Here is a 72,089-nt window from a genome sequence, read left to right as displayed (position 1 = left end):
TAAAAGAGTCAGAGAAACAATAAGCTTTGTAAAGTTCAACAAATAATTTATTTCTTTTGAATACAAAATAAAAATGTAAAAAAGGAACTTATTAAATCCCAAATAATCCTAGAATTACAGAAAAAGTCCTAATGACTAAATTTCTGAATAAACTTTAGTCGAAATCAAAATTAAATCCATGCTGAAGGTGTTGATGTGCCTGTTGTGGCCCATATACTGGTGATATGCCAATAGTTTTTTGTTGGATCTCAATAATACAATCCATGAAAATATTCTTATTTGAAATTTCAGTATAAATTCACATCTCTATTTTCATGTATGCTATTTTTGAAGAGAACTTTGTATTTCCAGTGAATATATAATTTAAATAAATAAATTCCAGCCCAAATAAAATGCCTGGACACAACAAAAAAATACACTTGATTCTGCCAAAATCTTAAAGCACAAAGGAAACAAGATTATAGTCTTCTACCTGAACTAAGGTCACAATCAGCATATTCTAACAAAATCCATTATCTAATGAAAATTTTCCTTCTGGAAGGTTCAAAATGTTTAGAAGTTAAAATCTAAGTTATAATTAGAAGTCTATTACTAAAAGTATAAGGAATGTGTAGTAAACAACAGGTAGACCTGACAATTCCTTGGGAATTTCCAAAGTTCTAGATTCAGATTAAGATAAACATGTTACTACAAAACCAAAATCAATGAATCAGTCAGGTAGAAAAATGAACTTGATTTTGGAAAAGTCCAACATACAACATACAATGGCACATTATCAATAGCATATAATGAAATTAAAAAAATACCCCCCAACAAACAATTCAAATTAAATATACATAACTATATATATATATATATATATATATATATATATATATATATATATATATATATATATATATATATATATATATATATATATAATAAAGAAGCAATAGACAATGGGGTCTTAATGTCAGAACTCACAGTAATGGTAAATGTGATATGAAGATAGCAGTTTCTTTTCGTAATGCATACCGTGACTAAAGATCAAGCTCATTGAAATCAATTTGCCAGTAATCACAAGAGTCAATATTTGACATTTAGACCAAATTGTCTATTGGTTTCCTTATTACTACAAGGGCAAGTCATTCACAAAGTTTATCCTTGGAATTTACTCTAGAACAAAAACTATTATTCTGCAAAATCAACTTTTCTTTGAGTCTGAATGATATCCAAACTCAATTTGCCTCATGCATACCTTAAGTGCAAGCACTCAACAAAACTTTTGACCTTGAAGCTAATAGGGTTCATCCACACCATATGGCAAGCAATCCACAATGTTTGATAAATGTAGATGGTTAAAAGAACTCAGATTGTGGCAGAAATTAATTTTCTTCTTTCAGTAATAGTGACCTTAACCTTTGGACCCGCAAATCAGCAGATTCTTCCTTTACCTAGAGTGCAAACCATCCACAAAGATACTGTAGATGAAGAACGACTGGAATTATTTTTATGAGGATACAAACTTCCTAACAGAAAGCTTGCTAGAAATCATAACATAATGTGCTCTGATATATGATGGGAATACACAAATTGGGTTTGTTAAAAATACATTCAAACATCGATTGTTATCATGCTCACACAAGGCCTAATATCACTTACATGGTTTACATAACTGTTGATCATTTCACTAAACAGGCTTATATAGTAATGTAAGAACACACACCAAGCTTTTATATCATGTTGATTGCATCTATTTTTTTTACTATATCCTGAAATGATTTGTTCTTAATGTAAGGGCTTAATTAATATGCACTGTCTTGTTCATACCTGAAATCATCCAAGATGTTGATGAAGAAACCCTTTTCCAAGTTTTACATAAATTTAATGAGAAATATAATAGTCTCTAGATTCATAAATGTAACAAGCCCAGCCAATCAGATGCATGCTATCTCATTAATATGCAAAGATCTCGCATACTATAGAATCTGTGACACTGACAAGATCAGCTTCATGTGTTAAGTAATTGGAATTTGGTTTATAGAGTTGTAACAAAAACCCAGCCAGTCAGATACAAGCTTAACTCAATCATACACACTGATCTTACTCCTGATCAAATGTTTTCAACATAATAAGACTATTTAACAAGTCTGATCAAAATCTGATCAGAAATATAGCTGCTAGAGTATTGACAAGCTTGGCCAAATCATATGCAAAGTCACACCAAATAATATACATGTACATGATATTCACTCATAATTATATTCAGCAGAAGATTTTGATGACATAGAAATGTTTGTTTGATCAAAATCCTAAAAAAACATAGTCTCTTATGAGGCAAAAAAAATTCATCATTATCAGATGCCAAACCACTTTAAAAATACATGCATAAATCTTAGTCAAAATAAAATTCATCCAACATTTTGATATTAGCCTTTCTACCAAATCTTATTAAACTTTGGAAGCAAAAACAGTGTCTCAAGTGGTAATTAGCAAAACCAGTTGTATGCCATATCACCTCATTAAGATGTGTAGATCTGGCTTAATATAAAAACATATATCTTGATGGTATATGCCAAAACTGGAATAGAATTTTGGTTTCCAGATTGGTAATAAACTCTGCCAAACAGATGCCTCATTATTGTGCATGGATCTTGCTCATTATTTTCCATAATTTTGAAAATATAAGTATGCATTCCAAGTCAAGACAAAATTTGAACACAAATATGGGTTTTAGAGTGGTAGTGAGCTCTGCCAAACACATGTAAGATTGCCTCATTAACATCAATGGATATGTCACTATTTTTATCAAAATCATCCCAGCTCTTGATGACACAAGCATATATTCCTAGTTCAGTCAAAATCAGATAAGAAATCTGGCCTCCATCGAGTAATAAGATCAGATTTCAGATTATCTGATTAGTATGTGTCAATCTCACTCATTACCAAACCCATATAAAGATAATCTAAACCCAAGCTTTAAGTTTGATCAAAACAGGATCAGATATATGCCATCCAGTGTGCTAGCAAGCTCTGCCAGATGGATACATGACCACCTCACTATAGGTGTTGATTACAATCTGCTAACCTGATAAATGATCACCTCATTAAAAGTGTTGATTACAACAACCAATCTGATACATGATCACCTCATTAAAAGTGTTGATTACAACAACCAATCTGATACATGATCACCTCATTACAAGTGTTGATTACAACAACCAATCTGATACATGATCACCTCATTACAAGTGTTGATTACAATGTGCCAATCTGATACATGATCACCTCACTACAAGTGTTGATTACAATCGCCAATCTGATACATGATCACCTCATTACAAGTGTTAATTACAAGCTCTGCCAAAAAGATACATGATCACCTCATTACAAGTGTTGATTGCAATCGCCAATCTGACACATGATCACCTCACTATAGGTGTTGATTACAAGCTCTGCCAATCTGATACATGATCAACTCATTACAAGTGTTGATTACAATCGCCAATCTAATACATGATCACCTCACTACAAGTGTTGACTACAATCTGCCAATCCGATACATGATCAACTCATTACAAGTACTGATTACAAGCTCTGCCAATTTGAAACATGATCACCTCATGACAAGCTTTGATTACAGTCTGCCAATCTGATATATGATTACCTCATTACAAGTGTTGATTACAAGCTCTGCTAATGCGATACATAATCACCTCACTACAAGAGTTGATTACAAGCCCTGCCATTTTGATAGATGATCACCTCATCACTAATGTAGATTACAATCTGCCAATCTGATACATGATCAACTCACTACAAGTGTTGGTTACAATCTTCCAATCTGATAGATGATCACCACATTACAAGTGTTGATTACAAGCTCTGCCATTTTGATAGATGATCACTTTATCACTAGTGTAGATTACAATTTGCCAATCTGATATATGATCATGTCATTACAAGTGTTGATTACAATCTGCGAATCCGATACATAATCACCTCATTACAAGTATTGATTACAATCATTTATATCAAACTTTTCCAAGATGTTAATAATATATATATTCCATGTATGACCAAAAATTGACCGAGAAATATGGCTTCCAGGCTGGTAAAATGCACATCCAGTCAGATACAAAATCACCTTATTAGTGTGCATGGACAATATTTCATAATTAAATTGTCCAAGATCTTAATGCAATGACACAAGCAAAAAACAACATTCGAAATACAGACAAAATGCATTTGCTTTGGTACAAATCACTGTATATAAGCTCTCAGATGTACAAAATTTAAAGCAGTGACCTGATTTGATCTCAAGATGAATGAGGCCTGGATTTCAAACTCAATCATGATGGCAAAGACATTCTGGTTATCAGATCATTCTGAGAAAGTCCCATTCAACGTCAAAGTTTCTTCAAGAAGAATAGTGGTAACAATATTTATGAGATAGTCCCTATGTCTTTCACCCCAGAGTCACATAGATCTGGGTCTATACTCTTTCACAATAGCAGACATGTTGATGGGATAATAAGCAACATAGATGTTGATTCCTAGTGGCAGTATAGTTTAATTGGTGTATCCAATGAAATTTTCTACTTTTCCAATTAATTGTAGCTACTTGAGAACTCTGGATCGGATTTGATGATTTCTATTATCTGACACTGAATACAATTTATATTAAGGTCTGGCTGTTTAGAAGCTGGGTTCTAATTATTTCAGATATTCTTAAGGTGCTCTTGTATAATAATAATAATAATAATAATAATAATGAGGACTTTGTATAGCGCCTAATCTTTAGAAGCTCTAAACACTTTACAACATGAGACAACACCCATAAGATAAAAAACATATAATAATATTATTACAAAAAAAACACACCATGAAATTAGAAAAACATTAAAAAATAAAAAACATGCTGAGAATATTTCAGGTAGGAAACATTATTAGGTCTTTAAGTTTGTTCTTGCAGTCGAAATAAGTGAGTTTTGAGAGCCCTCTTGAATGTGATCGCTGTGTCTTTGTGTCTAAGTTCAGTGGGCAATTCATTCCACATTGCTGTACCTTGGTATGCAAAAGAACGCTGTCCATATGACTTTGTTTTCATAGTGGGAATAATGAGTATACAATTGTCAGAAGAGGAGCATTAAGTATCTTGCTGGTGTGTACACATGGGTGAGATCGGATAGGTATGTTGGACTAGAGTCTGACAGTGAAACGTAGCACAGAGAAAAATTTTGTGTTTGATTCTGGATTGAATGGATAGCCAGTGTAGGGTACAGAGCAGCGGGGAGGTGTGCTCTGATCATGGTACTCTAAGTATGATCCAAGCAGCTGTGTTTTGAACTTTTTGAAGTTTCTGGAGTAGATACTGAGATGAACCAGACAGAATTGAGTTACAATAGTCCAGTCTTGAAAGTACTAATGAACACACAAGTGTTTTAGTGGCATCAACTAAAAGATATTTGCGAATTGAGCTGATGCGTCTCAGCTCAAGATATGCAGCCTTGTATATGTTCATGACATGTTGGTGCAATGTGAGAGTACTGTCCAGAGTAACACCTAGGCTTCGTACTGATTGTGTGAATTTAATGTTGGCATTGCTGATATTTATTGTTTGAGATAAAGAATGTGAATGAGAAAGTCTTTGTGTTGTGATCAGAATGGCCTCAGTTTTATCATCATTCATCTGCAGCTTGTTCCATGTCATCCATGATTTCACATCAGAAATGCACCTCTCTACACCTTGGATGGTAGCATCAACTTCAGTTGGGTGGCTAGATTTGTATATTTGGGTGTCATCAGCGTACAATTGGTGAGACACTGGATAATGATCTATGACACTTGAGAGTGGCTGAGTGTACAGAATGAAGAGAAAAGGTCCAAGAACAGACCCCTGTGGAACACCACAACATAGATCAACTGGGCTGGAGTGTATTCCATTTGCAGATACAATTTGTGTCCTGTTGACCAAGAAGGACTTGAACCACAGTAAGGCTGTATCATGAATGCCAAATACATGCTGGAGACGGTGAAGTAATATATCATGGTCTATTGTGTCAAATGCTGCAGACAAATCAAGAAGGGTGAGGACTGTAATCTTTCCGCTATCCAACGCAGAGAGAATGTCATTAACTACTTTTAGAAGAGTAGTTTTAGTACTGTGGCAAGGGCGATATGCAGATTGTACATTGCTAAAAAGACTGTTTGAATTTAGATGAGATACAAGCTGGGATAGAACAACCTTTTCTAAGATTTTTGAAATGAATGGAAGATTAGAAACTGGGTGGTAGTTTTTTAAACCATTATGGTCTAGTGTTGGTTTCTTCAGCAGAGGCTTTACAATGGCAGTTTTAAAAATTGACGGGAATTCCCCAGATGAGAGAGAGGTATTAATAATATCATTTAGTGAAGGCTATACTGGATCTAAGCACTCAAGCAGCAGTGATGTTGGAATTGGATCAAGTTCACATGACTTTGGTGCACTCTTTATCACAATTGTATGTACAAAATCCATAGAGACAGGTTCAAATGCTGCTAATGGTTGCTGCTGAAATTCTGTATCCCAACTGTATGGTGACAACGAGTCAATTGAAATTGTGGTGTCAAGCTTATCTCTAATGGTTTGTACTTTGTCACGGAAGAATTTGCAAACATGTCTGGAAGGACGACTGGAGAGAAGGTAGTTAGAAGTGGTATAGATTTATTCCTTGACATTAGCTTGTTAGTAATCTCGAAGAGCCATTTGCAGCTGGAACTTTCCATGATGTTAGTAGTGTAGTGGGCTGATTTCGCTGCATGGACTATATTTGTGACATTCTTCTTAGCGACTTCATAGATTTGCTTATGAATAGTGAGTCTGGTGGAAAGCCAAAGCCTCTCAGCTTTATGGCGGTCTCTTTTAGCAGTGTGAAGCTGGTCCCTAACACTGCTATACCATGGAGAACACTTTTGAATTGATACTCTGCACTTGGTAGCTGGGGCACGTTTGTCAAGCAATGAACGCAGACAGTTATCGAGTTGTTCTGTGGTAGGAGGTAAGCAAGTTGTTAGGTTGGCTTGGATGTCGTGCATTAGTTTGGTTCTATTTATCATACGCAGGTTTCTCTAGTAGCAGATAAAGGTGGAGGGTTAGGGACTGATACGTCAAGATGGCATATAATGCAGAGGTGATCTGATGCAAGGTCATGGGATACCGGGGAGGACCGTAGAATGTTATCATCAGGTCTATGAAGAATCCGGTCTAAAATGTGACCATGTTTATGGGTGGGTTGGTTAATTGACTGTTTGAGGTTGAAAACATTAATGGAATCTAGGAGTTTTGATGTATTTGAGTTTCCGGGACAGTCAAAGTGAAAGTTAAAATCTCCAAGAATAATCAGGTTGCCAGCTATCGAATTTCTATAGTCCAGGAGATTCGGAAACTGCTCCAAAAAGAGAGAGTCAGCCAGCTTGTTTTTTCTACTAGGAGGAGGGTGGTATAGGCAGAAAAAATGGACTGACCTTTGCTCCAGTGTGAGTGTGGTTTGGACTAGTTCAAATGATGTGTGGTCGAAATTGAATGTTGTGGAGTAGTTAAGACGTTTTATCATGGAGTTCTTTGAGATGACAGCAATTCCACCTCCGCGAGAATTATGGGGGAATGACTTGATGGAGTAACCAGTGGGTGTTAGATCCGCACACTTGGGTTCATCACCTGATGTTTTTAGCCATGTTTCTGTCAGGAAAAACATGTCAACATTTTGGTCATTGATAAAATTAACTATTTCTGTGCGCTTTTCCGGTGGTCCTACTGATGGGGTGTATTCACACTTGTAATTACATTTTAGTATCACCTACATACTGTTTGCCAGAGATGGCAGGTAAGTAAATAATATTACATGTATTACAATAACCTGTTAATTTTGAAGTGTATTTGATGTTTGTAAATGTGATTTTAAAATATTTTAGATTTATCAATTTTCATGCAAAAGGTGCAATTAATGGTCTCTCAATCTAGTTCTTAGTTTGCAAATATTTCACCTGTAATACCTGGTTGTTTATTGAAACCTCAGCTGTCAATGACTGCTTAATTCAGAACCAAATTCTCTGTGCAAAGATTTAGCTCTTATTGTATGTTGGATAAAATAATTTTCCTTGTCAAATTTTCAAATTAGCTGCTGTGGCAGCCATATTGGGTGTAAGACTGGTAGCAATTTTAATTTAAGACCAGCTAGAGCTTATTAGATGTCATTTGATAAAAACTCCATGTCAATATGACAATCCATTCTGGAGAAGTAGCAGTAACAAGATTTTCAAGCTGGTTGCATTGTTGGCCATATTGGATTTTGGATCAGTACCATTTCATTTAAGACCGACTATACATCATAAGTGCTTTAGTGATTTGAATCTCTTGCCTTTATACCATCTCACTTCTTTCAGTGTGTATTCAAATCTCATGCTCAGTCTATGTGGGTATGTGAGAAAGCTTGCCAGACATTTCCCGTGGGTCAGTGGTCATCCAGTGTTTTTTCTCCACCAGTTATAATGGCCACCATATATAGCCTATCATGTGCTGAAAATGGCAATAAACTCACAAGAGTTTAATGAAAAACCCATACACTTGTGACAAGCTATTAAGAAAGAGTGGCAATAACAAGACTTTCAAGATGGCCAATCTGGTAGTCACAATGGATGGCCACATACAACTATTATTTTTTCTTTGAAAAAAAAACATACAATTTAATGACTGTGCAAGCAAAAGTGTCAATGAAACTTGAACATCAAAGGAGAACATATTCCGGAAAGTGTAAAAAGTGGGTAAGTTATTTACTTTTAATTTAGTGATGTAATACTCTCAATACGCATAGATAATGTTTCATGACTAAAGCCAACTGTCAAAGAAACAGAACCAAAAATACAAGCATACACAATCACTGGAGCATGAATAGATATGTGATTTCCCTTTTAGGTAAGATGGTGTATTACTACCAAGGATGCATACACAGATCTCTGCTTATAACTGTACATACAAGACTTTCTCAAAATTTATCTACATTAAAGTGTACATATTCACTGCAGCACAAAAGTAGACCATGGTGATCTGCATTTGGATTGGTGGTATAGTACTTCTCAGGACGTATACATATAAAACAAGTTTCAAGTCATAGTGTCCAAGAAACTGACTAAACACACATTAGCTGTCAAGGGTATCGTATACTCCCATACTTTTGTGCTGGGTAGATTTTTACAGAAAAATAGGCAACAACTCTGTCAGATGTTGATAGGAATCACTTGCTGATCCCTTTATCAACTCTGAAACCAATTGGTTTGAAATTCAGTATCAAATTTGACTAAAGAGTGCTGACAATAACATTTTGGTGCATTTTACTTACAAAAAGAAAAGTATACCATCATCAAATTAGAGTATTGCTGGTCATCTGACTCGGATGGGATCTTGAAGAAATATAAAGGATAGTGGTAAAACTGACATCATACAAGCAAGAAATGGAGTGACAGGATGAATTTTACAAGTGAATGAAGTTCATGTAGGGTCGTGGCTACATTGCCCCAGATACTTAACCTAAAAGTGAAGGTGAAATTTATTATCACATCTTATGTTTGTCACTGTGTTGAGCTGTTCACCTGCATGTTTTCATGTTTACAGAAGCTTAACTTTGCATTCTTGGAGATATAAAAAGTATGTGTACCTGACAAGAAATTTATATCAATTTGCAAGGGATCAAAACCAGTGTTAATAAACAGATCAAAATTAATTTTGATTTTCAGATCAGCTAAAGGAAACATTTTTCATAAAAGATTTTATGAACTTTAAGACTTGTGTTATGTATATTTAATTTAATTGTTTGTTTGTTAGTTTAAATTTTTTTATATTCCAATGCATGCTATTGTAAGGTAACATTGTTTACTGAACTTGACATTGTCCAGAATAAAGACATCATATCTAGTTCCTGACCTTATTCCAAAATCAGTGACAGTTTTGGTAAACAACTTTTTATTTTTAAAAACTCTTTCTCAGAGTAAGAATCATTAAGTTGAGTCAAGGTCATGCCTGGACTACGTGATATTTATCATGTAACAAACTTCTATTTATTTTACAGAAGAATGAACTATTGATCCCCCTCCAGAAATCTGTTTTGCATTTTAGTTAGTCTTATAACTGATGTTATGATAAATGATTGCCAGACGTGCTTTAACATCTGGCACGTTAAGTTGTATTTTATTTTTCTTCAAATTTTTTAATTCAAGTGATTGTTTTCCCTGGAAATACAAAAAGTGTTAGGAGATAATTCTTGGAGAAAGACTTTTACTAGAATTTATAAGGAATTAAAAACTTGAATAATATTTTCTGTGATTCAACGAGACTGTTGACACATCTGCACTTCATAGGTTATTACTGATGTCATCGCCTTCCATCTTGAATTTCATAGGGATTTGAACTGTGATTCACTTAGAACTTTTCATTTATAGGACTTGTGTTTTTATTCTTGGATTATTTTTGGATTTAATTTGCAAAACTAAGTTCTTTTTTCTCATTTTTAAATTCTGTATTCTAGTGGAATTAATTATTTAAATTTTACAAAGCTTGTCGTCTTCACTTTTTTTTGTAACTTATTTTAAGAGCAAAGAAACGTAACAATTTGTTATAATTCCCAGCATAGGAGCTGCAGGTGACCAAGTGGCCTAAGATTATTGTTTTTACAGATCACATTGGCCAAATGTGAGAAAGCTTGCCAACAGCTTCCTTTAGGTCAGTGGTTGTTCCTAAACTAAATATACTTGCCACCTTGTATAGCTCAAAGACGGCATTAAACCCACAAAATCAAACCAAACGTCCCAGCATTTGAGATGAACAAATGGATAATCTGACAGAAAAAAGGACAGATGAATAGATAAATGCCATATTTAAAAATGAAATACGTTCTAAAATGCTTTCTTTAATGATTTTTGTCTTTACAAATATTTATATTACTTCCACATAATATGCACTATTATACACAGGAATCTGACATAAAACTTCAAGTAATTTATGCACTACTGGTAAGCATTCCACACTTGTTCACATTAGTGTTATTTTAAAAAATTCAACCAGATGAGTAAAACTGAAATTGTCTAGTATTTGAGCAGTCAACCAATAATGTATGCAATTTATAGCTACTTACAACAAAAATACTATATAGCTAGACTGATATCAGATATAAATAACATTTATTACAAAATAATTAAAACACTACTAATCATTTCAGTGTCCACCTCCTAACCCCATTTTTATGATTTATATCCCATACCCAGGAATATATGTGACTGAAGTGATAACCTCTCATATAAGAGTACAATTGTATAACTATTGTCCCACAACTATTTACCATTCATTCATTGTCTCTAATACAATGTTGATTCTCAATGAGGTAATCTAACATACTGGCTTTCGAACACAAGCCAACATATTTAGTCTTCAGAGCAGGGTTTACTCAGTTGTTAGAGCACTTAACTCAAAATCAAAGGGATGCTGGTTTAATACCTGCCCAGGCCAGTCTAAAGCTTTGGTGTATCCTTGGGAAATGCACTTAGCTCCCATTTCCATGGCATGATATAGCCAACAATGTCTTAAAAGTGTCATTAAAACCATCAAAATAAAACATTTTTAGTCTCACCCACAACATAGTTTTCTTAGCCCTAGTAACAAAGACTAAACAACCCCCATGGCCTTGATATCAAACCTTTTCAGTCACTATTCTGCTGCTAATGCTCAACTGTATTTAATGCCTGCTTCCATCGTGCAACACCTACACTAATAAATCTTGTTAATAATCTTATACCTATTGACAACACATAAACTCTTATCCCTCAAAAATATAAACAAATGACCACTGCCACCTTGACCTTTTCACCTGCACACCTGTAGTAATATTTATATTCTATCCCAAACATCTTTATTTTGTGTGATGTCATCTGGTTTTGCCAGATACAAAAACTGAAACCACTGATCACCATTGTAAAATTTAAACAACTGCTCTGTGACTGTGACCTTCAAGTTCCATGGCTATCTTGAGACATATTCTTTATTCTGCAAACAATGTATTTGTGGGAAAAGTCTGACCATGGTCCACTATAAATATAGGTGATGTTGTCCTTTAAAAAACTGTAACCAAAAGTAAATGCCTAAAAGATGGAGAGGTGGTAGGACTGATCTTCTGACTGCTACATCTTGCCTTTTGCAATATTTGTCACAGGCAAGACAATAAAATATACAGTACATGTTGGCCCCTACAAACCATGTAGAGGTGAGTCCCCAAGGTACTGGGGCTCAAACACATTTAATCAGTGACAATAACTGGGTTCCAATCAACATTTACCTGTGCCTTTGATTCCAAAGAGACATTTCTAAAGATATTCCATTTCACAGACAACAATCATGGGTAATCAAACATTTCCAGCAGGGAAAAACAACCAACAAAGTACATTTTATATTTCAAGTTTACTTGTGAAAATTAATACAAGAACTATATTTGGATGGAAATTATGAAGTTATTCATTTATGTCCACTTCCAGATGGGTGTTTAAATTTGAATCTATCATGAATAAAATATTAGCTTCTTCAAGAAAATGACCTTAGCCCTGAGAAAATTCTAAACTAGAAAATAGAAAATGGTTTGACAATATTGCTTAAAACATTTGTTATTAAAACCATGTAAATGTATGTACATTAAAAACAAAAATTAATAAGATATGTACAAAACACCAAATAGGAATAATTACTTCTACAATCAAAAAGATTTTCCAAAAACTATAATAATCTCAGAGCTGCCTAGTTTTATAAAATCCAGCTGGTAGATGAAAGGATTTTGGGTCAACTGAACTACAACCATGTCAATTAAACTCTTGGTGGCAAAGTGTGGGGTATAACAACCACAGGCTTGTTGGAGCACTGAGGCCCATGTACCAACACCAAGGTGTCTGTCACTATATATAATATACAATGGTCAATGTTTTATTATCTTCCTACCATTTTTTATATGCTGGGTAATGTACTTTTCAGGGAGGCTAAACTGATTTTAATTGTGTAATTCTTACCTGCTACTACTGCATTGCTTACCTTTCCCAGTATGCCAAGTCACCAGTCTAAGCTAAATATTCACTCCTTCAATCAGTAACTGGCTGATTCCTTAGCTATAGCCAACAGACAAAACATCATACACTTTTGACTTAGACATAAACTACAGGACATCATTGTAGGCTTGGAGGAGAGAACCATTGCAATATTTGCAGGTATTACATGGTTACAATTAGTTTCATTACTGCATTGCCACATTTTATAGTCAGAAGGGAGGCTGATAACCTCAAAAACAAGTACTTACCCTTCCTGTAAGAGTGTTTCCTACTGTAATCTGTTAGATGACTTTGTCACATGCTGTGCTTTCACAACTGTACCCAAGGAATAAATGCCTTCACTATGGTGTACCAAAGAATAAAGGTAAAAGGATGAAATGGTAGAGATTGCCAGAATGTGACTTCCATGACATCAGCCAAAGAGGAGCAATTCAAGAAGGCCCAAGATGTAGCAAGAGCCCTAACTTCATAGGCTTTAATTCTCACCCAAAAAATATCCTTACAGCGAGAGACCGATAAGCTCTCTTGATAGTGAATACAATCCACTTGGCAATGGTGGCCACTGAAATATCATAGAAATCCTTGAGTGGGAGAAAGAGATGATTCAGACCTTTTTTTTTTATAAAGAAAACAGATTAAAACTTGAAACCTTAACAGGGCAATGAGACATTTGTGATTATCCCCAGCAAAGATATGACTGAGACTGGGAATCTCAAAAGGAACAGGTCCTATGGAAGGTAGCCAATTCTTAGCTGGTTAGAGAAACGGAATCACAGTTACTCATACCACTGAACCATAAACAATCTTTATACACAGCCAGGGCATGGATTCCACTCCTTCTTGCTGATGCTAAGGTGAAAATTGTCTTACAGGTAAAGTTCCCAATGGAAGCTTCACTCAAAGGTTCATAAGGTCCAAAGAACACATGAAAGGTTTAATAATTGACATGAATGAGTGAGAAAGGTACCCATCTCTTAAGCTCAAAATACAAGACAAGATATAAAAGGTGAGGATTTGTCCCAAAGGCAGATAAGAATCTCTTTCCTTGGAAAGGAAGGGAAGAAAGTCTGCAACTGCAATTAAAGAGTCAGATATGATCAGCACATTTCCTACTGCACCAATTAGAGAAGATCCTAAACTCTGCATTGTTAACATGGAAGTAGATGTCCTCCTAGCCCGAGTGATGCAGTTAGCAATCTTGCTGAAAACTGATCTTGACCAAACAATCATTCAAGACAGGCCAAGCATGAAGATTGAAAATTTGTGGACCTCCAGTGGGTTGCTTTCCACCCCTCATCACCTTGGTAAACAGCCTGGGGACAGAGGCGAGGATGAATGAATGAGCCTTATTTCAACACCAAAAAGATCCACAAATAGAAACCAGGCATTGGTCATTTGCTGCCCACTTGACTGCACCAGCTGTGTTAAGGATGTGCACCTTTTCCCTTAGAAGAAACAATTCAGAGTGGAAAAATAAGATGGGGGGTCTCTGAAAGGGAAGGGGGTTCTCAGAAATGCAGTTGGTTACCATCCTTTAAGGGGGAAAGAACATCACCCCTGGTGAGAAAGGACCATTCTCCCTTGTCTCCATCCTGGGAAGGGAGGAAAAAAATGGATTATTTTGCTTGGTAACCAGGCAGGGATGGGTTTTACCATTTTACCAGGTAGCGCGGTTTCTCTCACATGTATGCACACATGCACAGACAGAGGTAAAAAGTGGAACCTCATTAATCCTGATTATTGAATCATGCATAATTATTTTACGATGTCAAATTATATGCATGTACATATAGTTGCTAGCTGCATGTAATGAATATTCAATTATGGTTGAAATAAATTAATGAATATGTGTACATCAATTGACTTTTTTCCCCATCTCATTATATGCATTTATACATACATGCCAACGGATATCTGGAATGGCAGCTTTTGAGTGATCTTTGTGCTGGCAAATCTTTTTTATGTTATTTCTACTCATCTACATTTGCTTGTTGGTGTTGCCATAACGATATAAAAAAATAAGTACAATGAATACAAACTGATATCTTGCAGTTAAATGTGTCATGGTAAACTAATGAAATGCAGCGATTTTGAAAAGTCAAATTTTATAATTTGTATAGCTGCTTATGAGCCTATAATTGATATTGCATTTTATTGTGAAATAAAGCCCTATACTGTCAGGGCTAAAATCAATAAACTGTGATTGTTATAATCTGTAAACTAGACTTAATGACAAAAAATGTATTAATCATATGTTATGTTAAAAAAAGTGTGGATGGCTTCATTCTCGTGTTTTTATTTAATTATTAACACCCCAGTTGGCGAATAGTAAACACCTACATTGTTTATGCAATCACTGGTAGCAATACAGTCATGATGCTTGACGTATTTCCATACACATTATCATATGATCAATTTACTTTAACGTGCCACAAGAATTTCACCAATCAGAAAGTGATAAACTGACACACCTCCAAATATTCATAGGTGAATTTGTTATCTGACTGTATTTTCATGCATAATTCTTCAAGCTTTCTTTTTGTTGGATAGATTATTTCTGGATTATTGAGGCAAGTTTTACTGAGAATTAAACACTTTCGTTCCTTATTTTGATTTCCAGATCTGCAAGTCAGATTTCTGGATTAACGGAGCAAATTAATGTTTAGGAATTCAATTGCTTTAACTAGTCTGGAAAGCAAGGTTTCCAAATAAATGGAGTCTGGATTAATGAGGCTGTATAAGGGATGTACAGGTAGGCAAATTTGCACAGGTCTGGGTACCTAGCCTGGCTGTGTATTTCCAGGTAGTTTAAAACCCAGCTGGTTCCAGGTACCCTTCCATCCGTTGATTAAACAGAAACATAGGTAAGGTGGGATGCTGACCTGATATTCATCCCTAGCTGGGCAAGCTTTACCCAATGGGGACATCCCCAGATGAAGAGGCAGAAAATGAACCTTGTAAAGGGGTTTTAAGTGCTGCAACTTTCAGAAGTCCCACACTGCATCTGCACACATGCAACAAATAGGACATACATCTGTCGGTGCACATTCAGTACATGACAGACATGTGGGGCCCACAATCACCCACACCTTGTGATATATTTGTGCTGAAAAAGACAAACTGACATTTTAACTGGGAACCCACAAAAAGGTAGATAATCCTTATTCTGACATTTGAATTAAGAAGGAAGAACAATTTATAGAAGCACCTCTATTTTCAGCAGGGTGCAAAAACTCTGTAAATTTGTCAAATTTAGCAAGCTCTTTTCAATTCTTGGCTTCTAATTACTATCTGGAGAGAATATATAACTTGGACTGGGGACTTTGCATCCTAGAAAAGGTTGTTGTTGTTGTTGTGGGGTTTAACGCCATTCTTCAGCACACGATAGGCCTTACATGGCGGCCAGTATTACTGGTGGAGGAAGAACCCTGGAAAACCCCAGAAAGAACCACCAACCCTCGAGAAGCTACTGGCAAGCTTTCTCACATACCCACATTGGCCGAATCCGAGACTCGAACCTACGCAGACAGAGGTGAGATGGCAGTGATCCGTAACGGAGAGCGCTTTAGACCACTCGGCCACTCGGGGCCCCCCTAGAAAAGGTAAGCAATGCAATAGTAGCAGATAATGTTTATTGGCTAATTAAATTTTCTGTAAATATTTGAGGTTTAAAATACCAAGGGTTAAAATCCAAGAAGAGTCCTTTGGAGGGACTGACACTTTACTGGCCCAAAATAATTTCTAAGAATTCAAGATAAAACCTTTTATACCCTTACTGTCATTTGTTGAAACTATCTCTGAAAATTATAATAATTTTGACCATTCTGATTTAGGACCAAGCAGACATTATTAGAAGTCTTTGGTGGAAACCCCTGTGTTTATATTACCATTCATTCAGAGCAATGATACCAAGACTTTCAGACTTTCAAAATATCCACCATAGAAGCCATTTTTGAGGTTGACTGGCATCATTTTAATTTAGAACCAACTAGATAAAAGATGTTTCTGGTGGAACCCCATGTCGATATGACTTTCCATCAAATAGCAATACCAATATTTTCAAGATAGCATTCATAATGGCAGCTAGAATAACAGCATTTTCATTTAGACTAAGACCCAATCAGAAACCACGAGATGTCAATGGGTGAAAACCTCTTGTCAATGTGACTACCAATCGAAGAGTAGTGATAAGATTTTCAAGATGGCCATTGGCAGTGTATTGTGGGCCAGATTAATGTCATTTTCATCTGGGACCAACTAGTCGTCATAAAAAGTCTTCAGAGGAAACCCCCATGTCAATATGTCTTTCCATTCAGTATGAGTAGTAATAACATGATTTTCAAGATGGCAGCCATGGTGACCAAAATGGATGTCAGATCGAAACCATTTTCATTTATAACCAACTAGGCATCATAAGAATTCTTCTGGTGAAAACATCATGACTTTCTGTTGTTGTTGTGATTTGGATTTTTAACGTAACTTTTAACAATTTTTCAGTCATATCGCTACGATGTCTGCAATGTGGCAGTAATAATAGTGATGTCTAGCACTGGGGCATCATGCCGCAGACATGTAGCATGATGTCCCACCCAGTCACATTATCCTGACACCAGGCCGACCAGTCCTAACACTAACCTCTTAATGCTGAGCGCCAAGCGAGGCAGCTGTTAGTACCATTTTTGTAAGTCTATGGTATGACTCGGCTGGGGTTCGAACCCACGACCTCCTGCATCCGAGGCAGACGCTCTAACCACTAGGCCACCAGAGCAGTTCCATCATGACTTTCTGTTCAGGAGGCACAAGATGTTGAAGATGGCTGACATGGTGGCCATATTGTATGCCAGATCAGCACTATTTTCAATTAGGACAAAGTAGATATTAGTGAAAACCCCATGTTGATATAACCAGCCACTCAGAAGAAGTAACAATAACAAGATTTTCAAGATGGCTTCTGTTTCAGCCTTATTGGATGTCTGAGTGGCACCATTTTCAATTAGGACCAACTAGACATCAAAGAAGTATTTATGCTGAAAACCCCATGTTGGTCATATTGGCACTACTTTCATTTAAGAACTAGACACCCTAGAAAATCTTTTAGTGACAACCCCATGTTGATATGACCATCTATTCAGAGGTTCAGTAACAAGATTTTCAAGATGGATGCTATGTTCAAAATGGCACTGTTTGCATTTTAGGAACAACAAGACATCATACCAAATTTTCTGGTGAGAACCCCATGTTGATATGACTTTCTATTCAGAAGGTGTAATAGCAACAATATAATAAAGATGGATGCCATGACATCCATATTGCAACATTTTCATATAAGACCAACTAGACATCACAAGAAGCAGACCTGCCTACACTGACGAGTCAGTCTCATTAAGGCAGTTGATTTTTTTCCGTAAGATTGACCACTTTTCAGTAAGGTGCAGCAAAATATCAATAACTGCCATTGTAAAGCTGGAAAATGTAATTAAAAGTATGACGCATCAACGACAAACATTATGTTCAACTGAAAAAGTTTCTAAAGTACCCGTAGATTTTTTTTAACCACTAGTACAGTTGCACAAACTCTAGTTCCAAACCCAATGCAGCTCAATCGCTTGTTGCTATCTCACAACTTGACATATTTCTTGGAAATTCTTTTCCATTTCACATGACGACGGCAATCATATCTCCCGCCATGAGACATACTCAAATTGGAACATGAAGTTCAATAAACGTAATTATGTCCTTTCCAGCTTTTATTCACAAGAATCTGAATACTCCTTTTTATTCTTCTGTGTTGATTATTAACACTTTTCTAGAAGCTTATTTTCCCTTTCGTCTTAAACATGTATCCCTTTCTGGACGCCATTTTTAAAAATTATATAATCAACAGTTTGATCATGCAGACAATTCGCATGAACAAATAGGTGCAATTTAAAGCGTCTGGGGTGCTGCTGTAAAGTTAGTCTGGTTCCCTGACTAATTTCATTAATTCTAAGATGAAATCCAGATCCTAATAAAACACAGATGTACCAACTATCCGGATTTTTCAGTAACAATCATTTTTCTGTAGTTTTTGCTAGTATGCTGTAAGTCCATATTTTAGGGGTAATTTTCGTTAAGACTTACGGCAAAATCGTAAGAGTCTGTAGAAGTCTTTATGGGAGAACTCCAGGTTGGTATAATTACTGATTCTTCTGGAGAAGTGATTATATTTTCAAGATGGATGTTGTGGATGGCATATTGGACGTGCAAACAGCACCATTTTCATTTACAACCAACTAGATCCACATTCTGCTTGAAACAAACTCTATCAAAATTACAGCATCTTTGCATGTATCAACCACGAACCCTCTACAAACAGCAAAGACCCATACATAACACTGTATTATGTACTGGCAGATCTATTAGGATCTATGATGTTCATCTGAAATCATACAGAGAATGAACAGTGTATACCCTGACCTGCTGCTGACTTATAGTAACTGTAGATCTTACTCCACCCTGTTTGCTGATTTTACATGAATAAATATGTAAATATACACTAGCCTAATGCATCATTTACATAATCTACTTATAGTTGTTTTTAGAAATCTATGTGAATGATATCTGTTGATGCATCAAAGAACAGTTGAAAGGGACTGATGCTCCACTGGCTGAATTGAATTTCCATAAATCCAAAAGAAGGCCACTTTTTCTTTTCAATTTGATATGAAACATACTTCTGAACATAGCTGAGCTACTATGTTCATAAAATACCTACAAATGCAAGAAGAAATTCTTTGCCATGGTTACTGGTCTTTGACCTGATATCATGGAAGGATAATCATTCAACTTACCTCAACTTCAAGATAAGCCCATGTGCAAAGTTTGGTTAAATCTGTAATTAATATTTTGGAGGAAAAAATTTTTATACAAAATTGGCACCATTCGAAGTATTCATCAGTTATATTCACAAACTGGATTTGATAAAACTATTCATACTGGTTGTGTTGTCAAGCATGTACAGCTAAACCCCAATCAAGACATATGACCTTTAAATGAATGTCAGTGTTGACAATCACAAGCATGTACAGCTAAAACCCAGTCAAGACATATGACCTTTAAATGAATGTCAGAGTGTTGACTATCATCTTGTTCAATGGATACAAAGTCTGGTCAAAATTCACGGTTTTTAATCTTCATGAAGTTCAAAAATGATTTTAAAAAGTTTCAAAACTCCTTCACAAAAGAGCAGATATACTGGTAGTCAGATCTACACCACTGTCGTTCAGGACCAAATAAACAATGCAAAAAGGTATCTCTTTGAAAACATCATGCCAATGCCATCATTCATGCAACTTAAGTTATATAATTTATTTTCAAGATGGCCAGGTGCCAGGTTCACATCAACACCATTTTTATTCCAACTCAACCACATATTGCTATAATAGTGTTTTCGTTAAAAACTTGTGCTAATAAGACTATCAATTCAGAAGATGCAATCATAAGATTTTAAGGCTCACTGTCAAAGCAGCCATTTTGGAAGTCAGATCAGCATGACTTCAATTTCAGAATATATATCAAGAATAAAAGGTCCATTTTGTTGTAAATGTCGCTATAGCCATCCTTTAGGGGGAAAAAGCCATTGCAAATGGAGGCATATTAAGATTGCAAATTTGTGGCACTTGGTAACAGTGAATAGCAGTTGGTATAATCCTATGTGGGGTGAGAGCTTCAGTGGTCATGTACTAATGTCACTGCATCATAGAAAAAAGAAAAATGTGTTTAAATTGAATAACAGAAATGGTGTATAAGAAGTCCATTCAGATGTTTGAGCCAATGTAACCTTGTAGAAAAGATCAAATTTTTAAGTAAATTATGTTTCTCTGAGAATACTTACCCAATGACATTACTTTAGGAATATTAGCCTTCCTACCTCTAACATATCCAGCCCTACTAAGAGACAAAAAACTTCTTTTTCTCTTGCATAGACAAAGGGCAATAGCTCGTGCACATTACTTCCCCTTACTACCACCAGATTTCGCAAGTTTCTAACTGAGCTAATGAGGTTGCTCCCATGGTGGGGTGGTTGGGAGGGTATTTAAGTAATGTGATTGGATAAGTATTCTCAGAGAAACATAATTTACTTATACACCGGCTTTCTCCTTCAAATACGTCCCACAATCACATTACGTTAGGAGAAAGGTAATAGACGGAGTTATGTTCAGCATACAACCTCTACCTCAGATATCCTTCATGGGAATGATGGCTGGATTCCCATGTGAACGATAACCTGTTCTCCTAATTACATAAAGAACACAGCTCAGGGTCACTTGATCTTTGATCCCTACATATGATCAAGAAGATAATTACTTAACTCTTACCCATAAAATTTCACTGGTGAATGTAGCAAACCTGACAGGTTGTGTTGATTGTTTAATTGGGTTTGGTGGTCGTCTTGGTTGCTGCCAATGGACCTACAAGATACAAGGTTTGCCTATGTGAGATAAAAACTCAAGAATGATGACCCTATGTGCCAGCCAACAGCTTCTATTATATCTTTGATAGAAACTTTAGGTTTGAATACGAGGCTCAGAGATTGCCCTAATATCATGAGCAGTAATCTTCATGAGGTGACTCTGATCTTGTGAGACTTCCGAGAATGTTGAGCATATAACCCATTTCAGCCACAAAGCATGGGCTTCTGGGGCGATATTCTGCTTCCCAGCTTGCACCGAAGATGCGTTTGTATGTGCCATGACTTGTCTCTGTGTATTTCTAGTACCTGAGCATGTGAACAGGATCTTGCATGGCAGCTGCTCTCAACTTGTCTATGGAAGACAGCAAACAAATGAGAACTCTTTGATTACTGACAGACGGTTACCTATTTAAAGCTACAAAGCCTGGTAGAGTAAAGATGACCACTGAACCATCAGGTCTGAACTGAAGACAGTTCGGGTCGACAGAAAGGGCATGTAGCTCGCTTACCCTGCATGCAGAAGCATCAGGAAACATGTTTTATATGATAGCAACTTCAGTGAAGTATGGACTAGAGGCTTGAATTTATTTGAATTAAGCCATGTTAAAACCCAGGAGATTCTATTTTGGAAACAGTGAGGGATTTTGGTTGATTGAAATCAAAATTGGCTAAATGATCTAAAAGGTCTTTATCATGCCCAATATCATGTCTATCAAGATGCTGGAATGTGTCCAATATCATGGAGCGGTAGCCTTTGATATTAATTGAAGCCAACTGTTTCTCTTTGAAGAGCCAGAGAAAAAAAATTGGCCTGTTGAGGGATTGAGGCTCTCAGAGGGGACATGTTATTGCAATAACTCTCTCACTGAAATCCTAGTCCTGTTGGAAACAGGCTCAATGTATTTCAACATCCTGATTACCCAAACATGAGGAAGTTGTACTAGGTTCAGTTTGTGTATAAACTCCATACCCAGATAGACAAAAAGCTGTGATGGATGGAGATCAGACTTGTGCAGGTTCAGAAGAAAGCCAAGGTGATCTGAATGTGAGAGATCATTTCTGCCTTAGAGTAGAATAGAACTTACCATGTTTCTGGAGGATGTTGTGCAGGTATACTGCCATTGTTGTAGATGAAGTTGACTGGAGCTGGGTGTCATGATGTAATCCATAACCTTGGTAAAAACCCATGGGCAGATGTTGAGGTCACAGGGTAGGACACTGAACTGGTAACTGTGTCAGAGACATTTCTGTGACACGGGGTGGATAGGGACATAAAAAATAGGCTTAGGTCAGATCGGGACTGATGGCATACAAGTCCCTTCAGATGGAGAAACAGACTGATCTCACCATCTCCATCTTGAATTCTGATGGTGCAATGAATTGGTTGAGGTGACTCAAGGTGATGATCAGTCTCAACTCGTTTTCCAAATAAGAAACAGTTCTTAACAAAACCCTGGCAACTGTGCCATTTGCACAATCTCCACCACCTCTTTTTTGATGAGTGACAGTATCTCCTGTTGGAGAAAGACTACCTTAACACAATCTGGATAAACGAAATCCAAAGCCAATCCAAAATGACCACACAATTGTTCTGAGGAAATAGTGAGATACAGTGAGCCTGAGATTACAGCAGTTACCTGCCCACAGGTAGGCTGTCTGCAGGTGGTGGGCAGAGTAGGTCAGTGTTAACAGTTAGGAAGCTTGCAGATGTAGAAATTTAGTTGCTTACTGCCTCTGTATGGTTGCCTCCTAGTTTGGTTTAACTATTGTCTCCTTGCATTGTGACAGGATCTACATGGATTCCCATCTGATTGAAAAGATCCCTTGTCCTGAGGCTGCTTAAAGTCCTTCTGCATTGGCAGGTGCTGAATGTTTCCAAATGCCCTTGTGGGTTGAGCAGTGAGTTGGAAGGCAGTTTCTAAGCCATCTGCCTCTGAACTTCTTCAATTGTACCTCCAAAAAGCAGCAGTGACCCAAACGGGGTCCTCCATAAAGCCAGGATACGATGAGGCTTGAGCGACATGAACCACTGACATGTCACATCATATCAGGTCTAAGCTGGCTGAAGCAGTCAATGCATTGACCATGGTATGGTGAGCTCACCGGTTAATAACTCTAGTAATCCTGTCACCTCCCCAGTGCTGTGATTGCCCGAGTTCTCCAGGAGTCGGAAAACTGCCAATGAGGACAATTTTACCACTGAAGTAGCAACTATGTTCCAAACTAGTTTTGATGTGGCATGGAACATATTTTTCTCCACTTTATAAAACAGTGGAGTGGGTTGGGAGATCAGTACTGAAGGTATCTGATTGAGTTTTATACCATCAAGATGACAATGTGCCTGGAACTTGGCTTTCTGAGAAGAAAGCCTCAGAGTTTACCAGGTCACCAATTGTACCCAAAAGCTGGGTCACCAATTCTACCTGAAAACTGGTCATTGATCTCCTTAATTCTAGCCGACTGGGAAAGGAGCCGGAGGGACGGTATCTCTTCCTCCTCATCGAGATCTACAGATTCTTTAACTTCACAGTCTTGAGAATCAGTAGGGGGCTGAGGGTATTCTGAAGTAACCAACACCATATAAATTTCCTTGACAGTTGCATTTTAGCCAAATTCACTCCATTCTATGGTTGGATCTGAATACGGCTATTTGAGGGAGCTTTGTCATACTCACTGTGTCAAGTCCCAATCTGAGTCTGCACAAAGCTCTGGATAAGTTCTCCCAGGTGGCATCAATGACTCAATTCCATCCTCTTTGAAAAAGTTCCTAACTCCCCTGTGTGGATGAGCAGTGAACATATGAAAGTCCAGCACTGCTTGCCAGTTTGCTTGGCGCATGGTCGGCCTGGATGCTGATGGTATAGAAGATGGTCCGGCCATCACCAGTACTGGTCACTCCAAGGGCCTGGCTGGACAGACAGATTTCTCATAAAATCTCCAGCATAATAAGGTATGATGCAAATGGTATGGCTAGATGGAAAGATCCCTCACTAAGATCCCAGTAAATCCATGATGACAAAGTCCTTAAAATGAAAAATCACTTAAAAAATTTGTCAGAATTTGTAAAAAGAATGCAAACAATCTGCAGCAGAATAATTATTTTACACAATAAATCCAAAAGAAGGTTGGATGAGCCAATTTGAACACAAAAATGGCTTGGATTGTTGGAAGTATATTGTACCATGTTATTAGTACAGCAGCAAAGCTGAAAACTAGGAACACCTGGAGGTAGTAATGGGCAAGAGTTATTATACACTGTCTACATGAGACAGAAAAAGAGGTTTTTCATCTTTTGGTGGGATAGATTTCTGAGGTAGCAGGCTAATAATCATAATATAATGTGATTGGGTAATGTATTTGAATGAGAAAGAAACCCCATTTGAAAACATGCTGCCAGTTGTAACAGTATGAGCACCATAACCCTTCCCTTGTGAGTTGAATGCATATTGTCTGCGTTCATGAAGAAAGAATAGTATGACATCACTAAAGCCCAGTAGGAATTCTTTTCAGACAATATTCAGGCCATTTCATTACAAGATGTTTTTGATGCAGCATCAAGTACCATTTGTTGACATTAGGAAACAACTTTAATTTCATAATTAAAGCCTGATTTTATTAATAAATACAACGCCAATTTCAGGCTGAAAAGATAAAATAACTAAAATCATTCTGCAATAGCTTTTTAAACAGTATTCCAAGAACAGCCTGATTGTATATGTATAGTAAAAAATACAAAAACTATTCTAAAAACTTTCCTAATCCATGTCAAGAATAAAACAATGTTCTAGAAATCTTAAAAGACTTGAAATTCCAAGTTCATTTCTTATGGAGCAGTTATCTGTACAACACTAATAAAAAAAAATGAAGAAAAAAATTACATAAAGAAAATAAATATTTGGTTATTTAGAAGCTAATCCGAGTCAGACAGAATGATGACATCATCTGGGGCTGAATAATTCTGAATAATGTCCATTTCTTCTTGGTCCATTTCCCAATCTAACTTTTGTTTTTTGACTGTTGGCTCTAAGAACCTGATCTTTGAATGTATCTTTATTTGGGATTCGATCTGAATGTCATGATCAGTTGAAATAGGCTTTGGATCCACTCTTTTTAGTCCAACCTGCTTTTTTTCTACAGCACTTAAGGACATTTTCTTCTTTCTTTTGATACCTCTGGAACTTGACAAAATTGGTGTCATAGGGATTGCACCATCATCATCATCGTCATTAATTACAATTGAGAAAGTGTCCCTTGTGATGGCTTTTGATGTTCCAGGTTTCACACTGTCTATTTTCTTCATTGACTCCTTCACTGCCGAAAGTGTTTGTTCAACATGAGAACTTGCCGAAGACTCTTCTACTAACGGCTTCTTTGTTGAACATATTTCCTGAGAATTTCCAAATATGCTATGCAAGTACGGTTTTATTGAAAGGTTATCTTTTTCATGCGACTGCCCTTGAGTGCTTATTTTATTATATGAATCTGTGGACCCTGAGAATTCTGGCAGCTCTTCATCTGATGACAGTGATTCGTTAGAATGTGCTGGAGATTTCTGCTCGGGGTCAGTCTCTTCTTGATCATTAACTAAAATTAAGAAAATCAAGTTTCAATTGAAGTGGAAATGTCAAGAAAAACGTGTTTTTAGTAGAACATGCAGTAAAATCAAGTTTCAATTTCACAATGTGAAATTTTTAAATTTTTTAATCCAGTTACAAAATTTATGAAACTTAAATTTCCCCCAAAGTTAAGAACCCAATGTTTTTCATGCAACCTTTTCTCAACATATTTCAAATTAAAAAAAACTGTAAATCCACAGCAAAAATCTGTCTCAATCCCCGAATTAACAAAATTCAGCATCTAATGAAGAAATGGTTTAAACATAATCTGTATTTGTGCCACCTTTTGAATCTAACAGAATCTTTAACAATTTCACAGGTTTCCAGAGGTTTGTTTCCTGTGGGTCTCACAACAATGATGAATAAAATATCATTTCAGACCTTGTTTTACTTAAAGCATATTGAAATTAAATGGGAATGACTTGATTCATGATAATGGAAGAGAGGAGGGTTTTCCAACAAGCTATTTAAATTTTTCTCAAGTGTACAATGCATTACAATCTTGCATCGCTCATTTATTACTCAGGTTTAATTAAGCACTGTCATTATTCATAGCCAATGTCTGGGCAGTTTTCAGCATGGTATTTTGGGCATGCCTCCTATCCATTGCATGCACATTTCCTTACAGAATATTACCAACAACAGTTTGCAGAAATGGAGCAAATCTATACAGAAATATTTTGTCGTGCCTGCCTTCATCTGTAACAAATATTCCTAATTTACCAGCCTACAAGATGACTTTGCAAATTGTATAATATCATCCATAATATACAAGTTGATGCTAAGTCTAAGATGAGGGCAGATCAATACTGTAGCTTCTTTTTCAATACAGTTTGCTGCATGCAGCATCACAAATTTTATCCTATCTGGAATGCAGTAAATTTTTAGGTCAGCATCATTAAATGTATATAAAAGACCCAATTCAAACAGCTATATTTTGAGCTATTAAAACAAAGTTTTGTTTAAAAGAATTGGGTACTTTTAGCAACATTCAATAACAATGGCCTAAAACTTTACTGACTTCAGATAGGATAAAGTTCATACTGCTGTGTGGAACAAAACTAGAGGAACATCTGCTTTCATGAAAATTAATGGTATTACGGTACGGTATTTCTGATTATCAATAATAGGGAAAGTGTATAAATGTTTCCCCTTAGTTTTATTTGAGAGAGAGAGAGAGAGAGAGAATGAGAGAGTGTGTATGTGTGTGTGTGAGAATAGGATTTTTAACATAGCTCTAACAATTTTTCAGTCATACCGCTACAACGTCTGCAGCATGGCAGTTTATAGTGATGTCCCAACCATCACATTATCCTGACACCAGGCTGACCAGTCCTAACACAAACCTCTTAATGCTGAGCACCTAGCAAGGCAGCTGTTTGTACCATTTCTGTAAGTCTTTGGTATGACTTGGCCAGGGATTGAACCCATGACCTCCCGCTTCCGAGGTGGACACTCTAACCAATAGGCCACTGGAGCGGTCTCAAGAGAGAGCATATGTTTTCAACTGCATTTTAATTATTGCACCTTAGGAAAAAAATACTACCCAATATGAAAGAGAAAAATTTAAATATTCAAGACATTTAAATCCATATAGACTCTATTATGGTTAATCTCAAGAATGACTATTTAGCATGTCATGTCATTTTCATTTTAAGTACAGACACCTCTCTATTTCCAAACAAGTAAGATTATCCTTTATCAGAAAATGCATGTAAACTTCCTGTAGTTAAACAGTATTCTAAGTGCCTGTAGGACTTGTCAAAAAACATCTAATCTGCCTGAGAAAATCTGGGTTACAATCAAACCTGTCAAATGCAGCCATCTATGGAAAAAAGGCAAAACTGGACATTATACACAGGTTCACCTTTTAAAATTTGTTTTTAAACAAACACAATATACCCCAAAAAATATTATTTATATCAATATTGTTTTATGAACACTATTCAACAAAATCATAAAACAGAGATATATTTTTTCGTAAATTAATGTTCCACACAAGATTACTGTATTCTGCTCACTTTAAAACAATGTATAAATGATAACATCACTGAATTAAAATGATCAGCAATCTTAGTTTTAAGTACAATGACAAAACAATAATTCTACTAGTAAATTACAGCTTACATGTGATTGTAAAACAGGAATGATTCTTTCATCAGTTAGGTGGTACAAGTTTCACTTAAAATAATATTGGGATAATCCAGCTCAACTGGCAGAGATCAAAATACAGTCGGCTTATGTGAGAAGCCTGTGATGAACAGAAAATCAAAAGAAGCTCTATATAGCTATTCTTTGTGACATATGAACTAAAACTCTACCTTACTTTACAGCAAAATTTTACATCCTGAATGACCACTGACCTTATGAAAAGAAATGTAACTTGTATCTCTTCTCATCAACAAACTTTTTCTTCTTTAATTCACAGGTAAATGTATTAAGCATGACTACTATTCCCATCATCCAGCAAATGAATTGCTTTGACCCTAATCTCCTCATTTTAGAAGCTGACATATTGACACCTTTGAGTTTTAATGTCAATGTGACTGAAGTGATAAATACAAAAGGGGCAAGAAATATTTGCACAATTTACACAATTTTACTTTATGCAAACAATGCCTTCCTCATGAAGGAAAAATTCAGTTTGCATGGACTGAATGGTCACTACATATAATGCTCCAGTGACTCCTTAAGGTACAGAGAAACCACTGTTTGGTTAGGAAACACTCTGGCCACTGACAGCGTAATGCAGGTGACCATTATGTACAAACATTTATGTATAAATCAACCAAGGTAAATTTAGAATGGCCATTGTGAACAGGTGACCGCTGAATAGAGGTGACCATTAGGGAAGGTTCGTCTGTATATACTGGAATGAATTTTTAGGTATATTTAATTTGTATTATTTGTTGGATTTCTTAAAAACTATAAATTATATACATTTGCAATCTGTACCTGACCTGTCCAAAATCAAATTCTATGAGTACCTCACTATGGACATTTATTTTGTAAACAACAAAATATGCAGCTAATATTTGCTGTTGGTATAAATTAAATATCTGGATCATTATCAATTGATATAAACATGTTTACCTTAATCTGAGTCTAGGACATTGGTATTCCCCTACGGAAAACCTGGTGTACCTGATGTTTACTACATTATATCTTATCTTGTTGACAACTTGGAATGTTCTAGAAATGAAGTTGTGACCCTCATCCTGATTGATTTTTTAAAAAAATCTAATCTTGTTTACTTGATAAATTATCCATTCTTTAGCGTGTTATTGATTGTTTTGATCAGTTTTCATTTGGATGGAAGTATCTATTCAAGTTATTATTTACTGGATAATATCAATGAAGGTTAACATGTTTATTATAATCTGAGTCTAGGACACTGGTATTCCCCCAGGGAAAACCTGGTGTACCAGATGTTTCCCCAAGTTCATTATTATAGTTTCAGTAATAGACCATATCTCGTTGACAACTTAGAATGTTCAAGAAATGAACTTTTGACCCTCATTCTCATTCTATTTTTGTGTCTTAGATTTTTATATAATGTTGTTTACTTGAAAAATGACTAATTCTTGCTTTAACATCTTGAAGTAGAATCAGTCTTATTGTTGTGTTCAGTTCTTCATTTGGGTGTAATTATTTATTTAAATTATTATTCCCTGGAAATACAAAGTGCTCATCAACAATATTCTTGGACTGGAACTTTAATTTCGAATTATAGTGAATTCAAATAGGAACATTATTTTATGTTATATTACTGTAATACTTCAAAAGACTGTTAGCATATGATCACAATTCAGGCCACTGGCACATTACCATGTTCGAAACTATGGGCACATCAACATATTCAGTATTGGAACTTATTTAGAATACCACTGGAATTCAGTACTTGATACATTTGGACTTGTGATAAAACTTGCATGACTATTTGGGGTTTAATTCAAAATAATGTAAGTTGTTTTTAAATTTTAACTTTGTATTCAAGGGAAATAAATTATTTGTTGAATTTTACAAAACTTCTTGGTTTTCGCTCTTTTCTGTTACTTAGTTTTAGACCATAGAGACATAACAGAATATATAAGCATAAAACTTCTTATCAGTGTACAAATGGAGAAACATGCCAAATGCTATCCCTCTCCCTTCACATTTTGTGAGGGGAGAGTTATCCTGCAAATACGACATCAATCTAATAGATATGAAAGTTATGTGACAATATGCAATACTGAGTACATTTTGTATCAAGAGTAAAATTGTCAAAGTGTGCTAACAATCCTCAAAGTCTCCCATGTGGTTGTCCTCCTCCTCCTTTCCCTTTTCAGATGAGGCCTGGCTAGATGCTTCCTCCTCCTCTTCTTCTTCCTCCTCCTCCTCATAGTCTCCTTTGGAATACTGGAGTTCAGCATACTTATTAATCACCTGCATAAATTGCAATATACAATTTGAAGTGACACACACAAAATTAACTATACAATTCAAGTCAAGTGATCTTGCAGTTGTTAGTGAAATAAAATTCACATGATATATTTTATTAACGAAAGGATTTTTCTGACTTCACCCACCAACCCATTCATGAAAGCTTAACATGGACTGTGACAATGACTTTTAAGGTTGGACTAGAAATAGACATGACACAAAATTTACTTATACAATGGTACGATGAGCTGCATCCTTATATCCATACAGCCACATTTTTACCGGTCAAGCCAAACATTAAGGCCAACATGAATTCGTACCATGGTTTTAGTTTTGATCACTTAGCTTGTTTCAGCTTTCATTGCTTATGATCAATTAAACCACTCGAGAGCAAAATATTCTATGATGAAGACAGAAAAAACGCTGGAGTATGCTTCCCCAAGATTAGAAAACTATAAAGAATCAATCAACTGATGAAAGGACACAAGTAATTTCTGAATTTGTTAGGTTTAATTAAATACCATGCCTCCAAGCCTGAATAGAAGTAGTAACTGTTGACTGATCTGATGTAGTGCCAATCTCACTCCAAGGAGACAACTCCAGCCTGACAGTTGTTAAATATATTTAATTTGCACTGTTTATTAGAGTTTTTATTATTCATTATATGCTATGGATAATTGTATTTTGGACTTGCCCTTGTCCAAAATGAAGTTTATTTTCTGCCTGATCCAATTCATTGAATTTGGTTTTGTAAACAAGATGTTTATCTGATTCTGGAACATTGGAAATTTCCCATGAAATAGCAGGTCTACCTGTTTATGACCATACTGTAAGTAACTGAACTTCTAAATGTAATATTGTAAACATCTGGAACCTTCCAAGTAGAGGACTATGTAATCTTGTTTATCTAGAAATTGTCTGTGCTGTAAGATGTGAGCAGAATACTTTGTATTACTGTTGTCTCCAGTATTTCATCAAGGCTGGAATTTATTTATTCAAATTATTTAATTCAAGTGAATCTTCTCTGGATATAAAAAGTGCTCAAAAATAACATTCTTGGAAATAGAGATTTGGATTCATAGTGAAATTCAAATGAGGATATATTCTTGGATCATATTATTGTGTTCCAACAAATCACTGTTGGCACAAGATTATGACACAGGCCATCACTGGCACATCAACACTTCCAGTGTTGGATTTATTTTGGAATACCACTAAAGTTTATTCAGAACTTTAATTATTAGAACTTGTGTTAAATATTCTAAGATTATTTGCCATTTAATTTGCAATACTTTAAGTCTGGAATTTAATTTGCAATACAGCAAGTTTTTTTTAAATTTTTCACTTTCCTTTCTAGGGACATAAATTATTTGTTAAAGTTTAAAAAGCTTGTTGCTTCTCACTCTTTTCTATTACTATGTTTAAGACTACAGAGTCGTAACACTGTCACCTTGCCAATCAGACAACCGTTTAGCACTTCGGATTGGAAATCAAGCCAAAAGACCAACTGAATAACTTTCTTAGGTTTGGAAGGCTGCATCTGCAAGGTAGTGGTAACCACCTCAAACAGCGCCCCCCTACACACACCTGGGGTCACCTGCATTGTACAGCCAGAATCCCTTGACAGAAAGGAGTTTTGTTTTCAAAAGTACCCCTGTAGGATGGCCACCACTTGCAGCTAGCTTACTAGTGTAACAACTGTCAAGTTTACGCATCACAAATAGCCATATAATGGGAAGTACAGATAGAAATCTCACAAATATTCATTCATTTCTAAATTCAACACACTGACATTTTTATCACTATACTGATAATGTAATAAATTTTAATCCATACAAAGACATAATTAAATTAATCTTGCTGCATGTGTTTTGTTGCTTTGATAATTACTGTCTATTATTACCACCAATAATTATCAAGATGACAAAAGCTTACTGCTGAGAAGGACATTACTGCTCAGCTCAAGTCAGCATGACATCTGGTGTGTGTAAAGTAAAATGGCATCTTGTCTATTGACTATTGTGGTTCTTCTTTCTTAGATTACAAAATGCATTTAAAAGGGTACCAGACTAACAAGCAGCTGATCACATCACAAGCTCACTTCCTCAGTATTGTTTGTGAAATAAGTACAAATTGCAAAGGAAAGAATAGGATGTTGCAAAAAGACCAAAATGTCAACAGACATTCTCTGCATAGAAGGAAAAGTGAAAGCAAAATGAAAAGAGGACTGGTCCTGTGATAACTGCTGAGAAATTTGATGCCAGGAAGATTAAAGTAAATATCATCAGTTAATCATTCTACAGCAGAATAAAAAATGGAATGGATGCACAATGATAGCTAGAGTCAGATATTTGGATCCTTTTTGTACTGACAAGATGGTGGTGGACAATAGTTGATGATCCCCAAGTATTTGTAATTAGTTAGATAATATTGTTACAAGTTTTATCACAGTGATTCTATAATAAGCCTGTGCTTTTTTAAAATGAAAATATTAAACATTATGTCGTTCATACTTTATATGTAATTATTACTCACATCTGTGTGAGCCCACTCTAAAAAGGCCATCCCTCTTATAAGGCCACATTACTGCAGCAGGAGTGACCTAATAAGAGGGAAACCACTTTACCTATAACATGTTATGATCAGGAAATGTATTTGATGAAATAAAAGAATTTGTAGTTTTAAAGCAAAGGACCATCAAATGTTCACTTTTAAAGATCTATTATTCAGGCAAGCTGTAGTGCATATCAAATGAAATAAAGAGTCCCTCGAAGGAACTGATTCTCCAATGGCTGAAAAGAATTTCCAAAATTCAAGATAATGTGTGTGTGTGCGATTTGGATTTTTGATGTAGCTTTTAACAATTTTTCAGTCATATCGTTACAATGTCTGCAGTGTGGCAGTTTATAGTGATGTCCAGCACTGGGGCATCATGCCTCAGACATGCAGCATGATGTCCCACCCAGTCACATTATCCTGATGTCTGGCTGATCAGTCCTAACACTAACATCTTAATGCTGAGCACCAAGTGAGGCAGCTGTTAGTATCATTTTTATAAGTCTTTGGTATGACTTGGCTGGGAATCGAACCCATGACCTCCCGCATCAGAGGCAGATGCTCTAACCACTAGGACACCAGAGCAGTAAAAAAATATTCAAGATAAGACCATTTCTTATTTTCAACTGCTGGGTGTTGTTGAAACCACATCCAATATTCTTATTTAGGACAAACTGGACACAACAGAAGACTTAGGAGAACTAGCGACATGATTGTCATGATTTTCAATATGTTCATTGTGGTAGCCAGATTTAAGGTTTAAGGTCAAATGTGCACCACTTTCATTTGGGATCAACTAGATATTATAATTAGTCTTCCACCAGGAAACCTTATATCGATATGGTTTTCAACTTAGGATGTGTAGCAAAAACAAGATTTTGAAAATGGTCACTATTGTAAGAAGTTTTATGGTGACAACCCTATCTTAGTATGGTTTTCAACTTAGGATGTGTAGCAATAACTAGATTTTGAAAATGGTCACTACTGTAAGAAGTTTTCTGGTGACAACCCAATATCATGATGACTTTAGATCAGGGTGGAGTACCAGTAAGATTTTCAAGATGGCCTTTGTGGTGGCTATAATGGAAATCAGATTAACACAATTTTTATTGAAAAGTCGTGAAATTCACGCTAAAATCGTGAGGGTTGGCAGCTATGTAACAGCTATGTTTTAACCTGGGAGGTAGTAGTAGTTCATCAAAGGTATTATGAATGGGCAACATATTTTGAACAAGATTTGTATAATGCCTATTTTACACGATGTCAAATTTTGCAATATTTAGCACCAAAACCTACAAGAGATAACCCTACCTTGATGTGACTTTCTCTGCTTTGGAGAAGTGATAAGATCTTGAATATGGCTGCCATGGTGGCCATATTGGATGTCAGATAGTTACCATTTTCGTAGCAGTTATAAGATTTTCAAGATGGCCACTGTGGAAGTCATATTGCATGTAGAAGCAGAACTATCTTTGTTTAGGACCAACCAGACAGCATGAGATATCTTCTAGTGAAAATCCCATGTTGGTTTGACATTTGATTCAGAAGTATAGATAACAAGATTACTATATGCATGAGCAGTACCATTTTCAACTAGACCTTAGGATGAATGTGTGTTTAAAGTCTGATGGCAATCCTCCATGCCATGTCAGGAGTAGTGATAACAAACTTGTGTTAACAGAGAGATGGAAGATGGACAGCAGGCAATTGCATAAGCTCTCTTGGCCTATGCCCTGTGATGCTAAAAGGAACAAACATTCATTGTACTCCAAGAATGTAAACTGACAATATACACCTCTCTTTCAATAACTCATGCACAACGGGGTCCACAAACATAGACCACACTATAAGCGAGGGCATGAGTTATCGATAGACCTAAAAAACAAACACCCACCCCCCACTTATACATCGAGAAAAGGGGGGGGGGGAGGGAACTGGGCTGTTTAATGACTGAATCCTCATTTTACAATCACGTCAATAATAATTGTTAATAACACACTTTTTCAAATGAAGTTGTTTGTTATTCTGCATAAATAACATTTATTTTCACAATTTTCAACATGTTAAGATCATTCCAACTGGTTTCAACAACTATCATGTGTACGTGAAAATATGTATTACGTCACTGCTTTTTGTTTGCTGATTAGTCTGGTTCTTAGAGTGGTATTAAATAGTATACAAGCAAGTTGGGAGTCAAAGTAGCTGGAAACTAGACTATCTGTTGATATACGCCAAACAAGATTCCTTTTATCTCTCTCCAAAACTAATGACATTTATTTCATGAGACAACTGCCTATGTCAAAACTCAAATTTTGTATTGTTCAATTAGTACAATATTGATGTCACGATTTCAATGAAATGAATAGTGAAACTTATCATCCTTGAGGATATCTGTAAGTGCCAGTTCAGATTTTCTCGGAAAATCGCTTGCCAATAGTAGTCCTTATCTGCAAAACCAAGCTCCTTATTTTACGAAGCTTTTTTTTTTCTTGACTGCCTTATTATCTTTGATCAGAGTTATGAATAAGTCAGTTAATTTAAAGTAGTTTATGTTACGTACATAATAAAATTTAAAACAGTGTTCGACTGATCAAATGAATTGAGTTCACCTGACATACAACTGGGACCACTAGACTCACTAACTTTTTATATATTCCACCTCCTTTATTTGATTCAAAAGACATAATTAACTTGATAGGGCCTAATACAAAAGAGGCCAGCTGTTAATTCATTGCAACAATACAAGAAATACTTCCACAAGTCAGTGATCAAAACACACTGAGCACTTAATTAGGTTCTCAGAGAAACACTTGCGGACATAGCTGTTATGGTAGATTGACACATTTTACCTTTAAATACACATTGCATTTATGATGATTATGCTTAAGTGACACTATGAGATAGAATTAAAACACAAATTTCAATTATAAAAAATGATTTAATTGGCATTTAAATATTAATGTACTGCCTACACTAGGCATGACATTTTCATTGATCAAAATTTCCCTGAATGTCTTTAATTACGGTGTACTAAAAATGTCATTTGGAAAGAAAATATAACCAATTATATGACTTCTTAACAAAAGTTGATAATTTCAAAATGATAACTAAAGTTTCCAGTTCATATCTACCTTTTTTGACTATACAACTAGCAATATATCAACGTTCCAGTTACCAATTTTGATTGTGATTTTTGTCTCAAGTTCAAGAAATATGGATAATTTTTTTTTGTATTTTCTGGTTTTTAAAAAAATGGGATCCATGCCTGACCCCGTGTTATAAGAGGGTTTGCGAGTTATCGAGGCGAGGGGTGTACTGATCTACTGAAGAACTTACATCATCTAGTCTATTCTTTGAAACACTTTTATTTTGCTCCAGCTTGCGCTGCAATTCTGCATCCAGAAGTGCTGGGTCAATACTGTTCCTGGCAGTAAAAAAAAAAAGATCTTAAAATGTAACATTCAGAAGTTTCATGTCTGATATAAATATATTGGAAGTAGTTGAAAAAACATACAAATTTGTCATTTGTGCATAGTGTAAAACAATGATTATTTGCACACCAATTATCCAGACTCTACTTGTATAGGCCAATTCTATGACCTCTGGTGCTAGTTTCTCTTTATAAAGCTCTCCCTTGCTATAACTGGATCCATATCTGTTCAGTTTACTAAATGAACTGCGTTATAATGTCAAGGACTGAAAACTTCAAATATATGCATTTTTAAGTGATGGGAGTAAATGATTTTAAGTCAGTATTATTGAAAAATGGACTGATGGTCCCTTGGTGGCCATGAAGTCTAAGGGGCTTGTTTTTATGGATCACTGACATCTTACTTCTGTCTGTTTGGGTTTGAATCTCTGCTTGGCCAATATGGCCATCTGGGGAAGCTTGCCTGAAGCTTTCAGTGGGTTGGTGGTCTTTCCTGGAGTTTTCACAGGAACTTCCTCTGTCAAATATCCTGGCCAACATGCTTAGTCTATCATGTGCTGAAAACTGGCGTTAAACCCACAAAACCAAAGTGACTGATGCCAATAGCCCAAACTAAGTTTTAGGACTCCAAGATAAGACCATTTCTTCATTTTAACATGTGAGTGTTAAAACATCTCTGATAGTTTTGAGCAATAACAAGATTTTCAGGATAGTACCATTGTCATTTAAGACCAAATAAACATCAATAAAAGTCTTTCTTCAAACCCTTCATGCTGATAGGACTATTCATCCAGAAAAAGTAGTGATAACAAGATTTTGACAATGTCTCCTGTGGTGACCATACTGGATGTCATATTGGCAAACTTTTCAGTTATGAATAACTTCAACTATATGCCATAAATCAGGGGTCTCAAACTCAAACCACCATGAGGGATGCATAAGAGCAGTTTCGATAGCCAAGGGCTGCACCACCTTCACTATCTCTCATGATACCTTGTGATGCCAACCATTTTGCAGGCCACAGGATATGACTTGGCAGGCCGCATGTGGCTCATGATCCCTGTTGATTGAGACACCTGCCATAAATGGTCCTTAAAAGTAAATTTGATTGGCACATTGTGCCTTAGAACAAGCAATTATGTTGCAAACTGAACTTGCATTTAGTGTTACAAATGCATGTTTAAAATACAGGCTACCTAGAAAACCCAAAATGGCTGATTCCCAATGTGGTTCATCTTCAGATGAGGGTTTCATTCGGATGATGAGTTAAGAGGACTACATTTTTATGAAGTATATCAGATTATTGGAGCTGGGAAAAGTTTTAATGGAGATATTTTAGTGTGTTATTTGGAAACCAAAACTTGTGCTAAATATGAGTCCAAAGTACATGTTGGATGGATAAAAATAGATGAGTCATGCCAGTCAATCGCCCATTTACACGTTTTTTTCTCAAACATTTAGCACTGTGGGATCATGTGCTACAAAACTACATTTCCCAGTTGGGGTTAAAATTAATAAAAAGAATAGAAGAAAATAAAAAACTAAGAAGTAAAGATATTTTGACCAAAATACCTCTGTCTGGTGGTTAAAGTGAGTCCTGCAAACTGATCACATGGAGCAGCCTTATATGACCTAAAACGCTGAATACAAATCACCGACAACTAACAGATAGTCTCTTTGAAATGTCTGTCTGTCTGTAATCTGCATACTGGAAATAAAACCAGTAAATCACATAAAAGGACACAATCTACGACTGACAGACCACCCAAAGATGGAAAGGCCATCAAGTTAACGAGTGTATCAATAATGTACTGTAGGCAGCGTATTGTGACTCATACGCAGTACAGGTGTATTGTTTCACATCTTGTTTTGTAAGTTTTACATACAAAATCTGATCAAAATCCGATCAGAAATATGGCCTTTAGTGTGCTCACAAACTCATTCAATCAGCTGCAAGATCACCTCATTAATACGCAAGGAAATTGCCCACAATCAACTCATAATATAATCGTACAGATCAAATTTGATTAGAAATGAAGCCTCTAGAGTGTGCTGAAGCAAATGCTGACACATGGAAGGAAGGAAAATGGACAAAAGTTTAAAAAAAAACTGAATGTAGAAGAAATTATTAAGCCTACAATACTAAAGGTGGTCAAAGTTTCAACAATTTACCTGCACTGGTCAGTGAGGTTGGAACCAAAGTTCATCCTGAAGTCTTCTAACCTCCGTTGCTGAAGCTGATTGCCAACATCAGTAAAAGCCTCTCTAGCTACATGTTCTATAGCAGTTGTCCTGGTAAAAAATAATAATTAAAGTTTAATCTTTACCGTTTTTTGTCAAGTGTAAAATAATTTGTCAGAATACTTAACGTATACATTCAACATCTAACATAAAATGCTGAGAATGGAAAAGTGCAAGCATTACTGAGGCACTATTACAAATATCATGATCAGTATTTATGAACCTATCAACTTCTAATTAAAAAGTGTATAATCTTGTCCATTCTTGACATGATTATTAACTCATTAACCACTGGCACCCAGTTTAAGCATCAGGAGGTAGTACCCTACGTCCAAGCTCTGTAGTGTCAAGGTCATTTAAGATACACTAAAGTGGGTGGTATTCAGAAAAGTCGACAGATGAAGCTCTACAATGGTACCAAATAATCTAGGCTTTCGTGCTGCATTACAAAATATTGAGGGAAAAACATAATTTTTGAGACCCAATTTTTTTACACCCAAAATTCACTCATAGCTGGAATCTGATTTAGTGACCAGATTAAGACTTTTTGACCTCTGATCTAAGGCAGACCAGTCTGAAGTGCACACAGACCAGGAGAAACTTTGCAAAAAGTTGGATAAGCTGGGGATTTGGAGTAAAAAGGGGCCAGGACACAAAAATGATGGGTCCAATAAGCAAAAATTTTTTTAAAAAAATGTAACTAAACTAAAATCTCTTGCAAGCTGATTTATTTGGATGTATTTGGAAGTAGCACCAAAAATGTGTTTCCTACTAGCATTTTGGGCAAAAATGACAAAATCTCCAGGGGTTAATGTGTCCATACAACATGGATGCTTCTGTCAGTTAGATGCCTTAAAGTGCAAGCAGTGGCCATAACTCCATACAAGTTTGCCAGAAAATAATGATCATCAAACTTAACTTGGGCAAGTTACTTTGTGGAAACTGAAAGTCAAACTTCAGGCCATATGTCTGCAAAATTTAGCTGAAGAACAATGGCACTAAAACTTGACTTTTATGTAAATCCACAGACCAAACTGAATAACAACATATGTTAAACTGTATGGGTTGGCAGGTCTGTATAGATTCATGTACCGATTGCCTTTGGGACCAAGGAAAGTCTGGGAAAAGATCTCAGAGTCTTAAATGATTTCTACTGCCCCTTCTGAAGGTCATTTATTTCTTGTGCCAAGGTAGTGGCTCTGAATGGTCTGTTGGAATGTTTGTAGCTTATGGGACTCTGGACAGTAAAGGAGGTGATGCAGAGTTTCTTGGAAATCACTTATCATCATGGCAAATCTCGTCCTATTCAGCAGCAAGGAAGTTAAATCTTTCTTCTACTGAGATCTGTGTAAGGGCGGTGTGTATATGATGCTAGTTTTTGAGAGATGGAGGCAGTCATGTAGAGAAACTTTGGTGCAAGCAACCACTACCTCTCTGTCTTTTGCCCGCTTTTGTTCGTGAGAAATGTAGTTTTTGATGGAACTATGTTAGGACAGCTTGTCAGAGGTCTGTGTTTGAGTTGTGTCCCTTGTTTCCTTTTGTTGATTTCCCTTAATTACGCTGTATCGGTGTTGAAACTGTGGGAAAATGTCTCTCCTTAGTGGCTTTTTTTGCACACTTTGTTGATCTGGCTGGCAAATGTTGATTAGAGGATAACAGTTGTGATCGTAGTTTGACCTAGTAATGATCTTTAAGGAAGGTAGAGGTACAGCGCAGTGCATCTTGTTCTGCCAATTGCAAATTTGCAGCTGCTGTGATTGCATCATACATGTCAACCCACCCCCACCCCCTGTGAGGTATAAGCACAATTATTGCTGTTATAAGTGGCAAAGGAGAGTAATTTGGATGCAGAAAGTGTAATCTATATATTACATGCTAGAGCTACAAAGTTGTTGGTCCTGTGTATAGCCATTTGACAATGTGTGTTTTATCATTTATGATTCATCAATCAGCTCTTATTTCATTTTCTTCTTCTCCATCCTCTTCAACATTCTCATCACTATAACTGTTATCTCCAGTAGCTATCAATCTTGTCTGATTAAAATCCTGAAAATTCACCATCAGTCTGTCAAGTAAAAGTCTGCTCCCAGTGGCCGATTTTTGTCAATTTGCATAATTTTTAGATCTAAATATTTTCACTATTTCTCCTGCTATCAAAGTCAATTATTTTCCCCTTTGTTCAGCAATATTCACTCTATGTAAGCTTAAGTTTTATTGATTAACCTGCCTGGATAATTAGGAAATGGCTTAAAATCAACCAATGGTTTGTGCCAATTTAACTTGTGTGGGATAAAGGTCTAGACAAATACTGCCACTCAAACTTGGCGCCCGGGATTTAAGCTAGGTAAACTCAGCCACGTTATCGAGGGACTCAGGAGATGAGGAAGGTAAAGTACGACGAGGTATCGAGGCAGCAGGGGTTAATGTGTTAAACTGGACTCCATAATTGCCTGTATAAACTGAGGTTTGACAGGTGATGATAGATTGAATCCCAGTAACTTGTCATATATGTGTTAAGGTCTTTATCCTTTATGATCCCTTGTTGCATGCATAGGCCAGTCAAAACAGAAGTATTCCATGCTTGTAAGGAGAAAGTCATCTTAGTCATGTTAGGATGGGTTACGGGATGTTTGATCCCTGCGACTGGTCTGTGTATCAACTGCACGAGATGACACACTGCTTTGGTTGTTGCCTTGATGATCAAACAAAGATGTCGAGAGAAACCCTGAGGAGGCAAGGCCTATATATATCCCCAACAACGAGAATTCCTGTGATGGTGACTTAAGTGCTGGTGCTGTGTCTGATCATATAGATTTCTGGCCTTTTGCAACTGGAGAGCCCTTTGTTGATTTATCTCCTTTTCAGCATAAGTCTTAGCATGAGTGGAAGTAGTAATTGAGATATTCACAGAATTTGCCACCAATCCTTACGTGGGCAGACAACTTTTAGCTCTTTTTAGCTACAAGTGTTATCTTGACTATCTGTGAGGGCTGGATTTGTGAGGTTGTAGCAGTTTTTGTAAGGTATTATGACCGCTAATGTATTTAAAGAAGAAAAAGAGTTGTTATTTTATAATAGATACAAGTTTGATGAAAATATTAAGCATTTAACCATTGCATGGTGGTAACTGTTTTTAATCAAAGAACAAACAATGACAACATTACGATCACTATTTAAGATACTGTGCTGGTTAAATATTGTTAAGGAAGGCTATGCCAAATTTTGTAAGAAAACTGTGAATAAAACCTCTTGAACTTTTTATACATGATGGGAACAGTATTTCATCTTGGTTTCATTAATCACTGGGTTTACACTTTTTATGTTAGACCTAAATACTTACTTCTAAAGAGAGCTGACCCCAGCTGCAATAAACTAGCAGCTGTGCCACCTGCCTCCTTATCATACAGGGAAAACATGACAAAATCAATGAATGAGACCCTTTTCAACCATAATTTCTAATGATAATATTATAAAGTTAATTTTTTAAATAGAAAATTACACCAATTGCTGGAAAATTTCTCCAATGAAGCAAGCAATGAATTTAAAATGCACTTAAAAGTTTTTGAATATGTATTAAATATTAATTTTATATTAAAATAGTTTACAGTTATAGTAACATTCAAGAAACAATAATAACCATATTCATTAATAACAGGAATAGTTTTATTAATGATATCTATTTAAATCAAGTTTGATAGTTAAACCTCCATTCAGAGGTCTCCTGTACAGAGGAAAGTTTGGCCTTTTCCCCATAGGTGGCTGCTTAAGAATGGTTTGACTGTACATCAACTGGATTCAGAATTCAGGAAACTGAGTGCCCTGGGCTAGTTATTGCGGGTTCACCAATCTTTTAGGATATTGAAGCTGGGGGTTCAATACTGGCATCTGACGGTCCAAAATATGCTGGAAATGCTTAGAGTTCTCTGTAGATTACATAGCTGCTAATCCCGGAGTACAACTGACTGCTTATGACAATAATACTGATTTTCATAAACAAATACTGATTTTTAAAACTTTAATTCAGATATATCTATTCACAACATCTACAACCATCAGTAAAGCAAGGAAAATAATTATTTAATGACAAAGATCCATTTGTTGAACTGTTGCACCGTCTGCACTGGCACCCTGTTTCATTCTGCTACCCATTAAGGGGCAAGAGTGCAACACGCTCGCACTCAGACACAAGGCTGTTTATAGGAGCTTTTTCCACATCTTGCTTTTTCCAATCATTAGCAAGTCCATCTTTCATTGATGAGATGAATTCTGTGCAATTTGCTGAACTGTTTTCATTCTAGGACACAAGTAATCCTTTGTAATTTTATTGTCTGGAAACAGTGTGTGAAAAAAAAATCACCAGCAACACTAGCAACTGACAGAGGAAGGTTCATTTTTATAAGAAATGTGTTAAAACGAACTTCCAATTGAATCATAGCAAGATTCTCTCTGGTAATTATGCCAAGTTTAGGCTGTGTTGTTGATGATGAAGCAGCAGGCTAATGCTTATATGATTTTTCATGCTGTTTAATGCCATGGACGCCTCCATGCCCAATAGCAAAATCTCAATTATACAATTGCAAAACGCAAAGTTTTCTCCTTTTCTATATGTTTTCACAAATCTAAACATGATGGCATGAATGTCCTTTCAGTTCTGTTTCTTTTCCTTGCTGGAGAAAATTCTGATTCTTTTGCTTTCCTTTTGAACAGGACTAGAAGCTAAATAATACAAAGATAGGATACAGTGTTCATGGCAACTGCTTTACGCAGTCCAATGTGGTGGTTAAAAAGACTGGCAAGGTAGCCTCAATTTTGAATAACCCAATTATATTTAAGAACTCAATATCCCTATGTACCTGCAATACATTTACTCTCAGAATGGAACTGGGTGCCTGTTCTAAACTGAATATTTCAAGGAAATATTTTATTTCATCCTTTTAATATTAACTCATTCGGCCCCAGAGGTTTTTGTCGTTTTTGCCTGAAATGTGCGTAGGAACGAGATTTGGGGTGCTATTTCTGAATACATCGTAATACAGCGGTCTTCAATGGATTATCCATGAGAATAATGCCTAGTTGTATTAGAAACATCAATTTCCATTGGTTATTTTGCTTGTGCATAAGCAGAAGGGTAAAAGTTGGAGTTCTTTTTTTTTTTTTTTGCTTAATAGGCCTATCATTTTCTTATGGAGACCGCAATTTATTCCAAATACCCACCTTATCCTAGATTTTGCAAAGGTTCACCTGTCTGTGTGCAGTTAAGACCGGTATGCCTTAGATCTGAGGCCAAAAGGTCTAAAATCCGGACACAAAATCGCATTCCGATCTCGAGCGAATTTTGGGTGGAAAAAAAAAAAACGGGTCCAAAAAATGAGCTTTTTCATACTGTATTTTGTAGTGCAACTAGAACTTCCAGATTATTTTATATCATTTTAGAGCTATATCTGTCTGCTTTTTTTAAATATCACCCACGTTGGTCTATCTTAAATGGCCTTGATGCTGCAGGGCTTTGAAGTAGGGTACAGCCTCATCACGCCTACAGACGGGATCGGGGCCGAATTGGTTAAGAAACAGATTTTTAACAAGAAAAACATAGACCAGTATTCAGGTCCATAATATGGGACATATGGCAAAATCATGACACCTGACAGCTAAGAAATTAAATATGTGATGGACAGACATTGGTAACAAAAGAGACATGGCAGATGCATAAAAACTTTAAATAAACTTAACATCTGTTAATTTTATATTATTATAATAGTATTACAATGTACAAAATTATTCATGCTTCAACCTGTGTTCAGCAAAATACCTGAGGTTGAGTTTGAAGAAAGTATTCGCCTTGGTGACAAGTCTTTTGATATCATGGTAGTCAGGAAATATTTTGTTTCTGTTGATGAACTTCTGAATTTGTGTGTTAATTTCTGGATAGCGTGTACCTGTAAAAATAAAAGTTTACTTCTACACCTTGCAAGTACAACAATTTTTAAAATCTTCTACAGCTATATATATATATATATATATATATATATATATATATATATATATATATATATATATATATCTGCGAGTGTGTGTGTGTTTAAGAGTACCACAGCTATAAAGATATCAAAAGGAAGTATTACAATGTCACTTCATACACTTGTACTGTTATCATCTGTAACTAATGTTCAAATTTACTGCAGAGTGAATTTTATTTATTCAAGATGCTGTGCATACAATATAGATCTACAGGTCTCAGACCCGTTTACCCTGATTTATCTATTAGCAGGGCCTATGGTAGAATTGTTTGATTGTGTAATTTTCACTAATTGCTCGGGGAAAAAAGAAAATGCACCAAAACGAAATAAACATAAGAAAATCGTGCATTACTGGTATATTTTTCAGGCCATACCATTATAATATATTCAACATATCCCATGTATATTTAAAAACATTTCAAATTAATGGAGAAGTCATCCATAAACTTTCATTTTTAGAACTGACCATTTATCAGATATGCTGATCTTAAAAGACCACAGTAAGATAACATTTTATTTTTACAAGTTAAAAACATGCATTTTAAAAATGAGGAAGTCTGGACTGATGCAACAATTTGGCCTTAATAACCTCAAGTTTAGCTAAAAAAATCTACAGTCCCAAACCCCAAAGAGGTCAGTGACTTTGTGCTATGTATCAATTTAACATAATCTTTATTTATTTTTTTAACTTGGCTGTGGCAATCGTCTTTCCGATGTAGCCAGTACTTGATTTGACATGACATAATGTCCAATAAATGTCTTTCCTGCTTTTTATCTCCAAGCACAGTCAAGCATCTGAACATACTTTTCTATACTTCGAACTGTTTAGACTTTATAAAGCAAACTGTCCCCTCAACTTCAACATGGTGTCATTTGTTGGATTCCAAGCATTCCATAATAGTTATGGACCCGAATACAACCTTCCTGACTTTGATATTGACAGAATAACTAATAATTTTACTAAGGTACACTGCATTTCAACCAAATCTGACATGCAGCTTTATACTAATTTTACCCTGGCTAAGGATAAGTGTTCAAAAGGAACAGTAAGAAGAGTGTGTGTGTGATTAGGATTTTTAACATAACTTTAACAATTTTTCAGTCATATCGCTACAATGTCTACAGTGTGGCAGTTTATAGTGATGTCTAGCACAGGGTCATCATGCCGCAGACATGTAGCATGATGTTCCACCCAGTAACATTATCCTGACACCAGGCCGACCAGTCCTAACACTAACCTCTTAATGCTGAGCACCAAGCGAGGCAGCTGTTAGTACTATTTTTGTAAGTCTTTGGTATGACTCGGCTGGAGATCGAACCCACAACCTCCTGCTTCCGAGACAGACGCTCTAACCAAAAGGCCACCAGAGCGGTGATCAGTGAGAAGATTTTTGGCCCTTAATTCTCCTTCATTACAGGCACCATGACTTTAAAACACAAGATTGCATTTCAACCAGTTATTATACACCTTTTTAATGACACGAGCAGGATTTCCAGCATTTCAAATCATCAGAAGACTACAGGTTCCATATTTGCCCAATTCCAAACTTTGGTACTCCAACTGAAGATCTTCTGTTCAAGATAAGCTGAGCAAAGTATAGCCTCAACTTGGTTTGTTGTGGTTGAGGCTACAAACTAATCCCATATCATGTAATGGAGCAACAAAAAAATCATCACTGAAGTCAGAAAAACAAACAGTGCAGAAATCTGCTACATAAGTATAATCATATTGTGAAACAAGTTTGGCTTATTTTGAATTTATTAAGCCCTTACATGATAAAATAAATTGGCATGGTTACACTAACCTCACCCTGTCAGCCATAACAGATAACGTGAGACTCTCATTGTGACCCCTTTTCTACGTAAGGCTTGTAAGACCATATTTGGATATTCTACGCTATGTTATTATCAATCAAGTGGCAAATAACTGCTTCTTGTTGGAATTTCAAAGTTGCCGATAATCCATGTTTACTTTTAATGCTCGGAATTTCTGACCCAAACGATTTGTTTACATTTCCAATTAAGGTGTCAATGTCCTTATATGGCACACAAACAAACAAGGCTGAGAATGGAAGTAATCAATATTTGAACTAATATGGAGGACAATCTAAACGAAAATATCGGCTAAAAAAGGTAAACGAGATTTTACAACTATTTCTACAATGATTTTCGATACTTCCGGCATTAAATAAGAGGACTACTCAATTTACTGGATTATATGCAAGGAATGTGTTCAAATTGTTGATATTAGACTAAAAGAGTGCCGGGTGTGAATCACACCCAGCTTGCTCCATTGACACGTATATACTCATGTTAGTACCTTGTCCACGAGGTACAAGTAAGGGTACTAAGTACTAAGCAAAGTAAAACCACAGGCCCTATGCAATGCAAATATTGTTGCCAGCTCTAATCAAATTGTCAAAAGTTCACCAAAACATGAAACTCCCAGGCTAGAAAAGTATTGACCAAGTCATGATTTTAGTGCAGTACTTTTGAGAGCCTTATAAATGAACAGCAGAACTCTGGCATGCTGCTGTAGAAAATGACAGTTAAATTATATCAGAAAACAGCTCTGATGAAGGTTCTTGATTGATGTTAAAAAGGAATATCTAACAAAATGATAAATAACTTAAGAGAAATATGTCAATGAAAGCTACAAATTTACTCATTTATCCCATATAGTCAATGCGAAAAACAAACCCTCATAAATGAACTTCCTCTCTAATGGTCGACCAGTGGTTGTTTCTCTCTCTTTTAGCTGACACAACTTCTCCCAGACTTTAACAAACTTCTTCTGATATTTGTCCTCAAGTATATAGTCTGATATCTCATCATCCAAGTCATCAAGCGACAATTCTCTCGACTGTATAGATTCTATTTTGTCCCTCAATTTCTGAAACAGAATTTGTAATTAGTCTGATATCTCATCATCCAAGTCATCAAGCGACAGTTCTCTCGACTGTATAGATTCTATTTTGTCCCTCATTTTCTGAAACAGAATTTGTAATTAGTCTGATATCTCATCATCCAAGTCATCAAGCGACAGTTCTCTCGACTGCATAGATTCTATTTTGTCCCTCAATTTCTGAAACAGAATTTGTAATAAATATTTTTGTTTTTAATGCAAACATAGCTGGATTAACAACTAAAACAATAATTAATACAAGACTCAAATGGGTCTGACATCGCTCACCTACCTTACATAACTTAACAGTTGACCATTTCACTAACCAGGTTTATCTAGTATTTTAAGAACACAAACTAATTTCATATAGATCTTTAATTCTAAGCCGGAATAGTAAAGACTGTAAAGGTAATATCTGTAAATAATACCCTATCCACCTTGCCAAGATGATGACAGTTAATATTTGTATTAGCTATCTTCTGTTTATCTGTCCTTGTATTATGCACTATCATGTGCCTTACTGTTAGTTCCTTTCTTTTTAAATAAGGTGCAAGCTGCACTGCAACATGCTTTTTAGTCATAATTGGTGATTCTACATTTAATTTAATTTCATTTGGGTTGAGGGTTGAAATTGTCCTAAATTGTGTTTTAAATTTATCCACATAGTAAATTCACTTTTAATCAATACCATTTCAAATGCTTTGCATGTTAGTATTTCAAGTTTTGTGGTGTTTTGTATCTATGTATCAGGCTCTGTTTGCATGTCTTTGCAAATCATGTTTGTTATAATGACCTTGTTTGTTTTATGCAATGTCAGTAAAAAGTCTCATTAACACATTAACCCCTAGCGACGACTTTATGGGGCAGGAGGAAATTGCCTACTGCCGAGCTCTGTAGCGTCATGCTTGATGCACTAAAGTGGGTGGTATTGTAGAAAGGTAGACAGATGTAGCTATACAATGATACCAAATAAACTGGAATATCTAGTTGCACTACAAGATACTGATAGAAAAACCTAATTTTTTGGACCCGACTTTTTTTTTAAACCCATAAATTTGCCTGTGGTCGGAATCCGATTTTGTTACCCGATTTTAGACTTTTTGGTCTCAGACATAAGGCAAACCGGTATGAACTGCAAACAGACAGATGAGGCTTTGCAAAAAGTAGTATAAGATGGGCATTTGGAATGAAGAGTGGTCTCCATACAAAAATAATGGCTCTGTTTAGCAAAAAAAAAATATATAATTTTTTTTTCCCTCTCTGTTCATGCGCAAGTCAAATAGCCAACGAAAATCAACGTTTTTAACACCACTAGGCAGTATGTTATCGAAAGATGACCGGGGATTGGTGTTTTTGAGTCTATGACAAAAAGCTCCAGGGGTTAATGTGTTAAAGCTTATGTTGAATAGTTTGTTTTAAATCATGCAACATTAAATATGCAGTGGGGGAGGGTTTATTTCAAACTGGTTTGGAAATATCACAAAATACCATTTTCTGCTGAAGTAAAAAGATTAATACCATTTAAGTGGCATTTGATTAAGTATATTTACCTATCTGTAATTACAATACTATAATCTGTTGTCAGTTAAAATTAATATGAATGTGTGGTTTCAGCTGTACTCTTGAAGTCATATAGCCAAAATAAATTGCACCATACTTCTCAATCCAAATATAACACTTTCAAGTATGAATAATCTGCACACACTCAAACACACACACACATTTTAAAAATAACATGGTTTTTAAAGTGTTGGTATAATGAAATTTGATATACCAACAGTACTGGTATATCAGATTGTGATCTGCCCATGGTACAATAATATGCACAAATAAACACTGTTGCACTATCGATTCTGTTGATCAATGATGAATTTCCACTGATTAATCACTAACAAATATTAATAATCCCTGATTTCTACATAATTTAACATGGTAAACAATTTCACCGCAACCTTTTCTGCTTTCCCTTTTTTCTCCCTACCCCTATCTCTCTCATCCACAAGGGACAAAATATGCAGAAATCTTGAGTGAGCGAAAAAAAGAATCTGGGCTAGATGACATCCTTGCAAATGAACTTACAAAATCTAACCTACAAGAATATGGTTTATTGTAATGGTATGTGAACACTTTCCTTGTACCTATCTACAGTATCCATATTTCAATGATACAAAGTTGTAATAGTTTGTCAACATTAAATGCTAAATTTCTTTGGTTATTAGGCACATATACTGTAATGCATATAATGCTTTTTTGTTCTGTTGTTGTTTTGCTTCTTAAACCTATAATAATATTTTAACAACAAATGATTATTAATTGAATATGAAAATGTCTGAGGGCCCAACCCCATCAGTGTGTTGGTTGGTCAGGCAAGCAGACTAATCGACATACATATAAACATAGGTATTAACAAAAATGCCCCATACTGTAATTCTCCCCTAACCCCTAAACCATCTCTCTCTCTTCCTCTACCCCCCCCATCATAACAAGACACGGGCACAAATCCGTGATAGTAAGAGCGTAGGATTTTTGCCTGCGTCATGCTTAGATGTTTCTGGACCTGAACATCATGGTAAAAGTTAAGTCAAACAAACCAAACAAAAAGAAGAGAGAGAGAGAGAGAGAGAGAATAAATCAAATTTTATTTTCCCACACTTTAGACAGGGCAGATCCAATGTTATTTTATATAACTCAAGGCGAAACATAGATCTCAAACCATCAAATAGTTGGTGTTGATATCAATTGCGCCAACAAACAAACTCGTGCACATTCACAGGCATGTTATTTGACAGCATCATGTAACAATTCTTTTTTTTGTTACTGGGTAGTAAGTGTTATTTCATAATGGCTTGTCTCAAAAGTATAGAAAATGACTATTATTCCCCACATACTTTGCTTCTGTGTCCAAAACAGTGATATTTTGAAATTTACCTATTTTCCAGAACATTCCAGATAGATTCAGTGCTGATTAAACTTGGAATAAATTCTAGAACTTTCCAGTAATATAAATAGTAGTATAAATACAGGGGCCTTAAGCCAACCAGTTCAGCTGTGTTCCAGCTGACTAAGTGGATATATATCTGCATTTTCTGAGAAGGTATAGAGAGGCTACAAGCATCTTGCAGATGTCTGAGGCAAATTTATCAAGATAGGAGCAAAAAAGTTCCATGTGACCTGCAAGCACTGCAGAGGTAAGATGGACAATTGCTGCTCTGAAATTTATGTAATATCTTTTGTTAAAATTTTTAAAATTGTAAAAGTTTTTAATTTTAAAATGTTTTACAATTTTCAATGTTATTGAAAAAATATATCAGATATGAAAAATGTTGCGAGAATCTCTTACACATTAGTCATGGGTGAAATAAATGTATTTTTGTAGGATGGTACAGAGGTGAATATAGTGCCATGATGTATGCTATCCCAAGAATTTGGCTGGAACCCACTGACCACTCAATCAACTGCTACTTCTGCATGGTGGACCCTTCCAAAGGTTGGAATGGCAAGAATGCACCTGCCATCACGTATTTGGAGCAGCCGTCTTTAGAAGATAGCAGCAAGTCAGAGAACGAGAAAGATGTAGATCCAGATGACAATTTCAGCGGTGAAGCTAAGGAAAGAACCAAAAAGACCTCAATGACTTCATCAGAGATCTTGGTCTCACCAAGTCCAATGCTGAGCTTTTGACATCTAGGCTCAAGCAGTGGAACTTGCTGGATGAAAGTGTACAAGTCATAGATGTAAGAAAGCGTCTGTATTGGACCACAGATAAAGAAGATTATGAGTGCAATGAATTCCCGAAGAAGCTCATTAGTAAGGAGAAAGTGGCTTGGAACAGCTTTGTCGCAGTGTTTTGGGGCTTCCTGGGCAATATAACGCAGAAAACTATGTAGAGCTGGTTGAGACTCTGGTAAAGAACGATGGCACAATGGGCTGCAGGATGTCTCTCAAAGTCCATGTCCTTGATCTCATCTTGATAAATTCAAGGAGAATATGAAAGCATACTTGGAAGAGCAAGGCAAGTGCTTCCACCTGTATATACTAGACACTGAACGCCAAGGACAGTATAACGAGAACATGATGGGAGACTACATTTGGGGGCTGATTCGTAAAAGTGATTTACAGTATAATCATAAATCTTGAAAAACTACTCAATTCTTAATCTTTTGTGGTCATTTTTGTATTACTTTACAAAAATTCATGTTAATTTTGATTCATATATAAATAAACTTACTACCCAGGAACAAAAATTGTTACATATTGTAGCTGATTCACCATTTACCCAGTAAGTTAGCAACTATCATTGCTCGATTTCTGCAAGTAATCCTTTGATCATAAAAACATATAAACTTGTGTTTCGAAACTTAAACTATCTGATGCTTTTGTTTGACTGTCAGAATTATAGTCATCTTCTGCCGAATTTTCATCTCCTTCCTGACTGTTTGAAGAATAGAATCAGTAACAAAAAATGTTTAACTGCCGAGTATACATAATTTTCTTCACAAAATAATCAGTTTGGAAACAAACGGTCGTGGCTGTATTTTCCAGGCTAAATTTACTCATTTTCTTGCAAAATAATAAGAAAAAAACTGAATACTATTTTACCAATACCTAATGTTACCACAAGTATGTAGACAAATAATAAAACCTTTATTTGCAATCCAATGAATGGACTGTTTGTAACGAAGCAATAAAGTGCGTGGTTACCTTAAGAAAACCCCTCTTTGTAAAAAGAGACAAACTTGCATATTGGTTGTGTCGATTCAGTTTAAATAATGGGTTTAGTACATTCATATACTGACTTTAATTCTTCAGTGAGTTGTCTGTGAACAGTTATGGTAAAGTTTTATTGGTAACAAAGAAATTAGGACAAACTGTGTAATCTGAAAGACAAGTGCATTTGTTTTCATGTACATGGTACAGGGGTTGTTTCAAATAAGCTTGGAAATCTTTTAAACTGCCATTTCATAGTGAACTTTCAGAAAGTAAAAAGAAAAATTCTCGATCAAGGGTAATTGATTCAGCATTTGTACTGACTTGCAATTACAATACTGTAATCTTAATCTAGTTAGTTAAAATTCATGACAATGTATAGCTTCTGTTATTCTCTTTTTAAGTCATATTGCCAAATACTCTGCATATGAAAATGTGTTTATAATATAGATATAACTCAGAAAATATTCTATTTGAAAATAAAGGTTTGCTATAAACCAATATTAAATGAAAATATGCATACTGGGAAATAGAGAGCATAATTCAGAACAAGAGAAATATATATATATATATATATATATATATATATATATATATATATTGCCTGTCTTGCTTTGCTCTCACTCTCTGTTTATCTCCCACTTTCTCCCTATTCTGTCCAAAAGGAGAAGTCACTTCTCCCTAAAATTCAAGTCTAGCTTAACCGATTCGGCCCATATCCTGTCTGTAGGTGTGATCAGGCTGTACCCTACTTCAAAGCTCTGCAGCATCAAGGCCATTTAAGATAGACCAACGTGGGTGGTATTATAAGAAAGCAGACAGATATAGCTCTAAAATGCTATCAAATAATCTGGAAGTTCTAGTTGCACTACAAAATACTGAGAGAAAAACCTCAATTTTTGGAACCGTTTTTTCTCTCACCCAAAATTCGCTCCAGATCAGAATGCGATTTTGGGTCCGGATTGTAGACCTTTTGGCCACAGATCTAAGGCATACCAGTCTTAACTGCACACAGACAGGCGAACCTTTGCAAAAACTAGGATAAGGTGGGCATTTGGAATAAATTGCAGTCTCCATATGAAAATGATGGGTCCATTAGATAAATAAAATAAAAAATAAAATAAAAAAAAGAACTCCAACTTTTACCCTTCTGCTCATGCGCAAGCAAAATAACCAATGGAAAATGATGTTTCTAATACAACTAGGCATTATTCTCACAGAAAATCTGTTGAAAACCGCTGTAGCCCCCCAAATGTCTTTCCTACGCACATTACAGGCAAAAATGACATAAACCTCAGGGGCCAAATGAGTTAATCCCTCAATAACTATTTTGGGTTTATAGTGAATTCATTCAAAAGACATTCTGGATTATATCATTGTGATACATCAAGTCTTTTGGCACATTAACACATTAAAATTGGAATTCATTTGGAACACTTTACTTTTAGACATGATAGAAATTTTAGGATTTATTTAGAATTTAATTCACAATACCTAAAGTTTCTCTAAAATTTTAATTTTTATAACTTGTAGAATTAAAATATTTGTTGAATTTTTTACAAAAATTTGGCGTTCCTTTCTCTGTTACTTAGTTTAAGACCCGAGTCGCAACAAAATTCACAAACATACATACAAACGTACATACATATACAACATCATTAAAGTGCATTATATCGTACAAGGCACCACCACATCAACATGCATATTTATACCTTGAGAAGCTTTTCAAGGTATTCGATCTGTCTTCTTGATCCCTTCTTTCTGGCCTGAACACTGGCACTTGATTCCTCTGCATCATCAAGTTGGTAAGCAGGGTGACTAGATTTGTCATCAACATCACCAGCACTGACACTGACATCATCATCTGTCTCAACTTTTGTCTTGATGGAGGCAAAACCCTCATCAAGCAATTCCTCCTTCCTGATACCTGCTCTGTCAGAATCACTTTCTGAGTGGCAAGATTCTACTCCAAGCAAGTTTCTACCTTTCTGGTCCTTGTCTTTGTTCAATAGTGATTGAGAACTAGATTTGTCTGGTGTCAAAGATACATTTTCACTGTCACACTTGTTGCTATGAAAATCCACTGTTAATTCAAATACTTTTTCCTTTGTATAAACTCCCTCCTCTTCACTTTCTAGTAAGATCAGGGATTTGGGACTTTTTGTTTCTTCAATGTTATCATCTTCATCTGAATATAAAAATCCATCACAAATTTCATTTTTGGAAATGGTTATAGACTTGTCACTTTCACATTTGATGTCACTAATAATTTCTAGCGGAGATTTTGTGGAAGCGTTAGTATCATTTGATATTTCACTGGAGGATGCACATGTATTCATGTCCTCATCAATGGAAGTCAAGCTCTTGACTTCAGCTATTGTGATGCCCATAAAGTTAATGGATTCACTGTCACTAGTACTGACCTTTGTACGTGACTCACCTGAAGCATCATTTTCAAGAACTGGGGGAGTATCTGGATCACCTTTCTCCTGTTGTGTTGCTACAAGATGATTGTTACTCACGAATGAATCCTCTGATGCTTTTGTTTGACTGTCAGAATTATAGTCATCTTCTGCCGAATTTTCATCTCCTTCCTGACTGTTTGAAGATACATGTCCACTTGAGACATTAACTTCTTGACCCTTTGAAGACACATGTCTATCAAAGACATCTATTTCTCTATCCTGACCATCTGAAGATATATGTCCATCAGAGACGTCTCCTTGCTGTTGCCCTGAAGACACCTGACCATCAGAGATATTTCCTTCTTGACTGCTTGAAGACACGTGTCCATCAGAGCCCTCTGTTACAACCCTCTGACTCAAAAACCGTTTGAATGCATCACGAAAACAGGTCGCATTTGCTGACTGATTTGAATTTTCTTCGGACCAGGCAACCTTGGGTGATGAACAAGAATCTTCTGTATCTTCATGTGACCTTTTCCCGTAACATGACTGTCTTTTGTATTTACTTTCTTTCAGCTCATTTAAAAAATCTCTAAGATGAACAAAGAAATGTTGAGGGTCACTCTCTATCTTGGCTCGAGTGATGCATAAAAGATCAGAGAATCCACTGGAATCTAAATAGGCTGCACTGCAATCATTGTATCTCTTATGGATCAGTTTTTGTATATCTGCAGACTTTGCATCTTTCAGATAGTCCTTACAAAACTCAAGAAACTGCAAAATAAATAATAGTATATATCATATTTGATAAAACTCAATAATTTACCATGCTGATTTTCTTGCTGACAAAATCCTAATTGTATGCACATATTTATACATTATTTCTTGTAATGTACCAGCAAGCAATTCCTAAGACAGTCTTAAATATGTTTTTTGTGTTTTGAAAATAATATTGTGGGCATAAAGTTTTTGCAATATACACACAATTACATGAAGAAAAACAAAATACTTGTCAAAATCCTATCACAGAACAGCTGCCTTAGGTCTATAATATATGCTAAACAGTGTTTTGACAATGAATACTCAATTTTCTTACAAGTGTATGTGTGGTTTAACACTATTTGCACTGCAAGCATTTGTTGTATCTTGTCAAGTGCAGGATGATGGTAAACTCATTTAGAACAATTAAATGATCAATTATCTATCAGAGGGAATGCAATAAAATGATCAATTATCCATCAGAGGGAATGCCATAAAATGATCAATTATCCATCAGAGGGAATGCAATAAAATGATCAATTATCCATCAGAGGGAATGCAATAAAATGATCAATTATCCATCAGAGGGAATGCCATAAAATGATCAATTATCCATCAGAGGGAATGCAATAAAATGATCAATTATCAATCAGAGGGAATGCAATAAAATGATCAATTATCAATCAGAGGGAACGCAATAAAATGATCAATTAACCATCAAATGAAATGATGACTAATGACCTCATCTTAACTGTTATACTCGCAACCTTAAGTAGTTGTCGATGCTCTAACAGATTTGTGACGGCTGGGTTTTAGTGATCCATCAGCGAAATCACCGGCAATGAGATAATAGATTAGCATTAATTTTGAAAACATTTTAAGCAGAAACCATAATATCATGATCTGTGCATATGCAGCACTTCTAGTGTATAGGTGTTGGGAGACAGATTGCTGTAGAACAAAAATCCATGGAAGGGTTTGATACTATGTACATGCCAAATTTTTTCTCTCCAGTAATATAAGATAAGACTATTTCTTAGCTCCTGGATGTTGACAACCACCTCTAGATATATTTTAACAATACTAACAGTTTTAAGAGGCATGTAACATCAGTACCATTTTAATTTACAACCAACTAAACATCATAAGAATTATTTCCATGAAAAATCCCATGCTGACAGGACCATCCATTCCTAAGTAGCAATAACCAAATTTTCCAGCATGCCACCATTTAATATCAACAATGCAGACAATTAAAGAAGTCACATTGTTTTGCATGAAAAGTTCGTCACTATGTCAGTCAGCTTCCTTAGAATTTTTTCAATGTCTGCTAGCTTACTCAGCAGTTTATCATTATCTCTCAGCATAGTTAGAAGCTAAATTTTGACATTTTAGTTTTTTTTAAAGTTTGTTTTCTAGGCTTCAAATTATTTTTGCGCTTCAAGACATAAAGCAGTTACTAGAGTATCTCCAAGGTAAGCATAACACTTATTAAAAATATGATCTAATATGCCAGCTGTCTTTAATTTGCATGCTTTCTCGACTGCTAGGCTGGCCTAATGAAAATCCAAATGCAAACAAATCATTTTTATGGGGTCTGGGATGAGCCATTCATCATTTTAAAATTTGTCAGTTTTTTTAATTTATGTATCCATTTTAAAACCATTTTTAGGTTCATACAGTCACAAATGAAATTTTTGATTTTTTGAAATTTCTGAGGTTCATTTCTAAGTCTGTCTCAGTCAGCTTCCTTAGTATTAACAATGTTTATCATTCTCAGTCTTTCAGCTTACTAAAAACTAAGAAAGTTATCCTTGTCTGTCAGTCAACTTAATTAGCACTCCAAGTTTACCATTGTCTGTCGGTCAGTCAATTTCGTTAGCACTCACAAAGTTTACCAATGCCTGTCAGTCAGTTTAGTTAGCACTCACAAAGCTTACCAATGCAAGTCAGTCAGCTTAGTTAGCACTGACAAAGTTTACCAAAGCCTGTCAGTAGCTTAGTTAGTGCTCACAAAGTTTACCAGTCTGTCAATCAGATTAGTTAGCACTGACAAAGTTTACCAGCCTGTCAGTCAGTTTAGTTAGCACTGACAAAGTTTACCAGTCTGTCAGTCAGCATGGTTAGCACACAAAGTTTACCAGTCTGTCAGTCAGCTTAGTTAGCACTGACAAAGTTTATTAATGCCTGTCAGTCAGTTTAGTTAGCAGTGACAAAGTTTACCAGCCTGTCAGTCAGCTTAGTTAGCACTGACAATGTTTACAAGTCTGTCAGTAAGCTTAGTTAGTGCTCACAAAGTTTACCAGTCTGTCAATCAGCTTAGTTATCACTCACAAAGTTTGCCAATGCCTGTCAGTCAATTTAGTTAACACTCACATAGTTTACTTGCCTGTCAGTCAGCTTAGCACTGACAAAGTCTATCAGTCTGTTAGTCAGCTTTGTTAGTGCTCACAAAGTTTACCAGTCTGTCAGTCAGCTTAGTTAGCACTCATAAAGTTTACCAATGCCTGCCAGTCAGTTTAGCACTGACAAAGTTTACCAGTCTGTCAGTCAGCTTAGTTAGTGCACACAAAGTTTACCAGTCTGTCAGTCAGCTTAGTTAGCACTGACAAAGTTTACAAGTCTGTCAGTAAGCTTAGTTAGTGCTCACAAAGTTTACCAGTCTGTCAATCAGCTTAGTTATCACTCACAAAGTTTACCAATGCCTGTCAGTCAATTTAGTTAACACTCACATAGTTTACTTGCCTGTCAGTCAGCTTAGCACTGACAAAGTCTATCAGTCTGTTAGTCAGCTTTGTTAGTGCTCACAAAGTTTACCAGTCTGTCAGCTTAGTTAGCACTCATAAAGTTTACCAATGCCTGTCAGTCAGTTTAGCACTGACAAAGTTTACCAGTCTGTCAGTCAGCTTAGTTAGTGCACACAAAGTTTACCAGTCTGTCAGTCAGCTTAGTTAGCACTGACAATGTTTACATGTCTGTCAGTAAGCTTAGTTAGTGCTCACAAAGTTTACCAGTCTGTCAATCAGCTTAGTTATCACTCACAAAGTTTACCAATGCCTGTCAGTCAATTTAGTTAACACTCACATAGTTTACTTGCCTGTCAGTCAGCTTAGCACTGACAAAGTCTATCAGTCTGTTAGTCAGCTTTGTTAGTGCTCACAAAGTTTACCAGTCTGTCAGTCAGCTTAGTTAGCACTCATAAAGTTTACCAATGCCTGTCAGTCAGTTTAGCACTGACAAAGTTTACCAGTCTGTCAATCAGTTTAGTTAGCACTGACAAAGTTTACCAGCCTGTCAATCAGCTTAGTTAGTGCTCACAAAGTTTACCAGTCTGTCAGTCAGTTTAGTTAGCACTCACAAAGTTTACCAGCCTGTCAATCAGCTTAGTTAGCACTCACAAAGTTTAACATTGTGTTTAAAGCAATGAAAACAGAGAGAGGGGGAGGAAGAGAGTACGAGTTCAGTTTGTGTTTCTTTAGGTTCTGCAAGTTTTATGCTCTGTGATCTCACCACCATTATAAATAATTTTGTATGTTTTTCTATTTTTAAATGCATGCAGCATCTAATGATTCTACATTTTATGTAATACACTGTTAATTCCATCTTGTAGTCAGTGTCATGGTAGGTCTTGAATTTTCTGGCACACATATAATGGGAATACAGTAACTAATGGTAAATGATACATTGTAATTGAGTTCATGGTGACTAGGTGAAAACTGTTTAAGTCAATGGCAGAAAAAAAGATTTCTCAGTTCATTTAAATGTATAAACAACTTATCATTGCTGATGTGGTTGAAGAGATGTATATACTAGCATATCTAAGCAAAAAAGGAAACATCATGAAGTTGCCAGAAACAAACTTTAATCAATTTGTTTCAAAGATAATTAGCCAGTATGACGCCATAAAATATGCAACAAAGTTCCTCACATTTACCTTGTTTTCATACTGGATACTTAAATCTCCATGATCAAATCAACTTTAAGAGGAAAATCAGACAATGAAACATGTTATATGTGAACACAAGATTCAAATGAAGTTACCAGTTATATTCTTGGTTCAGTTTAAGTTTTCAGTTCATGGTCTGTTACTTAAATAACTGTCTCTCTTATGAAATTAGCTATTACCAAAACCCTTACTTATATGTCCATTTCTTTATCTATATGTGCATTCTAACCATTCCTTTTCTAATAAAAATCTACAAGTTGTATTTACACACATCTTTGTTTATAACTTTAATTATCAGCATATATTTTTTAGGTGTACCATATTTACAGTATATGCTGGGACACTGAATTAACTTTTAAAGTAATTCTTTTCTCTCTGCATGTTCCTGGACACTTTGGGTTTTTTGTCGCAAGTTGTGGGACACCTTTTAAAACTTGCATGTTGGAAAATACTCTCCAACTGAAATTTTAATTTAAAAAATAAAAATTGTACTTGAGATAAAACTCTTTAATCTCTTGCAGCAATAAAAATCTGTACTTGAGAAAAAACTCTTTAATCTCTTGCAGCATCATCTCATCAACCCAACCCTTCCACTGCACACATACGATCCAATCTTCTGGTGCACAAATATTTTTTTTATAACTTTCTCATGCTGTGAAAAATTATTGCTAGAGGAAACACATCTCCTGAAGTGGAAACTGCAAGGACTAAAGTCAGATTTAATAAATCTGCACCAGTCATGCTAATTCTCACTTTTAACCCCGATCTTATCAGCAGTCTATCTAGGAATGAGATCAAAGTACAATGAAATTTCATCAATGTGAATGATCATATTGTCTGCAAAATAATCTTTTCTTGACCTTCATGAATTTATCAAATTATTTTATTTTCTCCAAATCATATGGGCGACGCTGTGTCATCGATGTCCAAGCAAGAAGTACTATTTTGTGTCACTTTAAAAACTGTTCCATTGTTTCAATTTATTAAAAAATTCCCATGAATACCAGTGAAAAGGAACTAAGGTTAGTTTCCATATGTTGACCAACTTTGTATATTAAAAAAAAAAAAAACTCAGAACAAAATCGGCACACTTAAAAGAATCCTAAGTCAGCTATCTTTGTAAAAAGTAACCGGTGCATTGATATCATAAAAAAAAAATTGGTTTGTCTTTGATATCCTGTCAGTAAGTTCAAACAATGAGTTTATTGCTTGCTGCCAGTAGTAAAGATGTCAAAATTTTAGAAAATTTCTACTGGGTACCCACTGATCCTAATGATCGGTTACCTGGGAACCCAACTGAAATTTTATTATTGTAAATGTGTACAAACCTGAACTGCTTTGTTGTAGGCTTGATGATCGTGTGAACGACACGCATAAGTATATTGTTTTAGTGACTGAAGTGTGAATGAAACAACTGAACATTTAGTATTTATTCATATAAAAATACAAAGCAAATAAAATGAACAAACAGTTTAAGACACTGAAATAAAAAAGAATAAAATTAGTAATGTTTCCAAAGCCTAAAAAGTAATTTAAAAAGATTTAAGTTGTCACAACTAATAATGTTTGAAATGTACCTGAACTGGTCATTAAATGTTGATAAAAATCAGAAGCCAATGTCTGTTTTCACTTGTCAATGCACATGTTTTAGTTTTGCTGAGAAAAAGAAGCATATCCAGTTTCTGGCACTAGATGGGTTGGTCTCCAACTAACTACGTGACCAGCTGATGAAAATTGCTCTTTTTGATGGTACATGTACAGATGTTGCCGGAATGCAAATATTTTCATGCAACAGCAGCAAATTTAGGATAATACTGTTATCGTGCCAATATTACAGAATGACCAAATTGGTCAGAATTAAGACTTGGTTCATCAGCAGTACACAAAGCGGCAAGATCTTCAAATATATCTCTACCATTGTAGTCTGTATCTCTTCTTGCTTTTATTGGCTGTAGTTCAGGTTCAGATACCCCTGATTTGTGGCCGGTTATTTTACCTATGATCGCCTCCAACTTGGATCTGACAGCAGCATACATCTCCTTTCAATACAGTGCACCAAAAAGTTTAAGAAACTTATAACGGGGATCAAATACAGATGCATTTCATCCATTCAGTGTACTGAATCTTTCTGGGAAGGAACACTGATATAATTCTGCAGTTATAACTGTTCTGCATTCATTAACAACAACGTATTTATTTGGTTTGGAAGCCATAATGTTTCTTAAAATGACGTGCAGCTGCAGATAAACTGATGAAAGTGAAGTACATGTCAGCCCAGCTGACATTGGTTTAAAAAAGGTTCGACAGCTTGGACAAAAAACCAGTTGTTATCAGTCATTTATAGAGCAGATGCATAACTGGACTGTGAGAGTTGACTAGATAGTACTGCCCCAATGGCCCAGCACAATTTAACGAGCTGTTCCAACATGTTCAGCTATGAGTTCCATTTTGTTGAATAATCTATTATCACTTTTGACACTCCCTCTGTCTCCATTTCTTTTGTTCTTGCTTGCTGACCATACAAATTTGTGCAGCAACTGTACTATATTTAAACTGAGCAGTCAGTCGCCTGGTGGTGCCAAGCATCTTTTCAATGGCTTTTACTTTAAGACCAGCGTTGACTGCCCATTGTAGTGTGTGTGTAGCAATGCTGATCTGGCCAATCAACCAAAAAATTCATGGCCAAGTTGATGTTTGAGAGCGATTATTAAGCACCATTGCAGCAATTCTGTGAACTGGTATTTGCCATTCATCTGAAGCATTCTCAAAGTGGAGAATGACATTTTCACCCATATGTCACTTGAGCGTTTCCCTTGTCTGTAAAAAAGTGGATTCTATCTATTAGTCAGGGCTTATCCAATGACCTGTCAGGCACATAAATGCAACATTCTCTACGGATGTCCACATAACTGTTGTGAATGCAACATACTTTGCATTCCCCAACTGGAGTTTTGATTTCGTAACCCGTTGCACATAAAGTCCTTCAATCAATGCTGTAGCTTTTTACATTTGGCATTTAATTTCATAATCAGGCTCAATTTGATGCAAAATCCCTCATCTTCCACTTAGCTGATTGGCCTGCAAACCTGTGCTAGTATAAATGCAGCGATTTTCTGGTTGATTTCCATTTCTCTTGGGTTTGATAATTTTGGCTTTAGATATAATGCTTGGTGTGCCACTGCCCTTGCTGCTAGTTTTGTCCATGTCAATGTTATGAGTTGTGACGAGATGGTGTTGCACAGTACTCGTATTACCACCAGACAACATAATTTCATGCAGGTTGTACTGAGCACTATTTTCATTCAGTAGCTTAGCATATGCCCCCACTTCTGATGTTTTACCCATTATTAATTTGAAAAAGTAATTGATTTTGAATTGCTGCACTATTCTCTTTGAATATTATACTGCATAATGATTAACTAATAATAGGAAATGCCAGATGCTTACTTATGTAATTTTCTCAACCAGTGAAAAGTTCTTTAATTTCAGCAACAGAAGAGTCACAGCAGTTCAAGCTAACTACTGGCATCAGCAAAGATCAAAAGAAACAATTTTTTTTAAACAATGATTTCCTTGTCAAAATGTATTGACGTATAGGGTGGCAGATTCAGTCACTTGTTGATCTGAACGGCTACTTTATCGCTCATTTTATTACCCTGGTAATTATTATGAACAGACATACCCGAGTAGTCACTGGCCAGTTGTGTTTATTCATCACCCAGGCTTCTATTTGCCTGGCATCTGTAGTCATAGTTAATACAAACAGCACTGATTTCTGCAGTAAATAGTAAACACATCATTACCTTGTTTTAATATCTTTTTGCAACCCATGCCAGTGAGATCTTTTTTATTTGCACTTAAGTGAATTTATTTTCAAATAATTTTTATTTGAGACTTAGTGTCATATAGTTGATCTGGACATAATACAATCTGGGTTATTATGCACCTAACACCATGTCATGAGTAAATGGCAGATATCTTCAAGCAATCAGTTTACTATTTCCCAATCATTTGCAATTTTGCTGGATCCAGTTTTCAGTCGGATAACATATTCAAACATGATTTGTTTCTCAATGTTCACGTCAATGAACAAATGTGTCATCTGACAAAAACAATACATGCTACAGTATGCATGCCTACTCTACATATGCGGAGGTCATGGATATATTTTATTCTTTGATGCTCATGATGAAGAAAAAAAAAAGGAATAAATGATAACAATACCAGGTTTCTTTTATTATCAAATAAGCCTTTTTTAAAATCTATTTTATTGCACTGTGCAGTGGGGGAGGGGAAAATTTAACAAATTTATTTTGTTTTTTTAAGTCTTGGGACATACAAACAACATGAAAAAAATTTCACCTTAAGTTCTGGGGCAGGAAAAAAGTTAATTATTGTATTGTGTCCCAATATATATAGTAACTATGGTAAGCAAAGTATATATATAGTGATTTCCAGAAAACATACCATATTTTTTTTATACTTCATTGTTTTACTTTTATTGTAATACTGTCATATTAGGGGGCAAGTTCAATTTTCCAGTCTGCTTGGCTTGGATAAAATTTGTAAAGCCCTGCCTAATTCTCTCCAAACTCTCCACATGCACAGTGAATTGTGGTGAAATTAAAAATCACATGACACATTCTAAAGTTTTAAGTGATTAACTACAAGGATACACTTTGTGTCGAATATTCATTCCATTTGACCCTGTGATACTATACCTGATAATGGCCATTACAACTGTTACAGCAGGTACTGTCAGGCACAAATATTACATGACATCATATGACATACTAAATGTATAATTCACTTCTCCCTTGGGAACTGTCTTCTTTACAGTATTGCCTATAGCAGAGATCGGTGACGCATCATGTAAATGTGTTATGTGTATCACGTGATACACAAAAGTGAAAATGTAGGACAAACAATGACAGCAGCTGATGATATAGCATGTGCAAGTAAACACAAAACAATGGTATGGAACTGCCTTTTTATTCCTGCTTTATCTTACAACCTTCAACAATGGAAAATTTATATCCATAGTGTACAAATACATAAAAAAGATATAAATATAATGAAGTAACTGACACGATTCTCTGCTTTGATTTAGTCAACACTGAAGAGTTTTTAGAACATTCTGAAGAGTTAATCTACATGTATCATTTCAAAATAATAAAGTTGTATATTCTTTTAGTGATAATACACTTGTACACACAAGATGTTTTAAAACTGAAATGTAGAAATGTTTATCATTTAGTAAATAACATGCCATCCTGAAATATTCATGAATCATTTTACTTTTAGATAGAATATCAAAATAAAATATATTGGTGATGCAACTTTTGTCTTTTTCTAAGGAAGTTTCCACCGTTTTGGAATCATTGTTTCCCTTATATTTTTATTGGCAACCATATCACTGCCATATTAGTTTGTGTCCCAGCATCACAAACAGGGGTTCCTCTATACATAATGGCCACTTCTGGTATCTACAAAACGAACCAGAAGACAGAAGTAAATATATTACATATCACAGTTGAATTTTGAATGTGTGAGATTTATAAGCTTGTTTACTCGTGTTTCTATTTTTACCCTTAAAAAGAAATATCTGAATAAAAGTTCCTACATGTTAAATAAGCTGCCATTTGAACATTAACATTGTCTTACTATGTAATATGTAAACTGCAAATTTTGGTAATACATCAATTATGCCCCATGGGTCCCACTACTTGTTTATTTTTTTGTATATAAACATCTTTGTACAGTTTTCTATACCAAGCCTGTAGTAATCTACCATTATTTAGACATCTGCAAGAATAACATTTGAAAATTTATTCTTAAATTTTTTTTCTTTTGATATCCGAGTTGATGGCGGGACCCTAAGTATCCCTTCCCCTCTTGCACTGAGCAGGCCTGTATATAATTTTAAAGTATATATATAACTGGTCAATTCTAAACTATGCAATCAAGTCCAATAAATCTTGTGTGTTTTCTTTTCTTATTTCTGTTGTATATTTGTATGTATGTATGTATGTATGTATGTATGTGTATATATATATATATATATATATATATATATATATATATATATATATATATATATACACACACACACATACATATATACTCTTTATACGTCTATTGATTAAAACTTAAAAAGCATCCCCCACTCCCGATGTTAATCGAACACATTCTAGTTTCTAATTAGATGTAAATGACGAACCTGACTTAGTGTGAGTGTTGCTGGGATAGGGTTGGGATGATCTGTCGTAGGTCTATTCCCACCACCAACATGTTTACTGCAGATATATGTCCATCTTGTGATTTTGTCAGTTGTAAAAGTTCCCCTTCCACAGGCATGCACCTAACGCCAGCATCTCTCGAGATTTATTGGGGTTTTAGAAATGGAATCCAAAATACACACGTCATATATGTTCACGATCTGAATATCTACTATCGCTGTTATAATGTCCAAAGCAACAATGTCTTGAAGCACTGCAATTTTTTCGCTTTTCAGGGATACATGCAATCTCTTCAGTGTGTTCCGCCATTTATATTGAAGTACAAAAACCGGTTTATTTGTCCTACATTCTGCAGCTGAGTCTGTGAGCTATAAACAGGCATGCTATTTTTAGCAATTAACAGTGTCTGTCGATCTCTGCTATAGAGTACAGTGCCCTTGTCTTCAACCCAAACAAACGAAACAATATGCATTCAGTTGATTTTATGACTTAAGTCCAATTATTGCAAAGTGAGAAAATGTCAATCTTAGTTTACAGAATAGGTAATCACAAAATAAACAACTTCAGAAGATCAACACTTAAAGAAAAAATTATTTACACAATATGTAATAAAATCTGAAAAAGGTCTTGAACTGCTGTTATTACCTCTGAGAATTTGGTGGCCATTTTGTAACATGGATTGCTAGAACAGCTTTTCTGAGCCTAAAAAAAATGTAGAATGCCAGTTAATATCAAAATTCAATATTGAGTACAATATTATTTATTTATTAACATATAACCCAAAACCTTTTTCATTTCCCCCCCCCCCCCAAAAAAAAAAAAGTAAAAAATGTACATTCCCCTCATAATAAAAACAGAAGCAAAAAAAGCTTAATAGGTCTATTTAAAGCTTGGAATGCGAAGTCTAATGTAAGTGTAATGTTTATACATTTACACTCTTTCTCATTTGTTTTCCTAGACATTAAGTCTATTCAACCTTTAAACCCTTCAAGGAAATTTATTCTGGGTTATTTTGCGTTGCATTTTTAATTACTTTCGTCGACGTGGATGAACTATAAAAACAATCGACTACAAATCACCCGACCCCCACCCCCATATTTGAGGGGGATTACAAATCTTTGCTGATAGGATTAACAAGAATTTTTAAACCTTTTTTAATGATTATCTTTTCTTGCGCATTTTTTAAAACACCTTTGCTAGTTAAAGGATCATAGGACAGTCATAATACTGGCAAGGACTTTGCTGTAGTTGCTGACAAACGTCATTGTCCATAAATGAAAGTTTTAAATATTATTTCATCCGTTGGTTTTAAAGTTGCCTATTTTTAATAGCATGATGTAGCGGTAATACGTTTACAGATTAAAGAAACTACTAAGGAAGATCTGCTGAATAATAATCTCTAATAATACACTTTATTCCCAAGGATACGCTTACTATCGATAATTGGGTCATCTTTTGTGGTCTGTTAATCTCGAGTGATAAGAATTCAACGTAAATTTTATCTTTCCAAACGTAAGGCAAAAATTATTTAAAAATCAATTATAAAGTACTAAATTCACCCCTCCCAATAAAAACACTATTTTTGGCGCAACTTTTTCGAAATAAATTAGTTTTTTGGCAGCATCTACACAAAAGTCTTACCCGGCTGTTGTCTACCTCCCATTTACACAATGAGATCGGAATACTGCCGCTTAGGCGTACATGTAATGAAAACGGTCAAAATTCGAATTCACGTGAGAGTTCAGTTCCAATCGGAATGTCTGTCGGCGAAGTAATTTTACAGAAAAAAAATCACACATTTTGATCGCCATGATTTCTTTGCTCGAGGAAAGGAAACCATATTTTTTTCCCGGATTAGATAGCGCTATTACTACGACTCGATTAATATAAGACTGAGTTAATTTAAGAATGAAAAAAAAATTAAATGCATTCGCAACTGATCGTTTAATCTTGTTTCGTAAATAGCCGAGGTGGTCCGAAAACCTCAGAACTGTATCTGTAACGAAATGTCTCTGTCGGCAAAAACTCAAGAAAGGCTGTTCAGACCCATAATTTTTTTTTAAAATTATTTAAAAAAAAAAAAAAAGTATAAACAGGCTTTACCTGGTCATTTCCTGGCCAACGTAGCCATGCTATATAAAGAATAGATCTATTATTCGGGAAGATTTTATAGTTGTATATATGTCATTAGCATACAGTCGACATACACTCGTATATGTGTGTGTGGGGGGGGGGGGGTGTGCGCGATTTACCAAGGAGTTCAGAGACAAGCAAATTTATAATTTTTCATCGTAATTTCACTGAGGTTAAGTCACACAACACAGTCAATTCTGTATAAGATGCCACAGGGCTCAGGAACACTGCTAGTCCGAGTTTAATATGCCTCTTGCCACCCCATTTTTGATATCTCGACATTTATGTTCGGGTGTAGTGTAGGGGTATATATAGGCCCGGCCCTAGGACAAGGCGAACTAGGCAACCGCCTTGGACCCCTCGCTTTTAGGAAACAAACTCCGAAATGCAATCTTTTGGTCTGGGTCCCCGCTGATCGCTTTTGCTGCCTCTATATATATATATATATATATATATATATATATATATATATATATATATATATATATATATATATATAATTTGTATTGTGTGTTTGACCTTTATCGATAGTTGAGAGTCGGAGTTGGGCCTACATGTCTAGTGTCGCGTCGGATAGACAAGTTCACTAAGTTTTAGTTCTGGATTCAGCCTTGATTCTCACCTTAGAGTGTTTTAGAAACAAATTTGACGGAAATATCTATTAAGGTGACATAGTAATCGGGATCAGTGTAAGATGGTGCATACATAAGATTTTTTTGGGAAATAAACCTTTGACCCTCATCCGGGTTCAAAAATTATGTCTTAGGTTTAATATTAAGGTTGATTATATTGGAATGACTAATTCCTATCTCACCATCCGAAGTGGAATCTGCGTCATTGTTGTGTTCAGCTTTTTTGAGAGGATTTATTTAAATTATTCACTGGAATTACAAGGTGCTCATTAATACTTCCTGGACTAAAACACTATTTAGGATTACTGTGAATTCATTCAAGGACATTTCGAATTGTATCACTGTGATATATCAAGACTGTTTACACATCGCCACATTCTAGGCTATTGGTATATCAGCACATTCAAAATTAGAATTCATTCGGTACTCTGCACCTTTGGACTTGTGCTATTACCTTTAGGACTATTTTGGATTTAATTCACAATACTGTTAGTTCTTTTTAAATTTTCATTTTGTATTATGTGGAAATAAATTATCTGTTGACTTTTTAAAAAAGTTTGTTGGTTTTCGCTTTTTTCTGTTTCATAGTTTAAGGTCATAGAGTCGTAAGAAACCATAAATGCTTCTATGTCGCAAAACAGGTAATCCATGTCAAAAGCCGAATCAGATACATCGTTTTACTGTGCCATGGTGAGACATTAGTTTCCCTTTATACTGTTTCATCTGACCCTTGCCACTCCATCGAGATATACCTGCATGAAATTGATAGGATTATGATTTATTTATCAGAAATTGTGACCATAGCGTTCGTTACGTCTTTAATCCGCTGATAGACGAGACGAAATTACGTCGTTGCCGAAATTTGACCTGGATCTGACTATTTGCATTCCAAGTCACATGACTATACAAATCTCGCAACCTACATGTCAATGACATCAGAGGTCATATAGTCACCTGATATCGACAATAAACAAATTTACAAAGTTGTTGTACATAGAATTTAGACATATAAAAGTCACTTAATTTATTTTAAATAAATATAATATAGACTTAATTCTCAACATATTTAGTCTGAGAACAACGACCAGAAACCAGTCGGTATCGCAGGAGGGTGGAGAAAACCATTTTCAAGAAGTAACGAGCATGCGTCAGCGATGTTTTTGTTGCTGTCACGTGCGTACGACATTGACATGTGCTCTCTGCGTAGTGAATCTGGTTTTCTTGAAATGCTGAAACATTTACAGATTTTCGGTTGTTGTTTTCACAGCAAATATTTTGAGAAGGTAAATGTTTTTTCAATTTTCTATAAAAAAAATTACGCGATATTCATTTATATGTTCGATTTATTTTCCTACAGCAAAACTAGAAATGGTTTATTGTTGATATCACGTGACTGTATGACATCTGATGTCATTGACACGTAGGTTGCAAAAGTTGTGTAGTCACGTGTCTAGGAATGCTGACAGATAGATCCAGGTCAAATTTCAGCAACGATGTACTTTCGTCTCGTCTGTCAGCGCATTAAAGACATGACGAATGCTATACTCACAATGTTTGAGAAAATAAATCATATATCTATCGATTTCATGCAGGTATATCTCTCGATGAAAGGTCGTTCAAGTTTGCTGGGATGGCTAGTAAGCGGTTATCCCATGCTGACACCAATGGTGTCGGAGAATTCCAACTTTTCGATAGGGAATGGACTCTGGCCCTACACCCCAACATAAATGTCCAAATATAAAAAAATAGGGTGACAAGGGTCAGAGGTAACTCCGACTAGATGGAGATTTGATTGAGGTTACATAACTGAGCAATAGGGTCATGTTCATGTGTACACATTTTAGAATCGCCATTGGTTGTTGGTAAATCCTCTGTCCAAAATCTTCATTGACTGATTCAAGCTCGTATACGCCCATGGAATGTCCAACATTCCAGATACTTTCTCAAACGCCCTCTGAGAAAAACACTAACGAGTTACTCACGGGGAAACCACAAACCGTTTCTACCGAATGTAACGCCAAATACACAAACGCGCAACGACGCTTTGGGGATCTTGAATAAACGGGATTGCCACTCCAAGATTGGTGCGTGAAAGACTCATACAGTTCACGTTTCGTTGATGAGATTGTAATTATCGAAGTGGCGCTTAGGGATGTGTTTAGAGCGACACGCTGAATCTCAGCAAGGAATTCACATAAGATGTTGTTATATTTATGAACAATGTATTGAATGCATTCGTACATTAGCAAGCGAAACGTTATCGGCATGTGATGTTGTTGGTAAGTAACAGCAGACAAATTGTTGCAGCCTCATTAATGACTGGTACCTTGTTGCTGGTATAGTAGTGAATTTTAACGTGAAATATTGATCACAGCCGTTGATAAATGACCCGGCCAGGTCACACAAGCGCGATCCGACCCCACTAGCGTTTGCAGCATATTCACTAACATGTTCACAAGTTGATAGCCTGTGGTCGCTCAGTCATCGTCACCTTCACACGAGTATTTGCTTCTCCTCAACTACATGTTGCCTCTTGATTCGACTTTTTAATGTTAAACATTACCGAAGAATTCCCTCTATTATTTGCCTCTTGCAGCTGACTTTTTAAACATTTCCGGATATATCAATTTAAATCATTTGTTGTGAGTGCGTGAACTACAGTATGGTTTTATGACATAATATCTCAATTTTGGATCCTTTTGCGACCCAACTCATTCAGTATATTCAGCTGGGGTTTGACAAGTGGTGCAAACACTTGTTCAAAGCCAGATGTGACATTTTCCCGTTCGGACTGTCGTGTTGCAAACATATCTTTGACGAGTTCATGAATATCTCTGTAACCGCGATAAAGTTTCAGCCGATCCGGTTATCATATTCGGCTATCCTATCACTGGTGGTGTTCATTATATACCTCATATGAATTTGTTAAAACCAGCGCGATACTCACATGGTCCACCAGTCAAGTCATGTGTGAGGAAACTATAAAGCTCCTGGGTGACCTCCGCAAACATATTATGAAACTCATCCCACGAGTGGTTGGCGGCACTCATCAGGTCCAATAAATGTCTGCGAGTCATGCGCGTCAATACCATGTGATATCATTAACATGGTACAGTTGTACGAGTCACTTTCAGCACGCGTGCACATAGCTGTGTTCTATAGAAGACGCCTGTGTTGCTGTGTTGACCTCGGCAAAATATTCTTGCTGCGTTGTTTTGGTGTTCGAGCATGACATTGTCTTACAAGATAAGATTATCCCACTTGAATCTATATAGCTAAATGGTAGAAACTTCATCGATTGTCGAAAGGAAATCAGCAGTGGAAGATTTACTTCTTGAGGAGTTTATGTTTGATTTGGATTTTTAACATTTTTTCAGTCATATCGCTATGATGTCTGCAGTGTAGAAATTTTATAGTGATGTCTAGCTTCGGGGCTTTATGCCTCAGACATGAAGCATCGTGTCCCACCCAGTCACATTATCCTGACACCAAGCCGACCAGTCCTAACACTAACCCTCCTAATGCTGAGCG

General features: G+C 35.7%; 1 protein-coding gene and 1 long non-coding RNA gene across 5 annotated transcripts; both read right to left on the bottom strand.

Annotated features, from left to right (window-relative positions):
• Window positions 1–12,448: 12,448 nt before the first annotated feature.
• LOC149778464 (uncharacterized) lies at window positions 12,449–24,781 on the bottom strand. Its single transcript, XR_016415511.1, has 2 exons — window positions 20,188–24,781; window positions 12,449–20,120 (listed from the first exon to the last, which is right to left on the bottom strand). It is a non-coding gene; the product is annotated as an uncharacterized LOC149778464 (long non-coding RNA).
• Window positions 24,782–24,784: 3 nt separating this feature from the next.
• On the bottom strand, window positions 24,785–67,732 carry LOC149778463 (uncharacterized). Of its 4 annotated transcripts, none has more exons than XM_089939308.1 (9): window positions 67,435–67,732; window positions 66,439–66,495; window positions 54,157–55,623; window positions 47,533–47,725; window positions 44,625–44,751; window positions 38,747–38,866; window positions 36,481–36,568; window positions 30,444–30,591; window positions 24,785–26,131 (listed from the first exon to the last, which is right to left on the bottom strand). In XM_089939308.1, the coding sequence occupies exons 2-9, from the start codon at window positions 66,457–66,459 to the stop codon at window positions 25,458–25,460; spliced, it is 2,838 nt and encodes a 945-aa protein (XP_089795434.1). In that variant the 5' UTR covers window positions 66,460–66,495; window positions 67,435–67,732; the 3' UTR covers window positions 24,785–25,457. The 4 variants fall into 4 exon arrangements, 2 of the variants coding, with proteins under 2 accessions (XP_089795434.1, XP_089795435.1); XM_089939309.1 differs by lacking the exon at window positions 67,435–67,732 and adding an exon at window positions 66,985–67,421; XR_016415509.1 differs by lacking the exons at window positions 24,785–26,131; window positions 30,444–30,591; window positions 36,481–36,568; ... (2 more) ...; window positions 47,533–47,725; window positions 54,157–55,623 and adding an exon at window positions 64,531–65,040 and having other exon boundaries at window positions 67,435–67,525.
• Between the last annotated feature and the right edge of the window lie 4,357 nt (window positions 67,733–72,089).

Source organism: Sinohyriopsis cumingii, chromosome 17 (genome assembly GCF_028554795.1).
Source record: "Sinohyriopsis cumingii isolate HCF-2022 chromosome 17, ASM2855479v2, whole genome shotgun sequence".
NCBI classification, from domain to species: Eukaryota; Metazoa; Mollusca; class Bivalvia; order Unionida; family Unionidae; genus Sinohyriopsis; species Sinohyriopsis cumingii.
The sequence above is the reverse complement of the archived record's forward strand: the minus strand, read 5'-3'. Positions and strand labels throughout refer to the sequence as shown.

Coding starts and splice junctions, on each gene's coding strand:
- LOC149778463 (XM_089939308.1), bottom strand. CDS start 66,459: ATGGCCACCAAATTCTCAGAG. Junction 47,726..54,156: donor ACCTTGAAAAGCTTCTCAAG/GTATAAATATGC, acceptor ATTCTGTTTCAG/AAATTGAGGGACAAAATAGA. Junction 26,132..30,443: donor CATGGGAGACTTTGAGGATT/GTTAGCACACTT, acceptor TCTTAATTTTAG/TTAATGATCAAGAAGAGACT.